Source organism: Nicotiana tabacum, chromosome 5, assembly GCF_000715075.1.
Source record: "Nicotiana tabacum cultivar K326 chromosome 5, ASM71507v2, whole genome shotgun sequence".
NCBI lineage: Eukaryota > Viridiplantae > Streptophyta > Magnoliopsida > Solanales > Solanaceae > Nicotiana > Nicotiana tabacum.
In genome coordinates, this window is record NC_134084.1 from 129,608,752 (window position 1) to 129,680,840 (window position 72,089).

The 72,089-nt window shown below is 38.8% G+C and overlaps 2 protein-coding genes and 1 non-coding gene across 5 annotated transcripts; 2 read left to right on the forward strand and 1 right to left on the reverse strand.

Annotated features, from left to right (window-relative positions):
- Positions 1-33,352: 33,352 nt before the first annotated feature.
- On the forward strand, positions 33,353-39,893 carry LOC107807322 (protein FAR1-RELATED SEQUENCE 7). Of its 3 annotated transcripts, XR_001652868.2 has the most exons (3): positions 33,353-35,856; positions 38,895-39,212; positions 39,353-39,893. XR_001652868.2 is itself a non-coding variant. In XM_016631676.2 (2 exons), exon 1 carries the CDS (start codon positions 33,478-33,480, stop codon positions 35,821-35,823), a length of 2,346 nt encoding a protein of 781 aa, XP_016487162.1. In that variant the 5' UTR covers positions 33,354-33,477; the 3' UTR covers positions 35,824-35,856; positions 36,965-37,631. The 3 variants fall into 3 exon arrangements, 2 of the variants coding, with proteins under 2 accessions (XP_016487162.1, XP_016487163.1); XM_016631676.2 differs by lacking the exons at positions 38,895-39,212; positions 39,353-39,893 and adding an exon at positions 36,965-37,631 and having other exon boundaries at positions 33,354-35,856; XM_016631677.2 differs by lacking the exons at positions 38,895-39,212; positions 39,353-39,893 and adding an exon at positions 36,970-37,631 and having other exon boundaries at positions 33,354-35,856.
- Positions 39,894-40,707: 814 nt separating this feature from the next.
- TRNAP-AGG (transfer RNA proline (anticodon AGG)) lies at positions 40,708-40,779 on the reverse strand. The gene has a single exon. It is a non-coding gene; the product is annotated as a tRNA-Pro (tRNA).
- Positions 40,780-48,826: 8,047 nt separating this feature from the next.
- On the forward strand, positions 48,827-50,424 carry LOC107831488 (uncharacterized). The gene is made up of 2 exons (XM_016659257.2): positions 48,827-49,124; positions 49,575-50,424. Exons 1-2 carry the CDS (start codon positions 48,951-48,953, stop codon positions 50,169-50,171), a joined length of 771 nt encoding a protein of 256 aa, XP_016514743.1. The 5' UTR covers positions 48,827-48,950; the 3' UTR covers positions 50,172-50,424.
- The last annotated feature ends 21,665 nt before the right edge of the window (positions 50,425-72,089 follow it).

Here is a 72,089-nt window from a genome sequence, read left to right on the forward strand (position 1 = left end):
GAATAAGATAGGAAGGAGAAGCACTTGGCTGCGAACGCCAAGCAGCTACCTAGTCAACTCCGGAGACCTGCTGGATGACCGATCAACACTCACTATCGCGCCTCAAGACTCCTGGATCTGCACACAAGGTGCAGGGAGTAATGTAAGTACGCCAACTCAGTAAGTAATAAAAGTAAAGGCAGCTGAACAGTAAGAAAACACGTAAACCACATCATAACACTACAACAAAACAGTATAAGTCTAGAACAATGCAGTAAGGCAATAAAAACTAGTAAAAAAATTCTCAGTTCAGAAAAACCTTTTTAAAACATCTTTCAATAGTTTCAAACGAGTGACGAAAATAGTGAGTAAAAGGGTAGAAATGTAAACAGCCCCTCGGGCAAAACATGTACAACAACCGCCCCTCAGGCAAAATATTAATAGAACCAGCCCCTCGGGCTACCTCACAATCACTCGTAATCAGCCCCTCAGGCAATAACATGAAACAACAACAGCCCCTCAGGCAATATCACATCTCACACTGGGTACCCGCGCTCATTAGGGGTGTTCAGACTCCGGAGGGGCTCCTACAGCCCAAGCACTATCACGAGCCATCTCGTGGTATAATCAAACTGGCCCTCGACCTCATAACAAGCCACCTCGTGGCGTAACAAATCAGGCATCTGGCCTCGTAATCATGAATTGTAACAACTTGCTGCGGCGCGCAGCCCAATCCCAAAATATCCTCATAACATAGGCCCTCGGCCTCACTCAGTTAGAAATCTCTCAAGCCACTCGGGCAATAGTAAAACAAGATACTCAGCCCAAAGTATCATATTAAAATATCAAAATGGAATAAATACGGTTGAGTTATGAAACAGTGGAATAGAGCATGACTTAGTACAAATCTGAAGTCAAAACAGTGAGGAATAGTAGTAAAAAGCCCCCCTAAGGGTCCAAAATAGTTGGCACGAGGCACAAAACATGGTAACACTTTCCAAAAAACATGATGATAGCAAATAGTTTTTAATCAAATACGCAGTAAAACAGTCATACAGGGCGGACTAAGTCACAATTTCCAACGGTGCACGACCCCACGCTCGTCATCTAGCGTGTGCGTCACCTCAAAGTAGCACAACGATGTGAAGTCCGGGGTTTCATACCCTCAGGACAATATTTACAATCATTACTTACCTCAATTCGGTCTAAACTCTAGCCCGTGATGCCTTTGCCTCTCTACTCGGCCTCCGAATACTCCAAACCTAGCCAAAAATAGTACCACACCATCAAAATATGCTAAGGGAACAAAGCCCACTCGAAAATAACCAATTTACATAAAAAAAATCCCCAAAATTGGCCAAACCCGACCCCCGATCCCACATCTCGGATTCCGATAAAAATCACAAAACTAGAATCCTTACACTCTCACGAGTTCATACATATCAAATACATCAAAATTCGACCACAAACGACCCCTCAAATCCTCAAATCAAAGTCTCCAATTTCAAGCCCCAGGTCTCCAATTTTAACCCTTAATTTCCATAAATTTAAAGTCTAATCAGTGAAATAACACCATTTAAATGAGTTTTAGTTCCAAGAATCTTACTTCCACGAAGTTCCCTTGAATTCCTCTTCAAAAATCTCCCAAAAAGCTCCAATCCCGGATACAAATGGTGGAAAACAACTCAAATTTCGCGAAGAAGGACTTATATACTTTCTGACCCAGGGGTTTCGCACTTGTGGCCCCTTTCCCACTTCTGCGGTCAAACAACCACTTCTGTGATTTTCACTTAAGTCCCTCAGGGTCGTATCTGCGTCTAGGAACCACAGATGCACCCAATGCACTGCATTTGCAGCCAAGCTCCAACTAGCCAAACTTCGCTTCTGCGGCCTCTTCTATGCATCAGCGGCGTCGCACCTATGGTCCCCAATTTGCAAGTGCAGAAATAGCAGAAGCAGAAAATCTGCAGCACAACTCCAAAAATCCAACTATCCGTCAACCATCCAAATCCATCCCAAGGCCCTCGAGACCTCAACCAAACACGCCAACAAGTCACATGACACTATTCAAACATGTTCCAACCCTCGGAACACTCAAAACAACGCCGAAACACCAAATCACCCTCGGATTAAAGCCTATGAATTTTCAAAACTTCCAAATACCTCTTTCGATCAAAAAGTCTATCAAACCTCGTCCGAATGACCTGAAATTTTGCACACATATCAAATATGACACAACGGACCTACTCCAATTTTCGGAATTCCATTCCAACCCCTGTATCAAAATTACTATTATCAATCGAAAAACGCCAAAATTCCAATTTCGCCAATTCAAGCCTAAATCTACCTCGGACCTCCAAAACACATTCCGATCACGCTCCCAAGTCCCAAATAACCTAGCAAAGCTATCCGAACCATCGAAATTTACATCTGAGACCTTGTTCACATAAGTCAACATCTGGTTGATTTTTTCAACTTAAACTTACTCAAAAGAGACTAAGTAACTCATTCCTTTCCAAAACCACTCCGAACCCGAACTAACCAACAAGATGTGATGATATACAGCTGAACAACATACAAAGAAGTATAAATGAATGAAACAGAGCGGTAACTCATGAAACGACCAGTCGGGTCGTTACACTAAGTCAATTAGGCATGAATTAATATTTTCAACCATTAATTATTAAATTCAAGCAAGAACTAGGCTAAATATCACTAACCCAATCACAAATAAACCCTAAATTAATCACCCACTAAGTAACCATACTAGGGTTGGTTCACAACCCTAGCTAAGAAATTAGCTAATCATAGAGAAAATTGAAGAAACTAAAGAAGAAAAATAAGATTAAACTCATAATAGATGATAAAGGGAAGAAAATTCAATGTTAAAATGATAAACGATTATAAAGTTACCCAAAGCAGTAAAGGAAAAATGACTATCTATTTTCTTGTGTTCGATTTTGACCTAATTTTGACAAAAATGACTATTTATACACAGTTGAAATTATCAGACAAAATTGCCCCTGCGGAGGTTCTGTGACCGCACAATTCTGTATGCGATCTGCACTTTGAAGTTGGCTTGACAAGATGGACTTCTGCGGCCGCACAATTCTCGGTTGCGGCCATACTTCTTCAAATTCCGCGGACCGCACATTTCTGAGTGCGGCCGCACTTTTGAACTTAAGCTTGACATGAGAGACTTCTGCGGATCGCACGTTTTTTAGTGCGACCGCACTTTTGAATTCTATGGCCGCACAATAATAGTGCGGTCCGCACTTCTTCATGGAGCCAGACTCCCATCTCATAGAACCTCATCGTCTGCGGCCACACAATAATTGTGCGGTCCGCACTTTGCAAAGGAAATATGTCAGAGTTTCTTCATGGACTGCGGCCGCACTCAATATTGTGCAGTCCGCACTTTGCTCTTTTTTCTTTATTTTAGTCCTTGTCCAAAATTACTCCTTATTGAGTTGATTTTCATCTCTTTGGCTTATATTCCAACACTCCTGCAAGAAAGTACATTTTATCAGTTTTCGCCTTTAAGCAATTTTGAGCTAAAACGAAAGTAAAAGAGTGCAAATAAGTAGTCAAAATCCCTACTTATCAACTCCCCAAACTTAAGCTTTTGCTTATCCTCAAACAAATAAGGTAATTCCCACCTCCACAAGAAAAGAGCTATTTCAGCTAGCCTAAGGTGAATCAAACACACATCAACTAGGACCAACAATTACCCACAATACTTATGAATTATCAACAAAGCAATGATTTGACTTTTTAAGTATAATAGTTCTAATGTGACACTAGATCATCAAGAGTTGACTTTATTCATCAAGGAAGCTGGCTCTTTCATGTAGGTCATTGTGGATCCCAAACTCCTTCTCATCTACTCTCCGCTAGCATATCTCATTTAAGAATGTGGCACTCAATTCAAGGATTTATGAGAAGTTTGCGCATCTATCTCAAAAGAATATCACAAGTACGGCTCTAAGTACCTTATGCTTGTCCCTCATGTAAATCACCACTAATGTAAGCTCACTCGACTTGAAATCATGTAGGGCTTTTTCGGGATATAATGAAGGCTTTTGGACTAAGGTAGGATTTGTTGGAATAGAATGGGTTCATCTTTCCTTAAGCACTCCATTTTTCTCTTTTTGGCTCATACTTTGTCGACTCTTTGAGTCATTTTCTTTTTCCTCGGGGGAACTAGAGAAACTTAACGTCACTCTTTCTTGGTCATGATATTCATTTTCTCCTTATTTGTTTTCTCCATGACTTTCATCCTTGTTTTTCCTTGAATCTCTTCAACTCTTTACTTTATTAACTTTCTTTTGGCATTTTTCTTTTGTTCTTTCTTTCTTTTCTTTGCCTTCCCTTTTCTTCATTTCTTTCCTCTCCTTTTTACCTTTATATCACTTTCAAACTCCTCATCTCTCCCTCAAACATATGTTTTAGTCTCAAGAATGTTAAGAAAAGCTCGGGTGCCAAGAGAGGGTTACTACAAAATAGATAAAGGCGTGTAACGTGGTTATCAAATGAAAAAGGTCTTAAGCTCAAATGGGTTGACTAGGATATCACATATTGGTGGACTATGGAAAATTTCAAATTGGATCAAGGAGAGCCTACAATCATTTCTCAAGCCAAGCCAAACTTAGAATTTCGCCTAGAAAAACATTCGGGGCAAGTTCTAGACTATTAGCACGGGTACTTGGACTTGCAACTAAATATCTCACCTCACACGTTGCTGGATTGCTAAAGAGAACAGAGTCGAGGTCCCACAACAACCCTAGTTAAGATTGAAAATCACAAATGGTTTAACTAAATCACTCGATGAATGCTTAAGTCAACACAAGAGTCAAAAGGTCACTACTAGAGCTATTTCCTGCCACGAACTTATTTTTAACCATAAGGCCGTAGGTAAATGTGTTGGTACCAAGTGAAGCATGCTTGAGACCATTTTTCATTATTACTACTATTCTTACCTAAACACCAAAAACGGACTCAATCCCTTAAGAAGGTTGTCACGCCATCCATCGTTGGGAAGAGCCACCCGGTTCACACAAAACCTACCTTTAAAAAGAACCGTGACATTAAGAAAACCAAAGGCTTATTGCTCACTTAAACATAAATAGAAGCTACCAAATAAAATAGAAACTATTAAAGTAAACAAGAAGTTATACTACTAAGAAAAACAAACTAAAGGAGCTATGAAATAAATTATTGAAAGTAAGACAAATGAATATACAAACCGAGGAAAAATGAATATATACATCAAAAGAGAGGGAGGAATATATACATAATTAAAGATAGAATAAAGATAAAAGAAAAGGAGTATTAAAGCTATTACAGGCTAATGTCATATGAAACTAACCAATATAGACCACCACCCCCCCTAAATAAGGGTAAGCGTTGTCCTTAATGCTTAACAAAAATTAGAATAAGGAAGGGTAGAGAGTGAAGAAAACTCCCTATGTGGTATCAGTGAGCATGGCATCATCAGCACCCTCAGGATCCTCCAACTGGATCTCATCATCCTCCGGTCGGGGAATAACGGGGTTGGTGAACATCTGAAGCATCTCCTCAGTAGTGTGGGTAGCAAGGTCTGGCTCTTTAGACTGGCCAGCTGCTACCTCTGATGCCTCAGGTACTGATGGTACTGCTGGTGCTGACTTCATCAACAGATCAAGTGGTATATCCCCAGTGGATGCAATCTTGGCCACTTTTTTTCTCAATCTATCCACTGATTTCTTTAAAGCTTGAGATTTCCGCATCTTCTTCACCTATTTTCCTAACTCCTCAATAGCTCTCCCATGCGCCACCAATGTATCTATGATGGTCTTATGGTTTTTCAAGATCTTCTTCAATGTTTCCTCCACTGACGGAGGTACCTGTGGTGCTGCTAGAGTAGAAAACTGTGTTGCAACAACACTGGATATGTCAGACAGCTTTGAAGTAGTTGTCTGCATCTAGTTGTTGAGACTCATCAATGTTTGGGAGACTCGCAGCGCAGTGAGTGGATATGTGAAATAGGTAGGCAATGGTACTGATGTAGATGGTCTAGAAGATGGAGGTGGTCGCATGTCATCTGTCTCGGTGGAAGGACTGCCTGCTGTGGAAGGACTGCCTGTTGTGGAAGGCACTGCAACTGTAGAAAGCATAAGAGCTGTAGAAGGTTTAGCAGATGAATCTGTAACCACCACCGTTGGCTCATCAAACTGGCCATCGGTGGCAGTTGCCTTACCCTTGAACTTTGGGTTTCCTAGACCTTGCAAAGAGTACCATGAGAAGGGCTTTTTATCCCTCACCTTTGTATCAAAGCTCATCGACTCCACCTTTGCATTCGTTAGGTATTTTGTGAGTGTGTTGGGATATGGATAGGAGATTTCACCTTTTAGGACAACCACTGACATGTTGTCTGACATGATGGAACCCACATTAATTGGGTACCCAGCCATGATAGAAGCTACCAAAACTGCTCGGGGTAGTGGAAGATTGTTTTTATTTTGGCTCGGGTCTAACCGGTTGCACACAAAAGTTTGCCACCATTTTGCTTCAAAATTGAGGGCGGTCGTGCAATGGAAACCCCTATTGTGATCCACAGTGGTGGTGGTCCTGGAGCTGCCAAGATCTCTACTAGCCAAGGGCGAGCTGCATCACCCATAGAAAGCTTTTCCAGGTATTGGGCTGGCTCTACCTCCTCAAATCCCATGTACTGGTTCAGAGTTCATTGATCGAATCTGACCATCAAAATCCTCACTTTGGTACTTTGGTACCTTTCTTGATGTGTGCCACATTGGCATAGAATTCACGTACCAAGTGCTCCTTGGCATTCACAACACTCTGGGTGAACCATGTCCACCCTTTACGCTCCTTGAACTGCTTAAGGACATTTGGATTGTATCTATCCAAATCCTTCAATAAGAATTGCCGCTCAAGTGTGAGCGATCTCTAGGACCATAATTCTCTAAACTTTGTGAAGGCTGTCAAACTCACAAATCTATCTTCCTATATCTCCTTCTTCTTTGACCTCTCTAGGCTACCCACTCTAGTGTCACCTCCTCTACCATCATTAGGAACATCATCATCATCATCTAGTGCAACTAATCCACGGGGAGTGTGTGTAGAGGAGGACTCTGAACCCTGGCTGCCGGCATCTGAACCCTCAAAAGAACTTGTTGTGGTAGAGGGTTTGTCACAGAGTTGGTATCTCCTAGGGAAGTGTAATGGTTGGGATAGTGGCCTTCGGAGGCTTCCCTAGATGGGACGTATGAGCTTGATTCTGAAGGCTCTTTGGACCTACCTCTCTCTGTGGTTTACTTTTTGGTCAACGTTTTTTTCTGCACTCCCAAAGGTTAAGTACCTTTGCCTCGGCCTCGGGAGGGTTCACCTCTCCCTTTAGATGTATCGCCTCTGCCTCGTGATCGAACTATTGTTTGCAATACAAGGCAGATAAGTCAGTTACATTTCAAAACAGTGTTAACAGATGCAGCAAAATAGTGTTTAAAAGAGACAGTGCGGACTGCACAAAAGTGAGTGCGGTCGTAGACTGCCATGTATGGACCGCACAATCCCAGGTTCAGACTACTGGTTCTCTGATCTTTCAAAAGTGCGGTCGCAAACATTTTTCCGCAGTCGCATAATTTTTCTGCGGACCGCCCAAGTTTGAGTATGATCCACACTTTTCATGCATTACATTTTGCCCTAACTTAAGATCTGCGCACCGTAGAATTTTGTGTGCGGCCGCACAATTTGAAATCACACAACACTGACTTTATGTTTTGCAATTTTTGCATAATTTAGACATGGTATTTGCAAATAAACATGATTAATAATCTAACCAGTCCCCATGAACATATATGTTGTTACCCACATGATTTTATGCACACGTGAATAACATTTGACATTTTAGGCCTAAAATAACTATACTACTGAAGAACAAAAACTAAGAAAAACTGAAAAATCTAAAAATTCATTGAATATACCAGTGATGAAGGATGCATGTAAGAATCTACACTGATGAAATGAATGAGGAGTGTGAACTAATTTGTCGTGCATTGTGCTTGCTTAGTTCTCAAGAACTCAGAGTGTGTAAAGTTGTGAATATTGCACTGAGGTTCTATTTGTAGGTTGACTAAGTCGGTCAAACGTTAAGCTGAGTGCGGCCGCATAATTTTGAGTGTGGTCCGCACTCTTTATCTGGACCTTGATGAAGCTCTGCAGTCCGCACAAAAGCGAGTGCGGCCGCATAAATTTGTGCGGACCGTACAATTTCAAGTGCGGCCGCAAAATGGCTATGTTTTCTATCAGACACAACTTCAGAGAAGTTGCATTTTTGAGCCTCCAGTTGTGCGGCCGCACAATAAATTGTGCGGCTGCAAATTTTTTGTTGCTATGGTGATCAAGATTGTGCGGTCCGCACTTTTTTCAACACTTAGCCATTTTCCTGGGCACCGTCCCTACAAAGCACACTCATTCCTATATACACTTCAAAACTAGTTAGCAGAAAATAAAACCTATCTAAAGAAGAAGAAAAAAAAGTAAAAAAAAACATGGGTTGCCTCCCAAAAAGAACCTGATTTAACGTTGCGGCACGACGCAAAATACCAATCATTTGAAATGAAGAACTGCCACGACGTGGCCATCATCAACCTTTCCGAGATAGTGCTTCACCCGGTGCCCATTGACTCTAAACACTTCATCATTCTTATTTTTTAGGTCCAATGCACCAAAGGGGGTTACATTCACAACCTCAAATGGGCCACTCCATTTAGACTTCAACTTGCCCAGAGCCATCCGCAACCAAGAGTTGAATAATAACACAAGATCGCCTCATTTGAACTCCTTGTTTCGAATGTACTTGTCATGGAGGTACTTCATATTCTCCTTGTATAGAGACGAGCTTGTGTAGGCATGATACCAAATGTTACAACCCATGTTCTCGTATGTAGAAGTACGCCATAAGTAAGTTGATAAAAGCTCGAAAATGAGATGATACAACCCGCATTTTCGTACGTTAAAGTTTCGTCGTAAGTTAATCGACATAAGTTCGGGAATGAGATTATTTTGGGATTATAAGTATTATGTTATTTCAAATAAGTAATAAGTATATTCTCGAAGGTGAGAGTGTAAGCAAATCGACGAAAATGAATTTCGTCGAAGTTTGACATTACGGGATAAAATACGGTTCGAGCTATAATACTTGGTATTTATGAACTAGTGTCACACAAGGTACCCCATGACCATGATAGTAAAGTGTATAAGGTATGCTAAAAGTGAAAAGTATTTTAAGTAATTTGAGATAATTCCTAATTATGTGGATAATTAGGTAATTATTGGATAATGGGGGATTAGCAAATTAATTAAGGAATTAAGTGGATAATTATTGGATAAGGACTAACCCCTTAACGTGGCAGCGTATGGAACAAGGATCAAAGATAAAAAATATGACTCTTAGTCATTAAAAATAGGTGGCAAATAGGGGCCTTTAGTCCAAAACTTAGTCACCATAATGGGGCCTACAAAAAAAACCAACAATTTTGAGACAATCTCATTGCATCATTTAGGTTGTATCTTAAGGCTATGCTAACTGATGAAGATCATTTAGGTTGTTTCTTAAGGCTATGCTAAGATGAAGATCATTTAGGTTGTATCTTAAGGCTATGCTAACAGATGGAGCTCAATTAGCCTGTTTGAAATTTCATAATACGATAAATCGTAATATTTGAGATTCTAAGAGAGTATGGTGCAATCTCTCTCAAGAATATCACACGAATTTTACCCTACTTCGATCCGACATTACGTGATTTGTCGCAATTGACGTGTGTTAGAGGGATTGTCAACAGAATCGGCTCAGGTATATTAAGGCTATCCCTTCTTTCCTTTTGGCATGATCCATATGATACAAACGAAATGAGCAAATGCACAACTTCCATAAATGATTCTATTCATAGAAATGCTAGAGATGCTTATATTCTTGGTTCCCCGTATGTCTTATTATTCTATCGCCTGTTCATGGGTCTCAGAAAATAAATAAGTTGATAAAGTTTATTACATGATATTAATCAGAGGCATAATGGTCTTATGATGTTCCGAAAGATTTTATTGACGTACTTCTCATGCATTGCAGTCATTTATACATGTACATTGAGCCATGACCAGATGGCATTATATACACGTATATATGTATATATATATGTATATGGGATATGGGAAAAGGTTACGGCATTATATACGCACCACCACCTGATCAGCTGATATACGTTGATGATTTGCCCACAGTGGCCGAGATGATATGATGGGATGCCCTCAGAGGCTTGATGATGTTATGAAACATGTATCTATGCACGACATGTCATTCATACGCATATGCATGACACTATAAGTATTTCATGATTTACAGAGTTATCCAGACTTACTTGTTGAGTCTTTTATTCCATGTTACTCTTATGTCTATTGTTTACTGATTTTCATTCCTTACTTACTCAGTACATTATTTGTACTAACGTCCCTTTTTCATGGAGACGCTGTGTTTCATGCCCACTGGTTCTGATAGACAGGTTGAGAGTCCTCCAAGTAGGCTATCAGCTCAGCGAAAAGTGTTGGTGCACTCCATTTGCTCTGGAGTTGCTTATTTGGTCAGTATAATTAGGACATGTATTGATTTATATGGCGGGGCCTAGTCCCGCCCTTTGTGATACTTATGTACTCTTTAGAGGCTTGTAGACCGATGTCATGTATACGAATACTTGTATGGCCTTGTCGGCCTATATTTTGAGTTTACAAATATCATGTTGGCCTTATAGGCCCGTATGTCATGTATGTAAGTTTTTATATCAGGTTGGGTCATTCTATGTCAAGTATCCTCTCATGTTTATTCTACTTATCTCACAACAGCCTCTCCGACTCATTTACCTATAATAGTATGATACAAGAGATATGTTACGTTGGTACTCGGTTGAGTAAGATACTAGGTGCCCATCGCGGCCCATCGATTTGGGTCGTGAAAAGAATGGTATCAGAGCGATAGTACAGTAGCCATATTCTATAACAGCTCTACGATAAAGTCAGTTGGAAGATTACCAGCCTCATAAGAAGTCAATATGAAGCTCTCACCGGATTGTGTATGCACCAGGGGTGCAAGTATTATAAAAGAGCTTCAAGTCATGGATGTGAATTATACCTATGTGAAAAGGAGCTCATGAAAGAGATAGAAGATGTGATGCGGGATTTTAAGGTAAGTAAGGTAAAGGTGAACTACGTACGAGATACTCAAATGCAGAAGATTGTGAATAGTCTATACTTTAGATAGAAGGCTAGAAGCTCGGGGATTCAGTATCCAAGAAAGATAGTGGCATCGCTAGTGTCATGTTTTCCAGCCAATGGTTTATAGGTAAGAAGCCTGATTAAGAGAGTAAAGAAGAGTTATAGATTATGTGATGTCTCGCTTGATATTCCAGAATGACATAAGGAAATCTATGATGCAAGCAAGTTGAAAGGTTGCGAGTAGTATTAATAGATATGTGTAGGTAGTAAGCTAAAGTATAGTGGAGCGACAAGGTTTTAGGAAGACATGAGTAAGGATAAGAAAAGGCGAGTGAGAAGGTGACCAGAATGGATAAATCCTCAGGATTAAGCTCATGAAAATAAAAGAGCTGACGGTTTCTCTAAGTTATAGAAAGCTTAGTATAGCCTGAATGAACTCAAAGGAGTCTAAGACTAGTAGCATTTAGAAGAGATGAAGTGCTGCCCTGGTAGTACAATGAGGGTGTAATTGTGATAGATAAACGATGACGTTTGGGCCTTCTATTGAGTAATGATTTGAAGAGGATTTCATGAATTGTACAAAATTAAAATACCCACATAAGGTGAATCACAATGGGATGCTATAAAATACAGTTATTGAAGTACGGTATCGCCCCTAAGTGGATCAGGAAAATCACTTCAAATATTCCTCGATGCAATGAATCCCTAGTGGCAAGGTATTACATAAGAAGTTTCAAGTTATTAGTGGTAGATTATAGATCAATATTGAGGTGAATCAACAATGGATGGATAAAAGTTACAAAGTATGCAATAAGATTAGGCCATCATTCTTAAGATGAACAGTAATGAGGAAGCATTAAAGGACTTAGATTTATACATATGGGATAAGCAACGAAAGTAACCTGGAGTTCGGTAGCAGACCTCAGTAACGATAAATCGAAGTAAGAGTTATGGTATAGTATGACCTACCTAGATGCAGTAAAGTCATACGAATGGATAACCGGGTCTATGAAATAAGATATAGCAATATTTGTGAGTTCAATAAAGTATCGAGCAAAGAACTTCAGTATACAACTTGCCATAGTTGTGCATATGATTCACAAAGTGAGGCCTAGAGATTGGCTAAAAGCTAGAAAGAAGAGTTGCATAAGTGCACATGTAATGAAAAAGTCCATGATAGAAGGTATCAACAGTTATGAGATTGGAAGAACCCCGACCACAAGTTGTGGCGTGAAAAAGAGGCCTAAAAGGAGGAATGCCCTGACCTTTGGGATTATTCATAGAACAGTTGCCTAGATGACAAGGAGAGTACTAAAGTATTCGGAAGACATAAGTTATGAAAATGATAAGTGCATCAGTCAACATTCGAGGACGAATATTCCAAAGGGGGAATGATGTTACACCCTGTGTCCTCATACGTGGAAGTACAACATAAGTAAATTGATATTAGGCTCGAAAATGAGATAATACATCTCGCATTTTCTTACAATTAAGTTTCGTCATAAGTTAATCGACGTAAGTTCGGGAATGAGATTATTTTGGGATTATAAGTATTATGCTATTTCAAACAAGTAATAAGTAAATTAGTGAAGGTGAGAGGGTAAGCAAATCAAAGAAAATGAATTTTATCAAAGTTTGACATTTTGGGATAAAATACGGTCCGAGCTATAATACCCGGTATTTATGGACTAGTACCATACAAGGTACCACTTGACCATGATAGTGAAGTGTATAAGGTATTCTAAAAGTGAGTAGTATTTTAAGTAATTTAAGATAATTCCTAATTATGTGGATAATTGGGTAATTATTGGTTAATGGGGGATTAGCAAATTAATTAAGGAATTAAGTGGATGATTATTGGATAAGGACTAACCCCTTAATGTGGCAGCAAATGGAACAAGGATCAAAGACCATAAATATGACTCTTACTCATTAAAAATAGGTGGAAAATAGGGGCCTTTAGGCCAAACCGTAAGATTTGAGATTCTAAGGGAGTACGGTTCAATCTTTCTTAAGAATATCACACAGATTGTTCTCTACTTCGATCCGTCGTTATGTGATTTGTTGCAATTGACGTGTGTTAGAAGGATTGTCAAGAGAATCGGCTCAGGTATGTTAAGGCTATCCCTTCATTCCTTTTGGCATGATCCATATGATACAAACGAAACGAGCAAATGCACAGCTTCTGTAAATGACTCTATTCATAGAAATGCTAGAGATGCTTATATTCTTGGTTTCCAATATGTCTTATTATTCTATCGTTTGTTCATAGGTCTCAGAAAATACATAAGTTGATAAAGTTTATTTCATGATATTAATAAGAGGCATAATGGTCTTATGACGTTCCGAAAGATTTTATTGATGTACTTCTCATACATTGCACTCATTTATACATGTACATTGATCCATGACCAGATGGTGTTATATACATGTATATATATGTATATGGAATATGGAAAAAGGTTACGACGTTATATACGCACCACCACCTGATCAGCTGATATACGTTGATGATTTGCCAGTGGCCGAGATGATATGATGGGATGCCGCTTAATGATGTTATGAACACATGTACCTATGCACGACATGATATTCATATGCATATGCATGACGCTATAAGTATTTCATGATTTATAGAGTTATCCAGACTTACATGTTGAGTCTTTTACTCCATGTTTCTCTCATGTCTATTGTTTACTGATTTTCATTTCTTACATACTCAGTATATTATTTGTACTGACGTCCCTTTTGCATGGGGACACTGCATTTTATGCCCGCAGGTTCTCGATAGACAGGTTGAGAGTCCTCCAAGTAGGCTATCAGCTCAGTGGAAGGTGTTGATGCGCTCCATTTGCTCCGAAGTTGCTTATTTGGTCAGTATAATTAGGACATGTATTGATTGGTATGGTGGAGTCCAGTCCCGACCTTTGTGATACTTATGTACTCTTAGAGGCTTGTAGACAGATGTCATGTATACGAATACTTGTATGGCCTTATCAGCCTATGTTTTGAGTTTACAAATGATCATGTTGGCCTTATAGGCCCGTATGTCACGTATGTAATTTTTTATATCAGGTTGGGTCGTTCTATGTTAAGTATCCTCTCATATTTATTCTACTTATCTCACGACAGCCTTTCTGGATCATTTACCTATAATAGTATTATACAAGAGATACGTTACATTGGTACTCGATTGAGTAAGGTACCGGGTCCTATCGCGACCCATCCGTTTGGGTCGTGACACCGAAATTCATCTAGCTCATTCAATTGTGCCACCCTTAAGTTCAAGGGAGACATCCCACTCAAGGTTCAACTTCTTCAATGCCCACATGGCCTTATGCTCAAGTTCCACTAGAAGGTGACAAGCTCATTCAATCAAGCTTTCTTGACCAATCCGTTTGGTTGGCATTCACTGTCTTTGACAAAATACTTTTGATCTCCCAGTTGGAGACTTCCACTTGTCCTCTTACTTGAGGATGATAGGGGGTCGAGACTTTGTGAGTGACACCATACTTTGTGAGTAAGTTATCAAAAGCCTTGTTGCAAAAATGCAAACCCTCATCACTTCTGATAGCCCTTGGAGTACCAAATCTTGTAAAGATGTTCTTCTTCAAAAATGTCACCACACTCCTCGCTTCATTGTTGGGAAAAGCAATGGCCTCAACCCATTTAGACACATAATCAACTGCGACTAGAATGTAGGTGTTCCCACAAGACCTAACAAACAGACTCATGAAATCAATACCCCACACATTGAAAATATCTATCTCCAAAATGATGGTGAGAGGCATTTCATTTTTCTTTGAGATTCCACTGGCCCTTTGGCATTCATCAAAATGCTTGACAAGCCTCACTAGCATCCTTGTAAAGAGTAGGCTAATAGAATCCATAACTCAACACTTTTGCCGCCGTTCTCGCTCCACCATGGTGACCACCATACGGTGAAGAGTGGCAAGCCTCAAGAATTCCCACTTGTTTCTCCTCCGGTATGCATCTTCAAATCACACCATTGGTACAAATTCGGAAGAGGTACAGTTCATCCCAATAATAGTCAAGGCAATCCCGTTTGATATTCTTCCTTTGGTTTGAATAGAACTCATTAGGTACAATGCCACTTACAAGATAATTTGCTAAGCTGGCAAACCAAAGCATCTTGGTCATTGAAATGGCTAAAAGTTGCACGTCGGGGAAGGAATCATTGATCTTAAGGCCGTCATGTGGCCTCCCCTCCTCCTCCAATCAAGACAAGTGGTCCGCCACTAGATTTTCACTACCTTTGTGGTCTTGGATCTCTAGATCGAACTCTTGCAATAGAAGCACCCACTGTATTAACCTTGCCTTTGAATCCTTCTTTCTCATTAAGTACCAAAGCGACGCATGATCGGTATGGACAATCACCTGTGTACCCATCAAGTACGGGCGGAACTTCTCCATAGAAAAGATAATGGCAAGGAGCTCTTTTTTGGTCATAGTGTAATTGACTTGGGCATCATTCATGGTTTTACTAGCATAGTAGACCGGATGGAAGATTTTGTTGATTCGTTGCCCCAAAACTGCTCCAACTGCCATATCACTTGCATCACACATGAGCTCGCAAGGCACGCTTCAATCCAGTGCGGTAATAATAGGAGTAGTAGTCAACTTAAAATTAAGAAATTTGAAATCCCTCATACAATCTTCATTGAAATGGAATTTGGCATCCTTCTCCAAAAGTTTACACAAGGGGTTTACCACTTAGGAAAAATCCTTGATAAATCGGCGATAGAACCCAGCATGACCCAAGAAGCTCCTCACTCCCTTCACGGATGTAGGGGTGGGAGTTTAGAAATCACATCTATTTTGGCCTTGCCGACCTCAATACCATTCTTTGAAATTTTATGGCCAAGGACAATGCCTTCCTCGACCATGAAGTGACATTTCTCCCAATTCAATACCAAATTCGTTCCTTCACATCTTGCCAAGAACTTATCCAAATTTTCAAGCAACCATCAAAAGAATTCCCAACCACGGAAAAGTCATCCATGAAGACCTCAAGAAAATCCTCCACCATGTCGGTGAAGATAGCCATCATACACCGTTGAAAAGTTGTCGGTGTATTGTATAACCCAAATGGCTCCGCGAGAATGCGAAAGTACCATAGGGACATGTGAAAGTAATATTTTCTTGATCCTCCGGAGCAATAAGAATTTGATTGTAGCCGGAATACCCATCGAGGAAACAATAGAAATCACGCCCGGCCAACCTATCAAGCATTTGATCAAGGAATGAAAATGAGAAATGATCTTTCCTTGTGACTTTGTTGAGCTTGCGGTAGTCCATACACACTTTCTACTCGGTCACCGTTCTTGTAAGAATCAACTCATTCTTGTTATTGGTAACCACAGTCATGCCCCCTTTCTTTGGGACACATTGCACCGGAGAAGTCCATGAACTATCGGAAATAGGGTAAACAACCCCGGCATCCAACCACTTTATGATCTCTTTTTTACCACCTCTTGCATTGCTTCATTTATCCTCCTTTGATGTTCAACGGAGGGTTTGGCACCCTGCTCCAAAGTAGTCTTGTGCATGCAAAAGGCGGGGATTATGCCCCGAATATCCGCCAATGTCCATCCTATAGCTTTCTTCCTTTTTTATAGCACCGCCAATGTAGAGTCTACCTGCACGTTAAGCAAACAAGACGAAAGAATAACCGCCAAAGTAGAACAAAGGCCAAGGAATTCATACTTGAGATGTGGAGGCAATGGCTTTAACTCTAAGGTGGGAGGCTTCTCGATTGAGGGCTTTGTTGGAGGATTTTTCTGGTTTTCAAGATCCAAGGATAACTTGCGGGGTTTATAAGTGTACGACCCCATTCCTTGCAAAGCATTCACACATTCCAAATAGCCATCCTTCTCCTCATCATCATCAAGGTTGAGCAAAACGACCTCCAAAGTATCCTCAATATTAATTGTGGCACTAGTATCATCAATAATCGCATCGGTTACCAAGTCCACGAACGAACAAACTTCATTGCTATTCGGTTGCCTTATACATTTGCATACATGGAAGACCACATTTTTATCACCCACCCGGAAGGTGAGCTCACCGGCTTCCACATCAACAAGAGCCTTCCCCGTAGCAAAGAAAGGTCTACCCACAATAATAGGAACCTCATAGTCCGCTTCACAATCAAGAATCACAAAATCTGCCAAGAGGATGAACTTATCAACACGAACTAACACATCATCAATAATACCCAATGGTCTCTTCATAATATGATCCGCCATTTGTAACCTCATAGATGTGGGTCTTGGTTGTCCAATTCCCAAAGTATTGAATACCGAATATGGCATCAATTCTTCCCAAGATCACAAAGAGCTTTGGCAAAGTCGACACTTCCAATTGTACAAGGTATTGTGAAAGCGCCCAGATCTTCCAATTTAGGAGCCATTGAGTGCACAATTGCCCTCACTTGATATGTCATCTTTATAGTCTCACAATTCATCGACCTCTTCTTTGTCACCAAGTCCTTCATGAACTTTGCATAACCCGACATTTGCTCCAAGGCCTCAACCAGTGGTACATTAATAGACAAACTCTTTATCATGTCAATAAACTTTTTGAATTGGTTCTCGCTATTTTGCTTGGCAAGCCTTTGAGGGTATGGAGGAGGAGGCCTTGGCATTGGTGCCTTAGCATTTGACACTACCAGTTCCGATATGTCAACAATGTGCTCCCTAGACGGGTTCACTTCTTCTTGTGTCTCCTCCACATTGTCTTCAATATCAATCCACACCTCATCATTTGCTTGCACTTCATTACTTGGCATCTCTTCTTCTTTTACCAATTGCTCATCATCCATAATTTTCTTTTGATTTGAGGTGGTTGCATCTCCACCTTTTCCACTCCTTGTAGTCACGGCCATAGCATGTCCCGTGTTATTCCCACTCTTCGGGTTAACCACCGTATCACTTGGTAGTGCCCCCTTAGGATGAGTTTCAAAGCTTGCGAGATTTGACCCAATTAAACTTCCAAATTACGAATTAAAGTGTTATGAGAGGATAATTGAGCATCGGAGTTGGCATTATTCTCCATCCATTTGTTTAAACATGTTCTCAATTCGACCCATCTCATTGTTGGACGAGCTTGGACCTTGAAAAGGAAAATGAGGCAGGTTGCTTGGTTGTTGAAACATCGGGGGCCTTTGAAAACCCGAGCCCCGGTTGTTGTTGTTGTTATTCTACCCTCCCTGGTTGTTGCCTCCCTAATAGCCTTGATTATTGCCACTCCAATTGCCTTGGTTATTTTGATTGTTCCAATTCCCTTGAGTGTTTTGATTGTTCCAATTCCCTTGATCATTTCCACCATTCCAATTATCTTGGTTGTTTGAATTCGAATTTTCTTGATTTCCTTGTGATCGCCATTGTTGTTGATTCGGGCCTTGATTGTTGTTTCTTTGCCCTTGGAAGTTATTCACATATTATACTTGCTCCTCTTGTTCATTGTATTGTCCCTCTTGATCAAATCCACTATCATCTTGCACATAATTTTCAACATGGTTATGCACTTGAGGAACCTTTTGCCTCCTCTTGTTTACCATCATATTAACTCCCTCCATTGCATTTACTTGATTAGGCCCTTGTACTTGTTGAAGTTGAGCTTTGGCTAATTGATTCATTGTGGTGGTCAACTCGGCAATTGCTTACACATGCTCATGCAATTTTTTGTGGAGGTGAATCACATTTGGATCACCTTGAGGAACACTTGCTCTACTTTACCATGCTGATGAAGTATCCGCCATTTCGTCTAAGATATCACAAGCTTCCGCATATGGCATTTTCATGATCGGCAAGTTGGTTGACCACACATTGATTGGTAGTGTTGATCCCACTACAAAAGGTTTGTTGAATCATAGCCTCCGTCATGTCATTATTGGGGTGCTTTTTGACCATTGTTCAGTACCTCTCCCATATCTCATGCAAAGGCTCGTTGGGTTCTTGTTTGAAAGCTAGAATCTCATCCCTAAGAGTTGCCATATACCCGGGAGAAAAGAACTTGGCAATAAATTTCTCGGCCAATTCATCCCATGTATAGATAGAATGATTTGGAAACCTCTCTAACCAATCCAAGGCCTTCCCTTATAGAGAGAAAGGGAATAGCCTCAACCGTACTTTGGTCTGTTTATTCCCCCAACAAGTGTCAACAAACCCTTTCAAGTGCTTGTATGCATTTTGATTTGGAGCCTCGGTGAAGAATCCCCGTTGTTCCAATAGTGTAAGCATGACATTTGTGATTTGAAAGTTTTCCACCTTAATACGGGGCGGGTCAATGGAACTTGTATCCTTAATTCGGCAACACTCGGTGTGCCGCCGTTCTTGGAGGAGGTGGGGGTGGAACGGAAATATTCAGATGCTACTAGATGCTCTCACTCGAATACTCTGGCACCTGAATCTGCACAAAAAGTGCAGGGAGTAATGTGAGTACGCCAACTCAGTAAGTAACCAAACTAAATAAAGGCTGAGTGCAGTGACGAGCACTTAAATAATATACACAGTCTAATATAAAATCACAATATGAATAACAAAGTCAAATCCGTAGTGCAATTTCGGAACATCTCGTAAAAACTCCAGTTTCAATGAAAGTTATTTTAAACATTTGTTCAACATTTTTCAAAAGAGGCTCAGTATAAAAGAAGAGTGAAAACAGTAATTTCATAAACAAGACCCTCGGGCAAAGCATAACTAATATATATAGCCCATCGGGCAAGCCTCTTAGTCACTCGTGATTCAACTCTCATCAATCAGCACTCTGTCAGCATTCCCGCTCAATAGATATCTCATAATAATAACTGTTGTGGTGTGTAGCCCGATCTATAAATATATATAGTCGACTGCACTCACTGGGGGTGTGCAGACTCCGTCGGGGCTCCTACAGCCCAAGCGCTATATCGGTGCGGCGTGCAGCCCGATCCAATATATATCGTTGCGACATGCAGCCCGATCCTTATATATATCGTTGTGGCGTGCAGCCTGATCCATAAATATATAAAATCCTCACCATCAGGTCCTCGACCTCTCTCAGTCATCAACCTCATAGCCACTCGGGCATTTCAGTGAAAAGAATTAGGGAACTCAGCCCAAACAACTTCCATATATTTAAAACAGAGTAGTGAAACTAAATAAAAAATAAACAGGTAAAATCATGACTGAGGATATGTTTTCGAATCAAAACAGTGTGAGGAAAGTAGTAGAATTACCCCTGAGGGTCCAAACAGTTCGGCACAAGGCCCCAAACATGATATTTAGCCCAAGTTAACAGAATTATTTCTAACACATAAATTTCATATAGAGTTTATCAAAATATGCAACTCTTTAGTTGCCACGGGACGGACCAAGTCACAATCGGACCTCAAATGGCCCCTCAAATTTCCAATTTAAACTCTCCAAATTCAAGCCCTAATTTCCCAAATTTTCACCCCTAATTTCTTCAATTTTCATGTTTAATCAACTGAAATTCACCATAGATACGAGTATTACGTTCAAAAACCTTACCTCAACAAGAATCCCCTTGATTTCCGCTTCAAGACCCTCCAAAAGCTTCAATCCCAACTTCAAAAATGGTGGAATGGGCTAAATTTCGCGAAGGGGAATTTATATACGTTCTGCCCAGCGATTTCCGCATCTACGGACAAAATTTCGCACCTGTGGGCCACTTCTGCGCCCAAAATCCGCACCTACGGAATTCACTTAACTCATCAGACACCACACCCGCGACCCAGGTCTCGCACCTGCGATCTCGCAGATGCGGTCCAGCTTTCCGCTCCTACGACCAATGTCGCTTCTGCGATCTCCTTTCCACTTCTACGGCTCGCACCTGCGGTCCCCAATCAGCATGTGTGGTTATGATAGAAGCAGCAGCTGAAGCTGCTAAATTTCAAAACCAAACTTTCCGACAACCTTCCGAGTTCATCCCGAGGCCCCATTCAAACTTAACCAACCTTCGGAACACTTAAAACAACATCGAAACACCAAATCACCCTCAGATTCAAGCCTAAGGATTTCAAAACATCCGAATTCTGCAACCGATCCAAAAACCTATCAAACCTCATCCAAATGACCTGAAATTTTGCACACATGTCACAAATGACACAACGGACCTACTTAAATTTCCGGAATTCCATTCCGACCCCAATATCAAGATTTCCACTACCGACCGAAAAATGCCAAATTTTCAATTTCGCCAATTCAGGCCTAAATCTACCACGGACCTCCAAATCACATTCCGAATGCGCTCCTAAGTCCAAAATTACCTATTAGAATTCACATCCGAGAACTTCTACATATAAGTTAACATCCGGTTGACTTTTCCAACTTAAACTTCCAAATAAGAGACTAAGTGTTTCATTTCACTCCATGACCATTCTGAACATTGAACAACGAATACAATATGATGAAATACAGTTGAACAACATATAAAGAAGCAGAAATGGGAGAAACGGAGCGGTAACTCATGAAATGACCGGCTGAGTCATTACATCCTCCCCCTCTTAAACAAATATTCTTCCTCGAACGAGTCAAGAAACATACCTGAAGCCTTAAATAGGTTAGGATATTTGCTCTGCATCTCCCACTCGGTCTCCCAGGTAGCCTCCTCCACGGGCCGACCTCTCCACTGCACTTTCACTGAAGCGATATCCTTTGATCTCAACTTTCGAACCTAACGCTCCAAAATAGCCACTGGCTCCACATCATTAGTCAAATCACCATCTAACTGAACCGTGCTGAAATCCAAAACATGAGATGGATCACCAATATACTTCCGGAGCATAGAAACATGAAATACCGGATGCACACTCAACAGGCTAGGTGGCAAAGCCAGCTCATAAGCTACCTCCCCAATTCTCCGGAGCACCTTAAAAGGCCCAATGAACCGAGGACTCAATTTACCCTTATTCCCAAATCTCATAGCACCCTTCATGGGTGAAACCTTTAGTAGAACCTTCTCCCCAACCATGTAATACATATCACGAACCTTCCTGTTAGCATAACTCTTTTGTCTTGATTGCGTTGTACGAAGCTGCTCCTGAATCACTTTCACTTTGTCCAAAGCATCCTACACCAAGTCTGTATCCAAAAGCCTGGCCTCACCCGGCTCAAACCATCCTACTAGAGATCTACATTGTTTCCTATATAAAGCCTCATATAGAGCCTTCTGAATACTCGATTAATAACTGTTGTTATATGCAAACTCTGCGAGCAGTAAAAATTGATTCCATGACCCTCTAAAATCAATGACACAAGCGTGTAACATGTCCTCCAATATCTTAATAGTGCACTCGGACTGCCCGTCCATTTGAGGGTGAAAAGTTATGCTCAACTTAACCTGAGTACCCAACTCTCTCTGCACTGCCCTCCAAAACTGTGATGTAAACTGAGTGCCTCTATCCGAAATGATGGAAATTGGTACACCGTGCAGGCGAACAATCTCTCGGATATAAATCCTTGCTAACCGCTTTGAAAAATAGGTAGTACACACAGGAATGAAATGCGCGGACTTGGTCAGCGATCCACAATCACCCAAATAGCATCGAACTTCCTCAAAGTCCGTGGGAGACCAACTACGAAATCCATGGTGATTCGCTCCCACTTCCACTCTGGAATATCTAACCACTGAAGCAAGCCACCCGATCTCGGATGCTCATATTTCACCTGCTGACAATTAAGACACCGAGCTACAAATCCCATAATATCCTTCTTCATTCTCCTCCACCAATAGTGTTATCTTAAATCCTAATACATCTTCGCGGCACCCGGATGGATGGAATATCGCGAGCTATAAGCCTCCTCCAGAATCAACTCCTGAAGACCATCCACATTGGGCACACATATCCGGCCATGCATCCTCAATACCCTATCATCACCAATAGTCACATCTCTGGCATCGTAGTATTGAACTATGTCCTTGAGGACAAGTAAATGAGGATCATCATACTGGCACTCTCTGATGCGATCAAACAAGGAAGACCGAGAAACCACACAAGCTAAGACCCGACTGGGCTCCAAAATATCCAACCTCACAAACTGATTGGCCAAGTCCTGAACATCAACTATAAGAGGTCTCTCCCCAATAGGAAAATATGCCAAACTGCCCATACTCATCGCCTTCCTACTCAAGGCATCGGCCACTACATTGGCCTTTCCCGGATGGTACAAGATAGTAATATCATAATCCTTTAGCAGCTCCAACCATCTTCGCAACCTCAAATTGAGATCCTTCTGCTTGAATAGGTACTGGAGCTCATGATGATCAGTAAACACCTCACAAGACACACCATAGAGATAATACCTCCAAATTTTCAATGCGTGAACAATGGCAGCCAATTCTAAATCATGAACAGGGTAGTTCTTCTCATGGGGCTTCAACTGACGAGAAGCATAAGCAATCACTCTACCCTCCTGCATCAACACACACCCAATACCAATTTTAGAAGCATCACAATATACTGTATATGAACCTAAAGCTGATGGCAAAACTAACACTGGAGTTGTGGTCAAGGCAATCTTAAGCTTTTGAAAGCTCGCCTCACACTCATCTGACCACCTGAATGGAGCACCCTTTTGGGTCAATTTGGTCAAGGGTGATGCAATAGATGAAAATCCCTAAATGAGCCAATAGTAATAACCCACCAAACCAAGAAAGCTACAAATCTTTGTGGCTGAGGACGGTCTGGGCCAAATCTGAACCACTTTTATCTTCTTCGGATCAACTTGAATACCCTCACTTGACACCATGTGCCCCAAGAAAGCCACTAAATTGAGCCAAAACTCACACTTGGAGAATTTTGCATAAAGCTTCTCCTCCCTCAACCGCTGCAACACAACTCTTAAATGCTTAGCGTGCTCCTCCTGACTATGCGAGTACACCAGAATATTATGAATGAATACAATAATGAACGAGTCGAGATAAGGCCAAAACATGTTGTTCATCAAATGCATGAACGTTGTTGGGGCATTGGTCAGCCCAAAAGACATCACAAGGAACTCATAATGACCATATCAGGTCCTGAAAGTCGTCTTAAGAATATCCGAGTCCCTGATCTTCAACTGGTGATACCCTGATCGGAGATCAATCTTGGAGAACACTCTCGCTCCTTGAAGCTGGTCAAATAAATCATCAATACGAAGCAAATGATACTTGTTCTTGATTGTAACTTTGTTCAACTGCCTATAATCAATGCACATCCTCATCGTGCCATCCTTCTTCTTTATAAATAGAACAGGCGTACCCCAAGGCGACACACTAGGCCGAATAAACCCCTTATCAAGGAGTTCCTGAAGCTGCTCCTTCAACTCTTTCAACTCCGCCGGTGCCATACGATACAGTGGAATAGAAATGGGTTGAGTGCCCGACACCAAATCAATACCAAAGTCAATGTCCCTATTCGGTGGCATGCCCAGCAGGTCTGAAGGAAACACATCAGGAAAGTCCCTCACTACTAGAACATAATCTATACTAAGAGTCTTTATACTGACGTCCCTCAAAAAAGCTAAGTATGAAAGACAACCTTTTCCAACCATCCGTTGGGACTTTAAAAATGAAATCACCCTACGGGGAACAAAATCAGTCGAACCTTGCCACTGAATCCGCGGCACACCTGGCATAGCCAACATCACTGTCTTAGAATGACAGTCCACTATAGCGCGACATGGAGATAGCCAATCCATGCCTAATATCACATCAAAGTCCACTATACAAAGCAACAAAAGGTCCACTCGGGTCTCCAGACCCCCAATAGTCACCACACATGACCGATATATGTGGTCCACAACAATAGTATCGCCCACCAGAGTAGATACACGAACGGATGAAACAAGAGACTCACGAGGCGTATCTAAATAACGAGCAAAATATGATGACACATATGAAAAAGTGGAACTAGGATCAAATAACACAGATGCATCAATGTGGCAAATTGAGATAATACCTGTAATTACGGCATCTGAAGCAATAGCATCTGGTCTAGCTGAAAGTGCATAGAAATGAACTTGACCACCACTGGACCGACCTCCCCCTCTAGGGCGACCCCTAGCTGACGAACCCCCACCCCTAGCTGCCTGAGCGGGCGATGAAGTAGTTGGAGCTGAAGTCGAGGGATGACTCCTCTGCTAAGATGGATCCAAAGAAGACGAGGACACTATCTCCTTATATGCCCAAACTCTCCACACTCATAACAACTCTCTGGTGTAAGGGACGGGGACTGAAGGGAACCCCTAGCACCGAGATGACTAGTAGAAGGACCTGGCATGGAAAAGCCCTGAACGGATGGAGCACAGGACGAACTCTGAGCTGAAAGGGCACTAAGTGATAAATGGCCCTGATGAGAACTATGAGAACCATGGCTCGATGATGCCCCACGATGAACTAGGCGAGCTGACTGAGCATGTCTGAATGGACGGCCTCTGCTGTTCTGAAACTGGCCTCTCAAAGGAGCGCCACCAAAACTACCAGATCCCCGAGACCTCTTGGCCTCCCTCTCATCTCGCTCTTAGCGACGAACTGACTCAATCTCTTAAGCAATATCAACAACCTGCTCAAAAGTAGAACCAGACACCCTCTCTATGGTCATGAGAATCCGAAGCTGATATGTGAGGCCATCCACAAACCTCCTGATCCTCTCTCTATCCATAGGAACCAACCAAACGGCATGATGAGCTAGCTCTAAAAATCTCATCTCATACTACATCACAGTCATATCATCCTGACTCAACTGTTCGAATTGCCTGCACAGCTCCTCTTTGTGAGACTGTGGCACATACTTCTCCAAAAAGAGAGCGGAGAACTACTGTCAGGTAAGGGGCATTGCATCAACGGGCCTACGCCTCTCATAATCCTCCCACCAAGTAAAAGCAGCTCCTGAAAACTGGAAAGTAGTGAACGAGACCCCACTGGTCTCCAAAATACTTGCGGTCCAAAGCATCCTCTGACACTTGTCCAAGAAACCCTGGGCATCTTCGCCCTCTGCACCACTAAAAGTCGGAGGCTGAACTCTACCAAACCTCTCCAATCGACGTTGCTCGTCGTCAGGCATAACTGGTACCACATAATCCTGAGCAGGTGCAATCGGCTGGGCTGGAGGTGCCCCCGATGTCTAAAGTCCCTGCACAACCTGCTCAGGTGTGCGAGCGGTGGGAGTCTAGGTGCCTCCCTTGGCCTGAGAAGTAGTTGCGGCCATAGTAACTAAGACCGCCTGAACCAGGCCAGTGCACACTGATAGAATTTGGGCTACGGCATCCTGAAGGCCCGGAATAATAATCGGCAAAGTCGGTGCCTAAGTTGGTCCTGCTGGAGCGTCCACAACTAGGACCTGATCGTGAACTGGGGTGGCTGGTGGATCTACAGGTGCTGCCTTAGCTGCTGTGTGGGCTACATCCCTATACCACGGCCTCGACCGCTACCTCGGCCTTTGGTGGCCTCAATTGGTGGTATTGGTGGTCATTCGTCCTGACCGGTAGCACGTGTCCTCACCATCTGTGAGAGAATAGAATAACAAAAGTTTAGTACCAGAATCAACAGATTCGCACGATAGGAATTTCAAGAATGGGAAGCTTTTCCTAAAGGTTCTGCAGTCTCCCGAGGATTAGTACAGACGTCTTTGTACCAATCCGTGAGACTCTACTAAACCGGCTCATGACCCGTGAGACCTATTTAACCTAGGCTCTGATACCAACTTGTCACAACCCCAAACCACCCCGGTCGCGATGGCGCCTATCATAGTACTAGGCCAGCCGTTTCAACACTAATAACATAAAGGTCTTTTGTAAATTCATTTCCAAATCAATTATGATCACAAGTGTTTCATTTTAATATAATAAAATACGCGGAAAATCAAATACGCAAATACATCCACATTGCCCGATCCTGGTATCACTAGTCATGAGCCACTAAGATATTGTCCAATACTGTCTAATCAATACAAGATAAGATTGAAATAGATAATATTAAGGATATGAAGGAGAAAAGCAGGGCTATGGACGCCATGCAGTTATCTTGCTATCTCCGAAAAATACTCAAAAGCTGCTGGATGCTCTCACTCGGATGCTCTGGCACCTGAATCTACACACAAGGTGCAGGGAGTAACGTGAGTACGCCAACTCAGTAAGTAACCAAAGTAAATAAAGGCTGAGTGCAGTGATGAGCATTTAAATCATATTCATAGTCTAATATAAAATCTCAGTAGGAATAACAAAGTCAAATCTGTAGTTCAATTTTCGAACATCTCGTAAAAACTTCAGTTTCAATTAAAGTTATTTAAAACATTTGTTCAATATTTTTCAATAGAGGCTCAGTATAAAAGAAGAGTGAAAACAATAATTTCATAAACAAGTCCCCCGGGCAAAGCATCACTCATATATATAGCCCCTCGGGCAAGCCTCTCAGTCACTCGTGACTCAACTTTCGTCAATCAGATATCTCAAAATAATAGATATCTCATAATAATAACCGCTGCGGCATGCAGCCTGATCCGTAAATATATATAGCCGATTGCGCTCAGTGGAGGTGTGCAGACTCCGGAGGGGCTCGTACAACCCAAGCGCTATATCGCTGCAGCGTGCAGTCTGATCTAATACATATCGCTGCGGTGTGCAACCCGAGCCCGATCCTTATATATATCGTTGTGGCGTGCAGCCTGATCCATAAATATATAAAATCCTCACCATCAGGTCCTCGACCTCTTTCAGTCATCAACCTCACAGCCACTCGGGCATTTCAGTGAAAAAAATCAGGGAACTCAACCCAAATAACATCCATATATTTAAAATAGAGTAGTGAAACTGAATAAAAAATAAACAGGTAAAATCATGACTGAGGATATGCTTTTGAATCAAAACAGTATGAGGAAAGTAGTAGAATTACCCCCTGAGGGTCCAAACAGTTGTGCACAAGGCCCAAACATGGCATTTAGCCCAAGTTAACAAAATTATTTCTAACACATAAATTTCATATAGAGTTTATCAAAATATGCAACTCTTCAGTTGCCACGGGACGGACCAAATCACAATCCCTACCGGTGCACCTCCACACGCCCGTCACCTAGCATGTGTGTCACCTCATTTATCAAAACAGTACGAAATTTCGGGCTTTCATACCATCAGGTCTAGATTTACAATCGTTACTTCCCTCAAACCGGACGCAAAAACTACTCCGCAATGCCCTTGCCTCTTGACTCGGCCTCAAATCGCCCTGAATCTATCCAAAATTAGAATCATAACATTAATACATGTCAAAGGAACAAAGCCCATGCGAAAATTTTTAAATTAAACTCAAATCCTGAAATTGGCTAAACCTGACCCCCGACCCACGTGTCAGAATCCGATAAAAATCACAACACTAGAATCCTTATCCTCTCACGACTCTATACATACCAAAATTATCAAAATTGGACCAAAAAATGGCCCCTCAAATCCCCAATTTAAACTCTCCAACTTCAAGCCCTAATTTCCTAATTTTTCACCCTTAATCTCTTCAATTTCCATGTTTAATGAAATTTACCATAGATACGAGTATTAAGTTCAAAAACCTTACCTCAACAAGAATCCCCTTGATTTTCGCTTCAAAACCCTCCAAAAGCTTCAATCCCGACTTCAAAAATGATGGAATGGGCTAAATTTCGTGAAAGGGGAACTTATATACTTTCTGCCCAGCGATTTCCGCATCTGTGGACAAAATTTTGCACCTGCGGGCCGCTTCTGCTCCCAAAATACGCACCTGCGGAATTCACTTAACTCATCAGACACCGCACCTACGACCCAGGTAGGTGCGATCTCGCAGATTCGGTCTAGCCTTCCGCTCCTGCGACCAATATTACTTCTGTGATCTCCTTTCCGCTTCTACGGCTCGCACCTGCGGTCCCCAATCCGCAGGTGCGATTATGACAGAAGCAGCAGCTGAAGCTGCTAAATTTCAAGACCAAACTTTTTGACAACCTTCCGAATACATCCCGAGGCCCCCGGGACCTCAATCAAAAATACGAACAACTCATATATCGCTATTCAAACTTATTCCAATCTTCGAAACACTCAAAATAACATCGAAACACCAAATCACCCTCGGATTTAAACCTAAGGATTTCAAAACTTCCGAATTCTGCAACCGATCCAAAAACTTATCAAACCTCATCCGAATGACCTGAAATTTTGCACACACGTCATAAATGACACAACAGACCTACTCAAATTTTTGAAATTCCATTCTAACCCCTATATCAAGATTTCCACTGCTGATCAAAAAATGCTAAATTTTTAATTTTGCCAATTCAAGCCTAAATCTACCACGGACCTCCAAATTATATTCCGAACATGCTCCTTAGTCCAAAATTACCTAACAAAGCTATCCGAACTATCAGAATTCACATCCGAGAACTTCTACACATAAGTCAACATCCGGTTGATTTTTCCAACTTAAACTTCCAAATAAGAGACTAAGTGTCTCATTTCACTCCATGACCATTTCAAACACTGAACAACCAGTACGATATGATGAAATACAACTGAACAACATATAAAGAAGTAGAAATGGGAAAAGCGGAGCGGTAACTCATGAAACGACCGGCCGGGTCGTTACACCCCAATTCCTTGTTAGCCATTTTTTCCTAGACGTAGACTCACTTTCTCAAGTAGAGACTAAGTCAATTAGGCATGAATCAATATTTGCAACCATTAATTCTTAAATTCAAGCAAGAACTAGCATAAATATCACTCCCTCAATCACAAACAAGCCCCAAAATTAAACACCCATTAGGTATCCACACTAGGGTTGGGTCATAACCCTAGCTAAGAAATTAGCTACTCATAGAGAAAATTGAAGAAAATAAGATTAAACTCATAATAGATGATAAAGGGAAGAAAATCCAATGTTAAAATGATAAATTATTACAAAGTTACCCAAAGCAGTAAAGGAAAATGGCTATTTATTTTCTGGTATTCGAACTTGACCTAATTTTGACAAAAAAGACTATTTATACACAACTGAAATTATCGGACAAAATTGCCCATACGGAGGTTCTGCGGCCGCACAATTCTGTATGCGGTCCGCACTTTGAAACTGGCTTGACATGATGGACTTCTGTGGCCGTACAATTCTGGGTTATAGCCGCACTTCTTCAGATTCCACGAACAACACATTTCTGAGTGCGGCCGCACTCTTGAACTTGAGCTTGACATGAGAGACTTCTGCGAACCGCACATTTCTGAGTGTGGCTGCAGTTTTGAATTCTACGGCTGCACAATAATAGTGATGCCTGCACTTCTTCATGGATCCAGACTCCCATCTCTCAGAACCTCATCTTCTGCGGCCGTACAATAATTGTGCGGTCCGCACTTTGCAAAGGAAATATGTTAGAGTTTCCTCATGGACTATGGCCACACTCAATATTGTGCAGTCCGCACTTTGCTCTTTTTGCTTTGTTTTAGTACTTGTTCAAAATTACTCCTTCTTGAGTTGATTTTCATCTCTCTGACTTGTATTCCAACACTCCTACAAGAAAGCACATTTCATCAATTTTCGAGAATACCTTTAAGCAATTTTGAGCTAGAACAAAAATAAAAGAGTGCAAATAAGTAGTCAAAATCCCAACTTATTATGGACCCTCTTGGTTCTTATTGTATCCGAACTTTACGGCACTTCAAAACTACTAATCTTATGTCTAAACATCATATAACATATACCACCCAATTTATTGCATTAGGTTGTACACTTCATATGCAAATCAACTTAATGCTATTTCTTGTAATGTTATGTTCTATTTTGAGTCACATTTAGCCGAACTTGAGAAAGTGAAGGCTCTTTGAGAAAGTTATATGCCAACCCTCAAAATCTACTATGCATTAGTACAACTATATGTGTGCATCATTGAAAAATATATATTTTATGTAATCTTACCTTTTTGATATCATACAACTGAAATGGAGCTCACTAAATCTGTTGGTAATGGGAGGATAATATCTTAGCTCGTAGCCTGCTTACCTGCAAAATCTGTGCCTACATTGACATAGGTCAATGTAGGTTCTCATGAAGAGAACGTTAGTACACCACAACGATACTCACTAAGTAAAACAATCCTCCCACTAAAGCTGGAACGAGACTTTGAAAGAAGTATGTATACATGATATAAGAAAATTCTAAAAGCTTCTGATGAAGAGTTGAAACAAATAACTCATATATCTAGTATAAATTTCTTCTTGATGTCATTCATAAAAATTCTCTTTCTTTTCTTTTCTGAAAAAAATATAAAATTCAAATAGATAAATATATAAACTTTCTCGAAACAATCCTTGTAAATTTTTTAAAATTTTTCTTTTCTTTTCTTTTCTGGGAAATTACATTGATTCTGACATTCTTTCTGATTTTGATTCTGAAAATGTCACCATATGATCGGTATGGTGGACGATCCCAACCCGATCGCCAGTTCAAGGTTCTAGCATGCTCGCGTTCTTGTGCCTTACCAGGGCACTTTTATCATAGTTTCCGAACCAATGGTACACTAATCTCATACTCTGATATGAGTAGTTTCGGGGTAACATAAACCACTCGAGGCTATGAGCCCTTCTCATAAATCTAAGGAAACTCCCAAAATATTCTCCTGAGTGATTCTTGTATCACAAAATTTAAAATAATGACATATATCCACAATTCTCACCAAAACAGTTCCATAAAATCATGGGGAAAAATTTCAATAGTTTATACATTAAAGAAATATATGCAAGTCATGGATGCATGAGACACATGATTTACGGAACAACATAATATTCTTGAGTTATTAACCATGATAATTATCTAAGGTCTTTTCTATAATTTTAATGGTAATGCGAGTCCACTCGTTCCATTAAGAGCCCACGTTAATGTCCTATACAGTCCAGCAATTGCTTATATCACGATATTTGTGGGAAGACAACTTTAGTAAAAGTATTATCTTTACTCATATTGATTCCTTGCTTTTGAGTACCTTCGTTTGCTCCAATCCAATGGGTTCAACTCACCAAACAAATCTATACATAGTTAATTTAAAATCAATACCAGAAGTTCTAAGATTTCCAAAATATAGAAACCCTAGGTTTGATTCTTCTCTTCTAGGGTTCATCGTTAATCTAAGTTCTTGTACTAGTTTATAGGAACAAATATCAATCATAAACCTCTCTAACAATCGTGGTTGAAAACGGTTACGAAACTTACCTTGAATCGTGAAACCCTAGGTTAACGGAAAGACCTTGTTCTTGAGTTCTTGTTGAGAATCTAGTGATTTTGAGATGGAATACTATTAGACTTGATGTTTGGAAGTAGTATTCTAATGTTAATCGCATTAAAATCTTAGGTAGTATGAGAACCCTTGGATGACTTGAGGATGAGAGGGAAGATTAATCTTTAAAGAATGAGTCTATTTTCTCTCTCCTTGTCCCTTTTATTTCAATTTCATGCCTTCAGCATCACGGTTTGCGCCCAGCGCCAGCCAAAACGCCCCAAATAAAATTACTGCTGATTTTGGCGTTCTGATTCGCACCTGGCGCACCCTTGGGCGCCCAAAATGCGACCCCATTTTTTGACAAGATAGTCTTTAGTAAAACACCTATAACTTTTTATAGGAACATCGAAATGATGAACGGTTTGAAGTGTTAGAAACTAGACTTCAGGGGCTTTCTTTTAATATATAGCTCAAATCTCAATTCATTAGCTTTTGATAGATATTTTCATTGAAACTTAGGTCTTGTGTAATTAAGGTCATTTTTATCCCTTAAACAACTCCAATTCTCCTCTTATAACCATCCATTCAACCTTCTAAACATAACATTTATGTATTTTATACCTTCATAACTTTTCACACATCTTTGTATCCCACTTAGAGCTTGAGGGGAATATAATACTTAGCAAAGTTTTTCTGGGCTTTACAATTTATAGTTTGAACTTATATTTTTCTTCTTCGAATTTCGCGTGACTCATTGCACGTATATTCTAAAATATCTATATCGTTTTAAAATATTTGAATTAATTAGCATAAGATCCACTTGTCAAGAAACGAGTTTTAATAATATATAAGTGCTAAAAAGTAGATATAGATAGCAAAAACAGTACCCAAAAAAAAAAAAAAAAAAAAAACCGATACAACAAGTGAACCGATTGCGACACCGTACTTAGGACAAAACCCCCTTGTCTTCTCCAAATCCTTCTGCCGTCGATCGTCGAATCGATAATGCAAAGATAATTGACATGAGCAGAGAAGAGCTAGACAATCCCATGACAGTAAGAGCAAAACCAGCTTCACTAGCTATTGTAAATAACAATAACGGATACCACCGAGATAATGAAGAAGAAGAAGGAGAGTCAAAGCTCGAACCAAATGTCGGGTTAGAGTTCGATTCAGCTGAAGAAGCACAAGAATTTTACAATCTATACGCAACAAAACTCGGATTCAGAATTAGAATCGGTCAGCTTTATCGGTCCCGTGTTGATGGGTCAGTTATTTCTAGAAGATTCGTGTGTTCAAAGGAAGGGTTTCAAACTACTTCCAGAACGGGCTGCCCAGCTTTCATAAGAGTTCAAAAAGCCGATTCTGGAAAATGGGTTTTAGCTAATGTTAAAAAGGAACACAATCATGAATTCGAAACCTCAGGTGAGATTTGTCCTTCCCGTATACAAAGAAAAAATATTCCAAATCCTAAATCTTCTGTTGTTGTTGTGTCGACTAGGACTGGACTTAGATCAATTGATGAGGATGGCCCAGGCCCATCTGGGATAATTGATCTTAAGCGTTTTAAAAGGGAAAGAATTGATGTAGAAAGAATTGATGTAGAATTACAGCCTAGAGGTAGTGAACCATACAAAGGACTTGAATTTACTTCTGCGGATGAAGCATACGAATTTTATAATGCATATGCTGCTAATTCGGGTTTTAAAGTCCGGATTGGCCAGCTGTTTCGTTCTAAGAATGATGGGTCGATTACTTCAAGAAGATTTGTTTGCTCTAAAGAAGGCCATCAGCACCCGTCAAGAGTTGGGTGTGGCACGTTCATGAGGATACAGAGACAAGATACGGGACGATGGTTGGTTGATCGTTTTCAAAATGAGCATAATCATGAACTTGGCATGCCCGCTGATGCTAGTGGGAGAGTAAAAGGATTTAAAGAAGAAGCGAGCAGTGTGTTGGAGAATATGGAGTTAGTTGAATTAAATGGTGGCCTTAGCCTTGTTACACGAGGGAGAGAGAGTAGAATTGGGAGTGATTGGTATAATGAGCTTTTTGAGTATTTTCAGGCTAGGCAAGCAGGCGATATGGGATTTTTTTATGCAGTGGAAATGCATAATGGTAGAGCTTTGAGTGTATTCTGGGCTGATGCCAGGTCTAGATTTTCTTGCACTCAATTTGGTGATGCAGTTGTTTTTGAAACAACATATAGAAAGGAGGGTAGTTACTCAGTGCCACTTGCTTCATTCATTGGGATTAATCACCACAGGCAGCCGGTGCTTCTTGGCTGTGCCTTAATTGCGGAAGAGTCTGAAGAGTCATTTACTTGGGTGTTTCAAGCATGGCTTCGTGCAATGTCCGGGCGCCATCCTGTCTCTATGGTCGCTGATCAGGACAGAGCCATTCAACATTCAATTGCTCAAGTTTTTCCGGGAATACATCATCGTTTTTCTGCATGGCAAATTAAGGCTACAGAGCAGGAAAATATTGGTGCATTGCTCTCTATGAATCCTGAATTTAAGTATGAATATGAAACTTGCATTTTCCAGAGCCAGACTGCGAATGAGTTTGAAGCAGCATGGAATGTGCTAGTTAACAAATATAATTTAAGAAAGAACACATGGTTAATGGAGATGTATAGGATGCGCAAGAGTTGGGTGCCATTACACATTAGGGGCACATTCTTTGCTGGCATTCCAATGGACGGAAGCTTGAAATCATATTTTGGCACCATATTGACATCTCAAACACCACTCAGTGAATTTCTTATACGGTACGAAAAAGCCCTTGAGCAACGCCGCGAAGAGGAAAGGAAAGAGGATTTTAACTCGTTCAATTTACAAGCAGTTCTGCACACGAAGGACCCTATAGAAGACCAGTGTAGAAGGTTTTACACTATTACTATGTTCCAAGTGTTTCAGAAAGAGCTTTTGGAGTGCTATAGCTTTGTTGGAATTAAGATAAATGTTGAAGGTGCCATTAGTAGGTATCTGGTGCAGAAGAGTGGGAGTGGAGATGAGAGGAACACAGTTGCCTTTAATGCCTCAAATCTTAAAGTCAGTTGCAGTTGTAAAATGTTTGAGTTTGAAGGTGTGCTGTGTAGACATGCCTTGAAAGTTTTTCAGATTATGAACATAAGAGAGCTTCCGTCTCGCTATATCCTACATCGGTGGACAAAAGATGCAAAATATGGTATACTGCGGGATGTTGATTCAGGGGGTGCTTCTCAAGATCATAAGGCATTGATGTTGTGGAGCTTAAGAGAAGAAGCAAAGAACTACATTGAGGCAGGAACAGCATCTTTAGAGAGATACAAACTTGCGTTTGAGATCATGCAGGAGGGTAGAAGAAATCTTTGTTGGCAAAACTAGGGAAGTACGTGGTATAACAAACATAGATCAGAGGTATTTTCCTCCTCTTCTGCCTTTTGTTTCATCACTATGAGTTGATCTGAATCTCCAGTGATGACTTTCATAATTTGTACTGCATGTGCTAATTTTTGCATTTTTTCCACACAAAAGAACCGCTTATATATTTCTTTTGCCTTCTCCACGCAGAATTACTTAAGTATCATATTGCATTGTGATTTCTTATTCATCTGAATCAACCATTCATAAGCACAGATACCATTTTATTCCCTGGCGAAATTTTCCCGCGCTTGATCAATAATCATATTATATTGCGTTGTGATCTGCAGTTATTTTTTTGATATGATTCATTTCTGAGTACGAGTTAGCGCTCAATATTATGTGATATTTTCTCAAATAATGCATGTGCAGACGTCGTTGAATTACATGTTTTTCTACCAAGTGTATCAAATAACTATGTTTTTTCTGTTTGATTTATTCAACTGCCCTGTCCTTTTTTTTGGATACGTTCAACATAGATAGACGGCCCCTTAAAGTTGCCACAACTTTTCACTTAGACACCTCAACCGATGTTGTTTCCTATTGAACACCCCTATTAAACCTTCCAATGACAACCAATCAAGAAAATAAAATGCATTTCATTCATACACGGATGATGTGGCGAAGTGACGAATGAAACGAAGACATGTGGCATTTGGGCCTGTTTCGTTTCAATAATCAATAAGCATTTTCTAAAAATAGAGGTTCTCTAATATTGATACTTTTTTCTATATTGATATACAATTCTTTAACCAAACTAAAATTTCTCCCAGACACGACCTAAAATAAATGTCACAAATAACAAAACAACAACTAAGCCTTAATCAATTTGGTATCATTTATATGGATTTTTGTTACTTCCATTGTTTTCTATTCTTGCTCAGTCCACATGGATTCCAAGACTCTCCATGTTATTTTAGGTCAACCTCGTCCCTTTTTAACATGTTCAATCATCATAGTATCACTTCTAAGAATTGGTGCATTGGGAGGTCTCTTTAATACTGAACTCAGATATCTCTTTCTCGTGGGTCTGTGGGCTGCTTGCCCACTATTTGGGTCTGATCATTTCTAATAGTCGCCAGCTTCTGTTGAACTTGATTCCTAGGTCAGAGACTCTTGGTCATCTTGAAAAGGGATAGTCTTGCAGAACATTGAAGCCAATGTCAAATTTTTGATGATCAACTCTGTGCAACAATTTTGGTAAATTCCAGAGCTTTCAAGACTTGTTGCATATTTTGGATTAGACCAGAGTTGCCAATGATAATTCAAACATTGTTGGTGCCACCGAAAAGTAAGCCTTCCTCAAGCAAACAAATCATCATATGTCTTAATTTTCTTTCTCAACCACAAACTACAACTGTGAATTAAAGATGTTCCTACAAATTGATACTCTCTAGTTTCTTAGTAAAACTGGACAATTGTGGTACTGAAAGAAGCCTGGGGAAAATGGAAAGTTGGAAAATCCATCATCGGCCTGTGGAAAATGGTTCCTCCAGTGATCATATGGTTCATTTGGAAAGAAGGATCTCAATGCTGTTCTCATGGAATTTCAACTCAGATTCATTTTCAAGGCTAGAATTTTGATGAATCTTTGTGCTTGGAGCAGACTATGTATTGTAAATAGTATTGACACTCTTTTGGATTTTGTAAGCTCCTTAAGTTTTTCCTAGGAGTCATCTGACATCGTACAGAAGCTGTCTTTTTTGTAATCTTTTTGCATCTTCTGGATGCTGAATGAATGAAATTTATTCTCTTGATAAAAAAAAGAAAAACTGGAAAATTGTGGTACTGTCCTTCGAGCAACTGCTTCTTGATATTAATTACTGTATTAAACACGTCAGGATCAGATTCTGATTGGCATGAAAATGATGAAGCGACCACTCAGTTTTCTATTGTCATAGCTCATGGGCATATATTTGATAACTTAGTCACACATGTAATCACTATGAGAAAATCACCCAATTGAAGAATCATCTGGTCAGTCATTTTCGAACCAAGGGTTTAAGTAAGCTAGAGTACTTTCTTGACACTGAGGTCACTCAAATGGTGTTTCTTTTTCACAAGGGACACATGGGACATTCTTTATCTGATAGTGTTGAGTCATATTAAGATCTAATTCTTAATTAATCTTCAAATCGTTAATTTTTTTTTACATGTAGGCGGTCCTGCACTATTTGGTGTTTGATTTCAACCTAAGTTCACTAGTCTGGTAATTGGTTCAAGCTTAGCAAAAAGTGTCTAGTGCGATTGTTAAGAGGGCTTGAATGATATCCACCTAACTGTTTCTTAACCATTAGCATCATTGCTGGGGAAGGAGTTCTCTTTATGTTTCAGTCCTTGCTCCCCGCTGATTAGACTGTGAATATGATGCTGATTACTGAGTATGCATCCGTCAATGTCTTTTATTCAAGTTTTGTTACAAGCTCATTTTTCTCTTTTCGGAAATGCTGCTTTGGTTGGTTACTAAATAATAGAACATTTGACCAGTGCCTTGTTCTACTCAAGCCGGCATCTTACTATTGAGTTATTTATTTCGGTTTATATTATGTGCTGATTTTGTATAGCATCAGCTTTTCAATTCAGGCCTTGCTCTCTGATTAGACTGTCGATAGGATGCTGAGTATGCATTCGTGAATGTTACTGACCCCAATTTTGTCTATAGCACATTTTCTATTTCTAGAAATGCTGCCTTGGTCACGATGTGCATAATCGCCAAATAATAGAACAGTTTACTGGTGCCTTGTTCTACTAAGAGCTAAATATTTGTACTGAACCAAAGTGAAACTTTGGGGGGAATTTAAGAACGCTATACTCCTAAACGTGGAAAATATGAAGAAAATTAGAGTGTGGACTGAAAGATGGTGTGAAGGATTTTTTTTTCTTTTTTCTGGCCGGTCAGGAATAAGGGATGTTTGTTGGCAGATTGCATCTCTGATACAGGGTGGAACTTCCAGTCAAGAAAAAGATTTAATGATTGGCAAATAGTTGAAGATGTCCTCTCTTCTTTTTTTTTTGGTTTGTGTGTGTGTTTGCAGAAAATGCAGATTGTTGGCTTGGAAGCAAGCAAGGAAGATATCCAGTGGTGGTTAGCAAAAGCAGCAAAGGAGTATAATATTCACCGTAAAGCTCTTGCTACAACTGGCTGCAACAACAGAGTGTTGAGTATGAACAGCTGCGGCCATGGAAATCAGTCTGGAAGACTATTGGTCCACTGAAAGCTTCCTGTTTTAGGTGGCTTGCTGCTCATGGGGCCTGTTTAACACATGGCATGATGCAAAAGAGACGACAATTTGAGTGAAATTTCAGTTGAAACAGTGAGCCACATACTGCTGCATTTCAACTTGTTATGCCAGGTTTGGCCTCTATTTCTGAATGTATTTAGTATTAATTAGGTAATGCCTCAGAGCTTCAGAGAATTACTTATTATTTAGCATTCACAGAGCGTAGATAAGAGATTTAAGTGGATCTTGAGGGTTAGTTCCTTTATGTGTAGCATGGACTATTTGGCTGGAACGAAGTAGAAGAAGCTTTGGAGATAAGATGGAGGTCATCGCAGTTGTGAGATATTGGCGGAAACGGAATTTTTTCTACTGATCAGTCGGGGAAAAGGTGAAGCTATGCAAGGAAGATGGAGGATCAGGTGTTAGAAATTGAGGGCTCCATAATAAGAGCCTATAATTGAAATGGTTGTTGAGGTGGAATGACAGTAAAAGGGAGCTGTGGAAAGCTGTAATCAAGTTAAAATATGGGTTTCAGAATTATGGGGACACAACTAAATATTAAGTGCAGCACATGGATGTGATTTCTGGAAACATATAAACTGTTTGTGGGATAAATTCCAAGAGCTTATTTGATTGAAGATTAGGAACCGGAGAAGACTTAACTTTTCCAGTGCAGCAAGAAGAGTAACATAATATTCTAATGAACAGCCAACGTTCCTTTTTTTGATGTGTTATTGTCTTTGAGAGGAAGAATATGTGAATATGGACAATGTAGGAACTTTGAAATCTTGCAGCCATGATCTTAAATATTGTACCTTAAATCACAACATAGCATCAATAAGAGTTTTACCTTTTATGAAAGCCTTGTATTTAAGTGGAGAAGGGTAGATGGGTGGGCCCATTATCCACTGAGTTTCGAAGGTTGTGGTTGGTCCAAAGGATCGGCCCCAGAAGAGTTTTACCTTTTATGAACTGACGGTATAACTAATATTTTAATTGTGGGTCACTTGAAAGCATATAACAAGTAAAATTTGTGGCAAACATGACTTGGTAGCATGTAAATCATGATAAGCAGAGGCCTATGGTACTCGTAAAGTTCGGCAAGAATTTCATGTATACATGTATATGTCTTTAGAAAATAGTGATATACTTACTAGTAGTGATACACTACATGGAAAGCAGGTTTTGGTTGAATCCAGAACTGCACCCGCAATCTTCAAATCCTGGGTCCGCCTCTGATGATAAGTGACCCGTCGAGATTATCATGTAAAAGCTTAAATCTTTCCTCCACAGAGTGTAGGAGTTTTTGGGTCACATAGCTATGGTATTGAAGCTCTTATTTTGGGGATTTAATCAAAGACATCTTTGATAAGAGGACAAATGGAAGAAAAATCTCGTGAACTTGGAAAGAAAAAGAACTAAAAGGAACTGTAATTCAGCCGCTATTGCTAGGAAACTATAGTTTGTAAACCAGAGAAATGAAGAGGTTCTGTAGTTTTCAATTCAGTTATTCGTTTTATTGTAGAAATCAGACGAAGCAAAGAAAATTAGTTTTAAAACAAAGGATTAGCTCCTCGTTTGCGAAAAGTTGGAAAGAAATGAAGGGGAAAAAAAAAAAAAAAAGTAAGGGGCATTCCGAGAATTGAACTCGGGACCTCTCGCACCCTAAGCGAGAATCATACCACTAGACCAAATGCCCATACAAGGTTTATATTAAAATAAAAATGCTTTCCTTCTCAATTCTCCTTACCCGATCTGGTATTTCGTTTTCAATTTTCCTTCAACTAAAACAATTTTTTTGTTAAGGATATATTAATGTTTTTAAATAATATATACCAACAGTGTAAATGATCTTTTACATTATCGCTGTATTTTAACATGATATAGCAAGCTAATTATCATAGTTGATAATCATGAATTCCAGTGATAGGCACCAATTAAATGTACCCTCTGCCTTGTTTAACTGTCAAGATTTTGCCTTTTAATTTTTTTTTTCTTTTTTCCTTCTATTTTATCATTTCCCTGTTAGCATGCAGTCTCTTGTATGGTTTATAATTAAATGTCTCCATGGTTGTGGTTTTTTATGGTAATTTCTTTTTCCAGTTGTGTGTATTTGCTCTAAAATAGTTTTTTCTGCTTTTAGGACCAAAACACATTACACTATGTTTATCCAATAAATATATGGCATGCATGTATCTTTACATGCATGTATCCAATTTAGTATTATTAACCATCTATATCTATATTATATTAAAAGGAGAGTAGTATGCATTGTGGTTAAGCCAAGTGACAAGCTAAAATGAAGCCACTTGGCAATTTTAAGAAAATATCTATAATTACAAAGTATAAATGGAAACATAATTAATGGAAGTAGTTGAATGAATCTTATACATAATTTAGATAGATCTTAGACAAATTTAATCTATTATCTATATTTATATTTATATGTATATTTATATCCATATCTACTATATTTAGATCATATAATGATCTACTCATAGATTTTCTTCTATATTAACTAGAAATATGGAGGTAAAAATTTAATTTAAAAACTATAGTAGAAAAAAATAAAAAATATAGAAAGACGTAAACTGAGATAACATAGGACTATCTATACTTTGGAGTAAGTTAAAAAATAAAATAAAACAAAAATTTACTTAAGATATTAAAGATTTATTGACTTTAAAAATTAAAAAAATTCAAGAAATAAAATAAGATCTTACATAAAATATACAAATTATATACAATGTAAAAAAATTAAATAATCGGTGAAATATATTTTAATAACAAGAATAATAAAGTCATATTAATATTGATAAATCGGACAAATGGATATTTTATACATAAATAAATATTTCTTATATGATTAAATAAATTTAACTTAAGAAGAACAAATCTTAACCACTCGGACAAAATTTAAAAATATTTACAAAATCTAATAAGAATTAAGGCAAAACAAATTTGATCAAATTTAACCTAAATGTATAAATCAACTAATATTGACTTCTAATTTTATTGTAAATAGATTCCAAAACTTTCTAGAAATAAGAATTTTTATTTTAGAATTACTAACCACATGATCCCTTTTCTTCCATTTCATATATATATTCTTTTTAGATATATATTAGAAATATTATGTAGAAATAAATGACAGTGGAACCATTGTTGTAAACATTTGAGATATGATTTTGTTTATAAAGAAATATGATAAGAAATTGAGCCACATGACAATATAATAATATTAAGTATTGAATAATATAATAAAACACTAATAAGAATTAAGGCAAAACAAATTTGATCAAATTTAACTTAAAGGTATGAATCAACTAATATTGACTTCGATTTTCATTGTAAATAGTTTCCAGAACTTTCTAGAAATAAGAATTTCTATTTTAGAATTACTAACCACATGATCCCTTTTCTTCCATTTCATATATATTTTCTTTTTAGAAATATTATGTAGAAATAAATGATAGTGGAACCATTGTTGTAAACATTTGAGATAAGTTTTTGTTTATAAAGAAATATGATAAGAAATTGAGCCACATGACAATATAATAGAAACATTGAGGAACAAATAGAGAAAAAAAAATCAAACATTTCATCATACAAAAGAAAAAGGACAAAACTTATTTAAATTTTAGATGATACAATTTTGCTTAAGTATAATAAGAAATAATATGCATGTGCATAAAGCCACATAACTAAAGTCTGTAGATTACAAAAAAAAATTAAATAATAAATAATATAAATAAATTAGAGATCATGTGAGGATATTTATACGAAGAATTACTTTAAAAAATAATACAATGCAAGTATACGAACTCAAAAATATTATTAATAAATCTAAATAAGTTAAAATTTTCAAACAATAGTTTAAAAATAAAATAAATGTGAGCACGTGATTTTTGCCTCACACAAATTACTCCAAAAGAATTCCCAAAATTAGATCTTTTCTTTAATTATTTGTTATTTTTAAGAATTATTGCGTGATTTTTCTGATTGTTTGCATATATTTGTGGGCATGTTTAATTTTATTAATGCATTAAAAATACAAAAATATAGCATTGGCATTTACGATTTGATTTTACATTTTTGGAATTAATTAATAATTAGGTGTTTTACAAAAATGAAAATTCAAAAAAATAATAATAACATATTTTTGTAATTTTAGTCAAATTGTGTGATTTTCTTTTAATTTGGCATTTAATATTTGTGATAATTATTAGTTAGAATTAATTAGTATTTTTAAGTTAATTGGTGTTTTATAATTAATTAGGATTTTAGTTTTAACAGAATAGTTTCTATTAGTTTAGTTAATTTCCGGTTTTCCTAGATCTGTATAAATGATATTTTCAAGCTGTGATTAATTAGGTTGTAGACTGTTAAAGTAGTGTGATACTTCTTCTGATCATGGGAGCTTTATATTTAGTAATGATGATGTGAGTTAATCTATAATTCTGAGTTTGAGTGGTTGTGTGTGGGTTCGAAATCAGAAAGTTAAAAGTAGATATGAGATATGTAATTCGTAAAGTTAATTTAGGCAATCCATTTTCGTCCAGCATCCTTAATTCTCGAGTTTTAATTCTCATATGTGGTCACGTTAGTGTTTAATCAAAGTTCATGAGTCAACATTTTAATAAAAATGAGTCATAGTAGGGAATTTGAAATTTGAACTAGTATGCACCATGTTTGAAATTGTGATCATAGGCAGTTTACGTGGGTCATGAAATCTGAAATCAGTTGTTTTCCAACTCATGTTTAATGTTGCATTGAATTTATTTTACTGGCTAGTTAATTTTAGTAGTAGATTCATCATATTTGTGTTCTTAATTAAATTGAAATTCCATTCAATGTAAAAGACAGGGCTTAACAGGCTAGTCCCTAAACGTTTGGGCCTCAAGATAATTGATGCACGACCCAGGCCAGTTTTGGCCTCTTTCTCATTTAGGCCTGGGCCAAGGTCTGTTTTGGTCGATTTTATGGTGTATATCTGGTTTTAAATTCCCCCTGTTGGGCTCACATCGGAGCCCAATGGTCGGATGTTGGTGCAAAAAATATTACTTAGTTTGCATCAGTCCAGTAACAAATTAATTAGGGTCTTTCTTTTATTTTAGAGATAAATTAAGTAGAAAACTATAGATTGCTCTAGGTTTGCACTTTAAAATAATAAAACGGGATGAGCCTCGCTAAACAAAACACATAAATTGTGGGGCCCTCGATAATTGTATATATTAAAATACTTAGATTTCGGGACGGGCCGTTTAGCGAATTTCACGGCCTTCCCCAAAATAATAACACGTTGGTCTCTTTAGGTGCGTATTTTAATAACATTACCTCCCTAAACTCGTTGCGCATTTATGTGACCCAAATCCAAATCCCAACGATGTTAAAGTATGTCCAAAAACCACGGGTGCATTTATGTGACGTGGTTCAAGACCTGTTTTAATGACGTTGCAATTTTCTTTTAAAAATGAATAAAAGCGGTTAAGGTTAAAATTTGCACATAGGTTCATAATTGTTAAAATCAGATAATTTAAGCTAAATATAACAGTTGAGCGACCGTGCTAGAACCACGGAACTCGGGAATGCCTAACACCTTCTCCCGGGTTAACAGAATTCCTTACTCAGATTTCTGGTTCGCGGACTGTAATATAGAGTCAATCTTTTCCTCGATTCGGGATTCAACCGGTGATTTGAGACACCATAAATCTCCCAAGTGGCGACTCTAAATCTTTAATAATAAATCCCGTTTCACTTGTCCTTTAATTGGAAAAACTCCCTTATGCTCTTGCGGGTGTAGGTAAAAAGGAGGTGTGACAATAAATATTTAATGTAATATAAAAATTATATATCTATCTATATTATATTAAAAAATAGCAGTGGATAAGAATATTAAATAAAGTGTAAAGTTAATAAAAAAAATAACATGAAAATTTGATAATATTACATATTAGATGACATTATAGCAGAAATAAGAAAAATAATTAAAATTTTAAAAAATTATATTAAAAAGAAAAAACTATTTAAACTTGAGATTAGAAAGTTCTTAAAGTTATGATAAGAACACTTAAAATATGGATATGACCACAAAATTGAAGTCTTGCTAGATAAAGAAAAACAAAAATTTGATACCCAATTAAATATTTAAACATATTAAATAATTATCTCATGTAGGTAATTTTATTAATAAAAATTAAAAGCTAAATTTGTATCTTGAAACTAAAAGAGAAAGAAAATTTAATTGCACATAATACAAAAATAATTATAAGAAAATTCAAATAGGTTTGAAACATTATAATGGAACTTATGTATTAATTTTTAGATTAATTCAAAGTAATATTTTAAAATAAGACGTGATATTATTTTGAGTTTGGGTCAAATATTTGTGTAAAAGCTAATTAAAATTTTTTAGTAGGGAAAAGAATGTATAAAGAGGAAAATAGAGATAGTGCAATGATACTTATATTGTAAATTTATTTAAAAAAAATATATAAATTAAATTATTAAATAATAGTAAAAAAATATTATTGATAGATTTGAATGATGAAAGAGTTCTTAGTAAGAGGATGATAGTATAAATACATTAAATTTTAAGAATAAAAGTTTACATTTATTGATGATTATTAATGGAGTAATAAGTAAGACATTAAGTTAATTTATAAGCAAATAAATATTTACATTACAGTATAACAATATTAAGTAATAAATATTGCAATAACTATAAGCAAAGAACAAAAAAAGAGAAAAATTATGTCTAAAAATGTAGAAGGATAAGATTTATTTGAATTTGAGATGAAAAATAATGTGGTAGTAAGAATTTTCCAAAATAATATTATTTAATATGCTCAAACAAGACATATCACAATGTTATATGTTAAGTATTCTTTAATATTGACCGTAAAATAAATACGAGTGCCAACATCAAGGGGTGTTATTACAGTATAAAAAAAAAAAAACAAGTTATCCACTATGAGATTTGAGAAATGGTTTCATATCCTGCTTCTTAATTAATATCTAATAATTATTTATAATTTTCATATTGAAGGTTTAATTTTAAGATTATTTGCACATACTTCAAATAATCCAAATCATAATTTGATATGGTTTATAACGCGCATCGCGCGGGTACTAAAACTAGTGGTAATTAAAGGGCAAAATACATAGTTTACCCATCAACCTTGCAGGCGAAATCCCTATTACACATCTTTCTTTCATGGGAAACCTTTTACATACTCAACCTTTCAAAATTGTGTCTACTTTTGACCAAATAGCACTTACATGTTTACACACAAAAAAATGCGTGAAGCCCGTAAAAAATCCCATTTTTTGTCTCCCCTCCCCACAACAACCCCTCCCCCTCCCTCTGGTCTTCTTCCTCACCACCCTCCCCCTCATTTTCTTCCACAAATAGTCAATTTTAGATCTAAAATTGAGCGAATTTTGTTGGTTTATCGTCCAAATATTGTGAAAACTATTTATTTGTGATAGATTTAAAAGTTTTAATAGTAGTATTGAAGGTTTGGTAAAAAAATATGGAATTCACCATTGTTGGGTACCGAAAAAAAACTTGAAAATTCAATTGGGTCTTGTTGATTATTGGGTTATTGAACTCAATTTGTTGCTCGATTACTTTCGGCTAGTAATTTTGATAGTGTGGTTGAAAATTTTCTCACAAATAACCGGGGGCGGACCCACCTTAGAGCAGGGTGGTCATTTGAAGTTGCTTCATTGAAAAACTTAGTTATTTTTATATGTGAATTTCATCAGAAAATTCGGAGTTATTAATGAAACTGAACCTAACAAAGGCTGCGGTAATGAGGGTTCAATCAGGAACCATGGTCTCAGGTTCCATCTTTCGCTTAAGCAGCCAATTCATGTTTTTTTCTTTCTAACAATGCCCTGTTGCTAAACGTCCATTCTTCAGTTATACTTGTATTAGTTTGCTTATGTTTTCTATTTGTCTTGTTTTTTCATACTTCTATTTATATTTTTTGTTTAGGTCGAATAAAATTTATTCTTAATTAACTCTACTTTACTTCAATAAATTAAATCTTTCTACTAGATGGATTTTTGTTTTCTCTTACATAGTTTTTGCAAAAACATGAGAATGCTTTGCCGAAATTATTATAATTTGTTTACTTAATGTAGTAGATTTTATGTTTTTAGTTTAGTGTATCATCTCTTTCTCTCTAATCGTTTGTATCAAAATTTTAGTTTATAACTCTTTTTTTCAACTTTGTTTTGTTAAATTTCTTACAGTTGTTAGATTTTGTAATTAATTTTATATATATAGATAAATTGTACTGAGAAGAAAAAGTAAATAGTAATTTGTAAAAAAATTTAAAAAACATTGCCCAACTTTGTTTTAAAAAACAGCATGAATTTAAAATGACTTCATTTTGGCTCTTGAGAGTACGTCACAGGAAAAAAAAAGAGCAATGAGTAAATTTTGTTTACAGGAGCCGATTATACAATTGGTTACTGTTGTTTTTGACTGAATTCGTTTGTGCAAAATTTTAGATCCGTCACTGCAAATAACCATGATGGTAGCATGAGTGGTGCTTAAGATAGAAAATGAAAAGACAAAGAAGATAGGTTTTAATTTTAATTTCTAATATTATTTTTTTGTTTTTAAAGTCAATGACACGTGTCACGACCATATTAGGATGTGACTTTCACGTTATCTGAAAAATTGGTCAAGCACAAAAATGATGTGTCTTAGACTCACTTTTGAAAGATTGAGTGTATAAAAGATTTCCCGGTAAAAAAGAAGTGTGTAATGGGGATTTCGCTTCAAATTTGAGATAAACTATATATTTTCCCTAATTAAAGTGGTTTGACCTAAACACCGAATTTGAGTAAAAAAAATTCCAGGCTACAATCCTAAGAATGCCTCTGGTGCTACCCCAAGACAGTCTCTTTTGGTTTGTATGGCCAAGATTTCTAGATACTTTTTGTGGTCAGTTCTATTTTTAAAGCAAAATCTAATACTCGCTCTGTTTCAAAAAAAAAATGATAATATTTTTTTATTAATTCATTTTTCAAGAAGATTGCCGTATTCCTAATGAAAAAATTTTATGGCCAAATAAATGCTATGACTTCTTTAATTAAAACACAAACTTTAAAAGTTTTTTCACCACACAAATATTATGATATTATAAAATCTCAAGTTTTAAAAGCGTCACTCTCTTTATGAAATTTCGTGTCAAGTCAAACTAAGACAAATAAATTAAAACAGATGGAGTACTTATTATCCAATTAAGGATCACATGTTAGCAGTTAGCCATTTCACAATGTACGTACTTAACCAAGCATTCTTAATTTGACTCACTTAAGTCTATACACAATGCTATCTTCATGTGACCGATAAGTCACAAGTTCAAGTTGTGGAATCAGTTATTGATGTTTGTATTAGAGTAGGTTGACTATATCACGTCCCTTGCGGAATGGTATTTCTCCGAATCCTGCGTAAATGCAAGATGCTTTGTATGTCGGGCTGCTCTTTTTTCGTACAATATAATTTTTCATTGAATCAGATTCAATGGAACCCTGTTCGGATCAGGTTGCTCCGTCCTTAGCTGTGTGCATCAGCAGGTGTTTTAGACTGCTCGTGCTAATCCAGAATTAGATAGAAACAAAAACTGAAACTTATCATTTTAGTATTGTGAAAAGATATGGAAAAAGTATCACCATTACTCAAGACCACATCTGCCACTGTCAAATAAACCCCACATAATTTGTCTTTCTTTCAATACCACAACCATATCATGTTCCAATTGTATAATAAATCTTTTATTCCAATAAAATATACCCTTTGCCCCCTTCACTCTTATGCATTAATTTCTTACTTCATTTCATTCCATAACAATGGCAGAAAAATATAGTATTGGTTTGGTAGATGTCATGGATCGTCTGTGGTTTCACCAAATTATTCTCTTTTCAGAACCCCCTTCAGTTTCATTTCCTAAAAACCAATGTCAAACAACTTTAATTCCACAGGAAGAATTCTCATCAATTGAATCAGAAAGTACTCTTCTACAGGTAACAATTTCTCTCCTAGTTAGGTTACTATGTCCTAACGCCCTACCCCCCCCCCCCCCCAAAAAAAAAAAAAAAAAAAAGGAGAGGAGAAAAAGGGAAAATGGTTTGAGACATACGAGAAAGAAGATGTACATAGGTTTTTCCACTATACTTTGTTGAGTGGATTTTATTTTATAAGATATACACCATCAGTGTATTTTTACCTTAGTTGCACAGTGTTATTTTTCCATGAAGGGGTTCGGTTGAACCCCCTTCACTGCACTTAGTTCCGTCACTGGTTATAGCAGGTTCTCATTCTATTTTCAAGATTATAATATTAGGCTTGATATGAAGCGTTATCTATTTTTGTATCTCAATTTTAGGACATAATAGGAAAAAATTGTAGTATATAATATCAGTGTAGAGAAGTTAAATTGTTGTTTAATTAAGGTTGTGTGTATGTCATTGAAGGATGTTTGTGAAAAAGAAGAAGCCAATGGGAAGGAAAGACCAACAAGACATAATTCTACAGCTACAAGAAACGGGTCACATTCAACCTCACCTTATAAAAAACATTCAAGAAATCTGAGTTCAGAAAGGAGAATACTAGAAAACACCACGAGTTGTAAGAGCCTAGGGGAACTTGAGCTTGAAGAAGTAAAAGGTTTCATGGATTTAGGCTTCATATTCCGCAAAGAACATATTAGCAAGAGAATGATAAATGTAATTCCTGGTTTACAAAGACTTGAAGAAGTCATGCCCGAAGACGAAGAAACCAACAATGAAGATTCAGAAGAAGGGCAGCCCGGTACATTAAGCTTCTACTATGCGCGAGGTTCGGAAAAGGGCCAGACCACAAGAGTTAATTATACACCGCCTTATGCAGCAGAAGAAGAAGATAAAAGGGAAATTGTAAGGCCATATTTATCTGAGGCATGGCTTATCAAGAAGCCTGATTCGCCATTGTTAAATATGAGAGTACCAAGAATTTCTGCAGCTACTGATATGAAGAAACATTTAAGATATTGGGCTAAAACAGTTGCCACAGTGGTTTTGCAAGAGTCTTGATTTTGTGTACAGAAGTTCCATGAAAAGGCACAATGTTTAATTAATTACTATATGATGTAGTCAATTTAGCTAAATATAATAGCATTGTGCATCACATATATAATAGTGTTAGCAGATTTAATTTATTACATTGTTTTGTGGATATTGGAAGGGGGTGGGGCTTGTTTTGTAGTATAGATTCTGCCGACAACTTGTAACTGTATAAATTTGAGTTGGTCTGGTCCTAAGGAAAATAAACAATATTCCTATGTAATTTCTGTTATTCTGCACTTGGTGCTGGTTTTAAAGCCTACCCTTCTCATTGTTTGGACTAGCTGATTTGAACTTTTTAGTTGCACTAGATCAACCACATAATCCATCGCAGATGGGTGCGGTTGGATAGTTAGGATCGTTCATTCTCGGAATCAAGTCTAGTAAATGCAGATTCTTAGAGCTGGTGAATTTTCTATATTTGATAATAATCTTTGTTGCATCCAAATAAAGTGACATCACTTACCCACTTTTAAGTATGTTATTTAAAATATATTCACAATTTACAATGTATTTAAAGATTAACCAATTTCACTCAAATTTCAGGACACGATATTCTAGAGTTTAAACCTCAAAATTCAAACTTCAGGACATCGTGTCCTAAAGTTCGAAAATTGTGTTCTAAAGTTCGAATTTTATGTCTTGAATTTTAAATTAGCAGCTCAAAAATTCAGCACACTAATTCCTGAATTTTCAAATTTAGGATACTTAGTCCAGAGGTTTGGGTGAATTGGCTAATCTTTAAATGCATTGTAACTTGTGAATATATTTTAAATAAAGGGCTTAAAAGTGGCTATTGTTGCACTTTGCCCTGAAGAATATGGGATGATTTATGTAAATGTCCCTATTTAGCACTATTTAGATTTTGTACCTATTTTTAAAGTTGTGAAAATATATAGATTTACCCTTGCGGGCAACATTTGGCTCAGGTCTAATGTTTGCTCATATATTGCTCAACCTTACGAATAAAACATTAGATTGTGGTCTAACATTTGCAATAACTTATAGAATTTTAGATCTCCATCTTACGTTTTCTTATAGCATTTTCATTTTTGCCCAAAAAAAATCTTTAGATAGTGATCTAAAAGACTAAAAGGTCAATACTTTGCAAAGAAATAAAAAGATAGGTGAGCTAGGCTTGGTTTGGACCTGAGAAAGTCATTAGTAGTGTAATAAACAGTCAGATGGATCTAAATGTGTTGGGTTGGGCCTATATAGTGAAGAATGAGTAAACAAATTAGAGCTAGTGTGCTTTCAGCTTATTTAGGGGAGAAGTTTAAAAAAAGCCAAATTTATAAGTGGTAACTGAAAAACAGTCACAATTTTAATAGTAATTGAATTTTAGCCACTTTTTATGTAAAGATAAATTTGAATGAAGATACTGTTCAAAATCCGAAAAATATTCCAGCATAATATACTGGAGTTCCTGTAGGTAGTGTGTACGCAGATCTTACCCCTACCCTGGGATAGAGAGTCTGTTTCCAAAATAGACCCCCAGCATCTTTCCCTCCAAGAACTTCCCACCTTGCTCTTGGGGAGACTCGAACTCACAACCTCTTGGTTGGAAGTGGAGGTTGCTTATCATCAAAGCAACCCCTCTTGTCTATAATTATACTCGACTTCGAGCATAATATACTGGAGTTCCAGTATAATATACTGGTCCAGCATAATATGCTGAAAGTTCATACACAGGTGCACCAATCTCCAGTATATTATGCTAGAACTTACTGTGTTGCAGCAAAATAGTGACTATTTTTGAATGACTTTGAAAACGCTGCAATGTGCCAGAACGAAGGGTGAATTTTGCCGAGGGTTACTCGATATCGTTTGCAGAAGTTGAGGAACATGAGGTCTATCGGAGGCAAGGATGGCTCCACTGGGCCAAGGGTAAATGGATAAGTATACACACTGAGATGTCGGCCTTGTATGTCGTTATATCCTCCTCCCAAGAAGGAATCTCCACAAGCATCACGTCCCCCCAGCGGCAGTCAATATTCACCCTTTCGACGTCTGCTATCGAGCTAATATATTGGGACGCAGGCTCGCATCGTACCGACTTTGAAGAAGGTTTTTCAGTCTTGAAATCATAAGTCGTTTCAAAGGCCCCTAGGCTATTTTTCAATTGCTAGTCCGAAAACTGATCAACCCGTGCTATTTTCACCTTATTTAATTTAGTACTTCTCAATTTCCTGTCCTCTTAATTGGTATATTCCAAGTTAGATCAGGAACTACAGGCCCATATACCAACAACTTCCAAATACCTAAATTAAGGTATAAGGACCACTATGGATGGAAAACAAATTGAGGCACCCACAAGGAAACTCATCTTGAAACTAATATGTTGTCTAAAACAAATGTTATCGTATTTATCATATTTGTTCCTATCTAACAGAATACAATGAGTCAATAAGGCTATATAAAGGTAATTTGAATGGTCCGAGTCAATATTAGGAATTTGGATCAATCAATAATGGGTCTATTCCTGTTTGTCAGCATGTATTGAACGAAGCTTCCTTCTTCCTATGTTCCACTTGAATGTACACATCCACTATATTTTCATGGAATGACTGCACTCACAATCTAAGTGATTTTGGGGAAGGGACCCCACAAGCATATGACACAACTATGGCTCATAAAAAGACTCAACTCTTTAATCTGATACAATAAAGTAATACTAGAAGAGATTTGTTCAATTCATCTTCCTTCCCTACGCTTAACCACATGTGTTTTCCACGACTATGGTATTTTAATCGGCATAGACATAAATCTCATCAAGAATATTCAAACATTAAACAAATCAATAATTTTTTTTTATATTGATAAATGGTATAAACTATTAGAAAAAAGAGTTAAATAGACCATAGATGATGATCTCCGTTTAATTTTGGCAAACAAAATAGGCAGATAACTTTGAACCCGTGAACAACACATCACTTTGAACGCTCTAGACGTTACTGTCTCACTCAACTATATTAAGGATGTTTAAAATATTATATATAACCATATAAAATACTAGTATTGTATACGGTCAAAATCGTATGCCTCCGATTTACAGGCTCGAGGGTCCATCCTATGCTCGAGTACGGGCGAGGTCGAGTTCGAGACCGGCTGATCAGAGTTGATCTCGAAGATAGAGTGCAATACCCGGGGTGGGAGTTCGAGGAATACCGGGGCCAAGTATGCTCGACCCCGAAATAGTACTGTTACAGATTTGTACCTGAATGAGCTAGATTCCTGCCACGTCCCCAAAGTCATGACGCAAATTCCGGAATAGGGTTGTACGATTCCGTACTAGGCGGTTAGACAGTTGTACCAAGAATATTCCTTACTGTAAATAGAAATATTCATTATTTAGGATTCCCCTATTATATAAAGGGGACCCCAATTATTTGTAAGATCATCTAATCGTTGAGCAAAGAATATACTCTCTACCTTTTTGCCTATTGTTCATCAGAATTGTCCTTAGCTCTAGTTTTCTTATTTTACTTTTCTTACTTAATTGTTCTTATTGTTCTAACACCACCTCGAGATCACTAAGCTCGAGATTACTGTTGTTGAGTAACATTGGTTTGATTCACTTGTCTCTTTCATCTCTACTTCATATTTCTTGATTATTAATTGGTATTGAACTAAATCACATATCTTTAAAATCACAAATCAAATTTAATTGTTACTCGTATTTTCGAGGTAAACAGTTTGGCGCCCACCGTGGGGCCAAAGATAATAGTAATTATTTCTTTACTGATTCTCGTTACACACATTGCTTTTACACTTTTTTTGTCAAGATTTTTTGATTCTCAGGCTGAAACATGTCTAGCTCACAAAACGCACTCATTTATGACAACAAAGGTCTTTGAGAAAACAACAACGCAGGAGTCGGTGTACCATCGATAAACCCAGGGGAAGTGCCGAATGTGGAACCTGTTGATGCTAGTTCGCACATTGCTTTGAATGCTGATCTAGGCGCTGACCCCGAAGGAAATATATGCAGAGAAGCTCGGTCTAGTGGCCAAAGAACGCAAGGAATGGGAGATGAGGGAATCAGCCTCCAAGTGATATTTGAGATGCTGCAAGCTCGCTCAACTTCAGAGTCAGAATAAGATTTTGAATATAGTCGAACCAGTAAACACTCGGCGTACTGAACCAACGCTAGAAAGGCCCAACGAAAGTGGCTCGGGGAGTGAACCCACGATTATGAGAATGCTCGAGGAACTAACTAAGAGGATCGAGTCCGGAGACAAGAAAATTGAAGACAATGATAAGAAGGTGGAAACTTATAACTCCCGGGTAGACCAGATACCGGGGGCACCTCCAGTTTTGAAAGGTCTAGACGCCAAAATGTTTATATAAAAATCATTCCCCCCCGAGTGCGGCTCTGATGCCCATTACCAAGAAGTTTCGCATGCCCGATATACCCAAATATAACGGGACAACCGACCCTAACGAGCATATTACTTCATACACTTGTGGGATCAAAGGCAATGACTTGAATGACAATGAAATCGAGTCAGTTTTGTTGAAAACAATTTGGGGAAAAACTATCAAAGGGAGCCATGATTTGGTATCACAACTTAGCTCCTAACTCTATTGATTCATTTGCTATGTTAGCATATGCTTTCGTGAAAGCACACGCCGGGGCCATAAAGGTGGCCACGAGAAAATCGAACGTCTTCAAAATAAAGCACAGGAACGATGAGATGTTAATGGAGTTGACTGGGCAGTACAGGCCTTTATGAAGGGTCTTAATGAAAGGAGCTTGATCGCGTCTCGACGGTTGAAATAGAACTTGATCGAATATCTAGCTGTGAAATGGTCGGATGTGTACAATCGTTACCAATCAAAAATCAGGGTCGAGGACGACCAGTTAGGAGCCCCCTAGGGTTCAGTTTATCCTAACAGATTCGCAGCCAAGCCCCCGAGGGACACATACCGGGAATTGAGATTCAACAAAGAACGGTATCAGCCATATGCCGATCGAAGGAACAACGGCCTGAGCCACAACGCTCCTCGGAGCAATCGGAGAAACGATCGAGGTCAAAGTTCTCGGGGACTCATGAGTAAAAGCGGTTCGATAATCACACCGACCCCGCCGAGGCCCCTCGATTATTAGAGATTGTCTCAGCTATTGGGAGAATCAAAGACACCAAGTGGCCCAGGCTAATACAGACCGATCCTTCTCAAAAGAACCCGAACTTGATATGCAAGTATCATGGCACACATGGTCATAGAACAGAAGATTGCAGGCAGCTAAGGGAAGAAGTAGCTTGGTTGTTCAACGAGGGCCACCTTCGAGAATTTCTAAATGATCGAGCTAAGAATCACTTCAGAGAAAGGGATGCAAGAAAAACTGAGCAAGAAGAACCACAACATGTAATCCACATGATCATTGGTGGAGTCAATGTCCCTCAACGAACTATGTTGAAGCGCACCAAAGTACTAATCACCAAAGAAAAATAGACTCGGAGCTATGTGCCCGAGGACATCTTATCATTATGTGACGAGAAAGTAGAAGGCATATCCTAGCCTCACAACGATGCCCTGGTAATCTATATCCTTTTGAATAAAATTCAAGTTAAATGTGTTTTAATGGATCCAAGTAGCTCAGCAAACATGATCAGATCGAGGGTCGTGGAACAACTCAGCCTACAAGATCAGATTGTACCTGCATCCCGGGTCTTGAATGGCTTCAACATGGCAAACAAAACAACAAAGGAAGAAATTATCTTACCAGTAAACGTAGCCGGAACAATACAAGATACGAAGCTCTATGTCATCGAAGGTGACATGAGGTATAACGCGCTCCTCGGGAGACCGTGGATACACAACATGAGGGTAGTGCCTTCAACTCTTCACCAGATGATGAAGTTCCCAACAGAGGAAGGAGTGAAAACAATCTACGGAGAGCAACATGCTGCAAAGGAGATGTTTGTGATCGAGGAAGTGGTGCTGATACCAGAGCCTTCTACCTTGGAGAAATCGAGCATCGGAGGTAAACAGGTGGCCAAATAGCTATCACCGCCTCCAGCCTCGATGGAATCGAAGCAACGGGTAATTGAAGATGAAGATGAGGATTTCCTTACTCATCGAAACTTCATCTTTCCCGAAGAATCTGATGCAACCAAATCAACTATCGAGGAGCTGGAACAGGTAATTTTGATCGAATACATGCCCGAGAGAAAGGTATACCCGGGAACGGGATTGACCCCCGAACTCAGGAAAAAACTAGTTCAATTTCTTATTGATAGTATGGATTGCTTTGCTTGGTCCCATTTAGATATGACAGGGATTCCACCGGAAATTACCACACATCGGCTAAGCACCGATTCCAGGTTCAAACCGGTGAAGCAAAAAAGGAGGCCTCAGTCCGAGGTAAAGCATGATTTTATAAAGGACGAGGTAACCAAACTTCTTAAAATAGGATCTATTCAAGAGGTAAAGTATCCCGAGTGTCTAGCCAACGTAGTTGCAGTTCCTAAAAAAGGAAACAAACTTAGAATGTGCATAGATTATAAGGACTTGAACAAGACATGTCCAAGAGATTCTTTCCCCTTGCCAAACATCGATCATATGATCGATGCCACGGCTGGCCATGAGATCCTAACTTTTCTCGATGCCTACTCCAGGTACAATCAGATTCAGATGAAACCGGAGGACCAGGAAAAGACTTCATTTATTACTAAGTTTGGAACTTATTGTTACAACGTAATGCCTTTCGGGCTAAAAAATACAGGAGCTACGTACCAACGCCTAGTTAAAAAAAATGTTCGAAGAACAAATAAGTAAAATAATGGAAGTCTATTGTCACACCTCCTTTTTCCGTACCCGAGAGGGTACAAGGGAGTTTTTCCAATTAAAGGACAGTCGAAACGGGATTGGTTTAATTATTTCAGAGTCGCCACTTGGGAGATTTAGGGTGTCCCAAGTCACCAATTTTAATCCCGAATCGAGGAAAAGAATGACTCTATATTACAGTCTGCGTACCAGAAATCCGGATAAGGAATTCTGTTAACCCGGGAGAAGGTGTTAGGCATTCCCGAGTTCCGTGGTTCTAGCACGGTCGCTCAACTGTTATATTCGGCTTATTTATCTGATTTTTAATACAATTATGAACCATGTGCAAATTTTATCTTTTACCGCTTTATTATTATAATTATTATTTTTTAGGAATGTGAACATCGCTTAAAACATATCTTTGGATTGTGTCACATGAAATGCACCCACAATACGAAACATATTTTATTTGATGTTTTAGGATTTAGATTTGGGTCGCATGAAATGCGCATCCGAGTTTAAGAAGGTAAAATTAATTAAATCGCGCCTAAAGAGTCTAACGCGTCATTATCTTTTGGGAAGGAAGTGAAATTCACTAAACAATCCATCCCAAATTCTAAGTAATTTTTTTAAAATAATTAAATAAATAAATGAGATTGGAGAATCCTATACATTTGTATTATTTACATCTATTTATTTTTAGCGAAATCCTTTAATAATATCCTTTAATGACTACCTTTTTATTATTACTAAGTTTTTTATAAATATAAAATCAATATCTACATTCTTGAAAATGACATATTAAATAGAAGAGAAAAACAAATATTAACAGAAAGTAATAAAATTATAATCATAAATACAACATGGAATTATCGAAAAGTAAAAAAATAATAATAAAAAACTAATTATCCCATAGTTGGATTAAAATTCAAATTATTAGTAAGACTTAAGCTTATTGAAACTAATTATTTACAAATACTGAAAATTGAAAGAAATAAAAATAAAAACTTGAGTACTAAATCATATTTCTAAAAATTTAAACAATTTAACATTAACTAACTTTGTTTTAATTCATCATGTCCTAATACTTGTTTGCAAACTAATTCATGTTATAACTGAAATTGACTACATGATTCGGATTAACTTATCGTTGACGAAAAACCTTATGAATAAGGAACTTAGTTAATTTTTGCCAAACTGATTCAATAACGCCATTTTTACGTTATTTCTTCTATTTTTTTATTTTAAACAATTTTAATTAATAATCAGGTTTAAATATATTTCCTAATAATCTGGTAAAGACGTTATTTAATATGTCGCTATAATATGCCTAGTTATGCCGATGACAGTGATTTACGGAATAATAATACATGAATAACCTAAATACAATACAAAAAATTAAATTAAACTAAATTAAAAATTTAACACTCCATTCTTCATTTCAGCTTACAAAATGCCAAAATTACAGTGGTGTACCTGATATTGTCAATATAAGAAGAAGAAAGTCAGCAACGTAATACGTAACACAGCAACAACAACAATAACCAGCAATAACCAGTCAACGAAAATCCCAGTGACAACTTTGAAAAATTCAAAATAAAATCCAGGAATGCCGAAAATAACGGACAGAAACCAAGGGAAATTTTCAGATTTTTGAAAGGCTAGTTAATCTTCAACCCTTAATTTCTACACCTGTATACCAGAATATTTATCAGGTGTGTACTACTTTCTCTTCTAATTTTCAATTTTTTTTCTTTGTATGTTTTTCTTTTCTTGAGAGTTTCAATTTTTTTTTTCGGAATAAATGTTCAGCTTTTTTTCAATCTCTTTTTTTTTCTGTCTGTATTTCTTCTTCTTCTCTCCTCTTGTGTCCAGACTTCACATATATATATCCCATCCCTTTAATCAATTAAAATCAATCCCTTTCTCTACCAAACCCATTATCTTCCCACTCATCCCCATTACATTAAATAAATATATCACACCACCCCATTATATTTTGTCCCCCATGCTTTATTTAAAATAATGCAAGATTCCCCTTTAATTTAAATCTTGTCCCCCCTTTATATTAAATAATCATATCACAACCCACCCCATTTCATTTTGTCCCCCATGCTTCAAATAAACAATTACAAAATGTACAATTCCTAAACTACCCCTTCCGACCTTACTGAAATTACCAAACTACCCCTGAACGTATTACAAATTTACCAAACTACCCATCAGCTATAACACATCAATTAATCAAACTTAACCAAAATATAGACAATATGATCAATTTCTAACAATGTTCAAACAACAATATGAACACGGATGAACATCATAACAACAATATCATATGAACATGATTTTAACAACATTTCAACAACAAATCACATGAACACAAATTGAACAACCAAGAACAACTAAAATTTGATTGAACAATATTTTAGCAACAAACAATCCTATTTTCGGATTCAACACCAACAACAAACAAAGTATGAAGATTTCTAAATTCAATCATATTGAACTTAAAATCAACTCTAACAACATTACAACAAACAATTCTTATATTAAACTTAAACAAGATTATGAGACAAAAAAAAAATAATCATAAGTGATAAACAAAAAATCAAACTATACAAATTTCGGATTCAAGAACAATCAAACAAAGTATGAACATGAAATGAGTCTATTTTAAAACAACAAACATGACAAATTAAATGATTAAACCAACATTAATAATTTCTGGAAAATATATAACAACATGAAACAAATTGAAGAAATAATCAATTAAATTTCAATTTGAATATAACAAACAATCAAACTAACAAATTCTTACCTAAACCATAAAACAAACATGAAATGAACATGAAAAACCACTAATTAAATTTCCATTTGAAATCTGAAAATTAATTCAACAAAACATATGAACATAAACAAAACCAAAAATCAAATATCTACCGATTTTAGATTCGAGAAATATCAAAACGAAACACGAAAAAAATAAAACTCAAAATCTACTAACCGGATCGACACGAAATATGTACGGACTGTTTCGACAAACTTCGACCAAACAACTCATCATGTAAAGCTCGACGAAGGATTTCGATTCGACGATAAACCTTCGAACTTTGCCATACTTTAACCGGACTACCTTGCGTCATCAACAAGAATACGATGGTGAGCAACAAACATGACTCATGGAGTCGTCAATGACAATACGCAGCAGTGAAGCGCCGCCGCGTCCATGACTGGAGCTCGGGAGCTCGACCACCTAATTCGGAGTCGACAAAACAAAGAAGATAAAACAGTAACAGTAGCGCGAACAGCATCCATGGCTGGAGCTCGGATCTTCAACCACCCAACTCGAAGTCGACGAAACAAAAAGGATGAAACAGTAGCAGTAACGCGAGCCGTGAAGCGTTTGAAGCAAACGCAGCTTGACGCCGAAACAGGAGCAGTAGCGCGAACAACATCCATGGCTGGAGCTCGGACCTTCGACCACCTAATTCGAAGTCGACGAAACAAAGAAGATGAAACAGTAGCAGTAGCGCGAGCAGCATCCATGGCTGGAGCTCGGATTTTCGACCACCCAGTTCGAAGTTGACGAAACAAAGAAGATGAAACAGTAGCAGTAGCGCGAGCAGTAGGTGGACTGTTGGGACGTGAAGTTGAGGACTGGTTCTGCAGTGGAAACGATGATGGTGAAAGGGAGTCGACGGACTGGTCGTTGATGATGAAGACGCAGCAATGGCGACTATGGTTGTCGAGTTCGAGCTTGAAGGTGGTTGTGTGGTTTTAATGGATGACGGGGGGGTCGTTTGGACGCGAGGGTGTTTGTCTGGACGAAGAAGAAAGTAAAGGGAAGCCATGGGAGGTGTTTTTTTGAGTTTGGGGAAGAAGAAGGAGAAATGGGGGGGGGATGCTTAGGTATTTTTAGGGTTTTTCTTTCTTTTTTTTTTGTTTTATTTTGTTTGTAAAATAATAGGGGTGTTGGGTTATGGACTGGGTCGACCCAGTTCGAAATGGACTGGGTCGTAGGGAAGATTGGGCCATTTTTGGGCCTGTGGCTTGAAGTTGAAGAAGAGGCCTAATTCCGATTTTCTTTATATTTTCGCTCTCTTTTCTTCTTTTATTTTTCTAAAACTAAATTATAAAAATACTTAAACTATTATTAAGAACTAAATTAAGTTATAAAAGTGCAAATTAACTCCCAATAACAATTAACGCATAATTAAGTATTAATTAAGCATAAAATTGTATATTTGGACATTAAATGCTAAAAATGCAAACAATGCCTATTTTTGTAATTTTTAATTTTTGTAAAACAAATTTAATTATTATCAATTATAGAATTAAATCCTACATGCAAAATGCGACATATTTTTGTATTTTTTATTAATTTAGCAAATAAACACGCACAGACAACTACAAATAATTATTCAAAATATCACAAAATTGCACACCAAAGAAAATCATTTTATTTTTGAATTTTTGGGAGTAATTCTCATATAGGGCAAAAAGTCACGTGCTTACAGCTGCCCCTCTTTGCCCGGAGACACGAAGGGTTTTCGTGCAAAGATAAAGCGAGCGATTTTTGCCCATCCGAGTACTCCGTGTGAAGCATTTTTTGAAAAAGATTTGACTGAACCTTTGCTTCAAAGGTTTCCTACATATCCTGGGCTAAACAGGAATCAGGTCAATGTAGTTCGGGAAGTCTTGGTAGCTGGGACTACCATGGACTGCAATGTTACTGTTGTTGCATGCTACTTTTACTGTTTGCTGACCTCCTTATTACACCATGCTTAAAAAAATAAGAAGCTAGACTAAGCTAGAAATTACAGAATCTTATCTGTTTTCCCCCTTGCTCCGGTTGCCTTGCCTTTTGTCGGTTTGTGTTTCCTCTGGTGCCTTTTTACCAAGACTTCTGGCCCTTGGTTTTAATTTTTTTTTTTTTTTTTTTTTTAATACCAGTTTTCGTCATTTTGTTCGGTCCGCTGGGGACATGGCTTTCTTCATTAAGCTTTTTGGCTATTCCTCTTGGGACACGATTATCTTCATCAGATTCATCAAGACCCGTCTTTTCTTTCTTTTGACTCATGCACTTGAATTTGCTCTGAGACTTCTTGTTGCCACCTTCTGCCTTCCGGTGTTGGGATTTTTATTTTTACCTGCTGGGGATTCTTGTTGTAACCTTCTGCCTTCCGGTGGGGTTACTGACTTCAAAATCTGCAGTATAAGACTGAAAAGTATTCCTCTCGTTATACAGGTGGGTGCCTGGAAATGGAAAAATGAAATGTATGCCCGCATTATACTGGTGTGCGACCTGGAAATGGAAAAGTGAAATGTATGCCTGCATTATACTGGTGGGCGACCTGGAAATGGAAAACTGAAATGTATTCCCGCATTTTACTGGTGGGCGACCTAGAACTTAAAAGTATTCCCGCATTATACTGGTGGGCGACCTAGAACTTAAATATATTCCCGCATTTTACTGGTGGGCGACCTAGAACTTAAAAGTATTCCCGCATTATACTGGTGGGCGACCTAGAACTTAAATATATTCCCGCATTTTACTGGTGGGCGACCTAGAACTTAAATGTATTCCCGCATTTTACTGGTGGGCGACCTAGAACTTAAATGTATTCCCGCATTTTACTGGTGGGCGACCTAGAACTTAAATGTATTCCCGCATTTTACTGGTGGGCGACCTAGAACTGAAATGTATTCCCGCATTTTACTGGTGGGCGACCTAGAACATAAAGTATTCCCGCATTTTACTGGTGGGCGACCTAGAACTAAAATGTATTCCCGCATTTTACTGGTGGGCGACCTAGAACTTAAAAGTATTCCCGCATTTTACTGGTGGGCGACCTAGAGCATGAAATGAAAACATAAATGCATACCCGCATTATACTGGTGGGCGACCTAGAGCATGAAATGAAAACATAAATGCATACCCGCATTATACTGGTGGGCGACCTAGAGCATGAAATGAAAACATAAATGCATACCCGCATTATACTGGTGGGTGACCTAGAGCATGAAATGAAAACATAAATGCATACCCGCATTATACTTAGGGTGACCTAGAACTGAAATGAAAAGACAGAAATGTATTCCCGCATTATACTGGTGGGCGCCTAATTGGTAAAGAATAATTTGAATTTGTTTCCTCGATTCTCCGAGAAAATTTCCACTTGTGGCAGAAAATTTTATGCCCCAATTCTGGCGATCTTTCTTATGGCGTATCTTTAGGCCATTATCAACACTTTATTTTCCTGTTCAAATCAAAGAAAATTTAGTTAGTTTTTTTTTTTTTTGAAATATGGCGAGTGGTCATGTCACTCTTGATGGGGATGATTGTTCCTTTTCCCTTATTCTTGTTCGGCATTCTCAAAACTTGTTGGGGATGATGTTATTTGCTGGGGATAACATTCTGCTGGGGATGGTTTTTCCATTTATCCCTTCACCATTTTGTATCTCAAAAATTTCTGGAGGTCATTTTGCCGAAGATGAATTTTCCTTTCTTCCCTTCCCCTTCTGTGTTGTCCGACCACCTCGTAGCTTGGTCGATATTCGGTCGGAGTACTCTGGGGATCGTCTTGGAACTTGGCTTACAATTTCCTCAACATTTTTTTTCCGGCTCTTCCCCGTACTTTCCTTGCCATTTTAGGACAGTATTATTCGGCCTAGCAACCAACGTCTTTTGCCTTATTGCCTTGTCTCTTGCCTGCCCTTTTCACTTTTTATGTTGTACCATTTTGGCAACTGGTAGTAAGCTCTGAAAGACCTTCCTTAAAACATAAATTTCTAGAAAAATTCTTTTAAACAAAGAAATGAAAAGATAGAAAAATGAGAAAATCTTTCTGAACAAAAAAAAAATGAACTTATCTGGGTGATACAACCGATTCCAATGATCATGTTGTGCATTCCGGATTAATCAACCCAGTCTATTTGTGTCGATCAAACTTTCTGATGTCTTCACTTGCTGGGGATAAATAGGTGCCCAATTCTTCGCAAAATACGGATCTTTTCCGTCAATCTATCTTGTCGCCTTATAGTGCCCTTCGCGGGGTTTTCACTAACAAGGCTCTCTCATTTCTCACAACTCTCATCGCCTTATGGTGCCTGTGAAGGTTTTCACCGATAAGACTCTCTCATTTTGTATTTCTTAGCTTACTTCGCCTTATGGCGCCTGTGAAGGTTTTCGCCGATAAGACTCTCTCATCTTATTTTCTCAGCTTGGGATTGGAGTGTTGCCGATAAGATTTATCTCTGCCGGGAATTCTTTTGGCTATAAATTCTTTCAATTCATGATCCTCATTCAGTCAGAGACCGACGTTTTATTCTTGGTTTACATTTGCCCATCTTAACACCTCTCGGATACTGATCGGGAGGTCTTTTTTGGATATCAATATAGGTTTTAGAAGAAAAGGATATAAAATTCAAAATAACTTTGATGGGTAAAGTATTACAACTTTTGGAATCAAACTCTTTTTTTTTTCAAAATTTAGAAACATAATTTCTGCCCCAGTTTTCTTACTTGGGGATTTTTCTTTTGATTTTTTTTTTGTTACCCTATGACCGAACCGTGAGGCGCCTACGTATCCTCTTTGAGGAATCAGGTCGAACGTAGTTCACTAACTCCTTTTTTTTCTTGCGACCTTCAAATTTTTTTTTTTTCATACATTTTTCATTAATGATTCCAAGAGAGGGGTATAAAAAGATAAGTATGGCTCAAAGGGGTAAATCAAAGGTTAAAAGTGTTTGGATAGAAGAAAGAATTGCCTCCGTCATTTCATTATCCGATAAGCACTAAGTACAAACAAACAAATAAACAACAAAAGAAATTACACATAATATCTTTTGACTGCATCAGAATTGATAGCCATGTCGACGCATCTTCCTTCAACATCCGTCAGACGTAAAGCGCCATTGGATAATACTCTGGTCACAATATACGGCCCTTGCCAATTCGGGGCGAACTTGCCTTTTGCCTCAATCTGATGTGGGAGGATCCGTTTCAATACTTGTTGCCCTACTTCAAATTTTCTGGGGCGCACCTTCTTATTGTATGCTCTTGCCATTCTCTTTTGATAAAACTGGCCATGACATACTGCTGCCAATCTTTTTTCATCCATTAAACTCAGCTGCTCTAGTCGGGTTTTGACCCATTCATCATCGTCAATCCCGGCCTCAGCGATAATTCGAAGGGAAGGAATTTCAACTTCCGCTGGTATTACTGCTTCGGTTCCGTATACCAACAAATAAGGAGTCGCACCTATTGAAGTACGAACAGTAGTGCGGTATCCTAACAACGCAAATGGTAGCTTTTCATGCCATTGTCTGGATCCTTCAATCATTTTCCTCAATATCTTCTTTATATTTTTGTTGGCTGCCTCAACTGCTCCATTCGCCTTGGGCCGATACGGGGTGGAATTACGGTGTGTAATCTTAAACTGTTCACATACTTCTCTCATCAAGTTGCTGTTAAGATTAGCACCATTGTCCGTGATTATTATGTTTGGGATCCCAAATCTACAAATGATATGGGAATGGACGAAATCCACCACTGCCTTCTTGGTTACAGACTTAAAAGTTTTGGCTTCAACCCACTTAGTGAAATAATCGATGGCTACCAGAATGAACCTGTGACCGTTCGAAGCTGCCGGCTTGATAGGCCCAATGACATCCATGCCCCATGCTACAAATGGCCATGGTGCGGACATTGTGTGCAATTCCGTTGGTGGAGAATGAATCAGATCTCCATGTATCTGACACTGATGGCATTTCCGTACGAAACTGATACAATCATGCTCCATAGTGAGCCAATAATATCCCGCTCGCAGAATCTTCTTTGCCAACACATATCCGCTCATATGGGGCCCACAGACTCCAGCATGTACCTCTGTCATCACTATCGTGGCTTGACCTGCATCAATACATCTCAGCAATCCCAGATCTGGGGTTCTTTTGTACAACATTCCTCCACTGAGGAAAAATCCATTTGCCAGTCGTCGAATGGCTCTCTTTTGATCTCCGGTTGCCTGCTCCGGGTATATTCCCATCCTGAGATATTCCTTGATATCATAAAACCATGGCTCGCCATCCATTTCTTATTCTATTATGTTACAGTAGGCATGCTGATTACGAACCTGAATATACAATGGGTCAACATGGATTTTGTCTGGATGGTGCAACATCGATGCTAAAGTGGCCAAAGCATCGACAACCTCATTGTGAACTCTCGGGATGTGTCTGAACTCCACTGATCGAAATCGCTTGCTCAGATCGTGCAAACATTGTCGATATGGTATAAGCTTCAAATCCCGTGTTTCCCATTCACCCTGGATCTGATGTACTAGGAGGTCCGAGTCTCCCAAGACCAAGACGTCCTGAACATCCATGTCTGCAGCCAATCGTAGGCCCAGAATACATGCCTCATATTCAGCCATGTTGTTGGTACAATAGAAACGTAGCTGAGCTGTAACAGGATAGTGATGTCCTGTTTCTGAAATAAGTACTGCTCCTACTCCAACTCCTTTTGCATTAGCAGCCCCGTCAAAGAAAAGCTTCCACCCTGGCTCCTTATTCAGTTCTAACTCCTCTATATGTATCACTTCTTCATCAGGAAAATACATCCTCAAAGGCTCGTATTCTTCATCAATAGGATTCTCAGCCAAGTGATCGGCCAATGCTTGAGCTTTCATGGCCGTCCTCGTCACATAGACAATGTCGAACTCTGTGAGTAATATCTGCCATTTTGCCAATCTTCCTGTAGGCATAGGCTTCTGGAAAATATACTTTAATGGATCCAGACGTGAAATAAGGTATGTAGTATGTGACGACAGATAATGCTTAAACTTCTGTGCTACCCAAGTTAGAGCACAACATGTCTTCTCAAGTTGGGTGTACTTATTCTCATAGACTGTAAACTTCTTGCTGAGATAATAGATGGCTTGCTCTTTTCTTCCTGTGATGTCGTGTTGACCCAACACGCAACCAAACGAATGATCCAGGACCGTTAGATAAAGGATTAATGGTCTCCCCGACTCAGGTGGAACCAATACAGGTGGATTGGATAAATAACCTTTGATCTGGTCAAATGCCTCCTGACATTCTGCCGTCCATTCTATCGCGGCATCTTTCCTCAGCAATCGAAAGATGGGTTCACAAGTTGTTGTGAGCTGAGCGATGAATCTGCTGATATAGTTCAACCTTCCCAACAGACTCATTACTTCTGTTTTGTTCCTCGGTGGCGGCAATTCCTGGATGGATTTGATCTTTGACGGATCCAACTCAATGCCTCGCCGACTGACGATAAATCCTAACAGCTTTCCAGATGGAACACCAAATGCACATTTGCCTGGGTTGAGCTTAATGTCGTACCTTCGAAGTCTTTGGAAAAACTTCCTAAGGTCTGGTACGTGGTCTTCCTGACGCTTGGATTTGATGATCACATCATCTACGTACACTTCGATCTCTTTGTGTATCATATCATGGAACACAGTAGTCATTGCTCTCATGTACGTTGCCCCAGCGTTCTTCAAACCGAATGGCATTACCCGATAACAATAAGTCCCCCATGGCGTAATGAAAGCTGTTTTCTCTGCATCTTCTTCATCCATCAAAATCTGATGATACCCAGCGTAGCAATCCCCAAAGGAGCCGATTTCTCGCCCGGCGCAATTGTCGATCAAGATATGGATATTGGGCAATGGAAAGTTATCCTTTGGGCTTGCCCTGTTCAGATTACGGTAGTCGACGCATACCCTGATCTTCCCATCTTTCTTTGGTACTGGCACTACATTAGCCAACCAATCAGGATATCGAGAGACCCGAATAACCTTTGCTTGTAGCTGCTTGGTTACTTCTTCTTTAATCTTCACACTCATATCTGTCTTGAACTTCCTCAGTTTCTGCTTGACGGGAAGACAGGCCGGGTCAATGGGCAATTTGTGAACCACTAGCTTGGTGCTTAAACCCGGCATGTCGTCATATGACCATGCAAAAATATCTTTAAACTCAATGAGTGCTTTGATTAATTCTTCCCTGATGCCAGGCTCAATGTGGATGCTGATTTTGGTTTCTCGGACATTATCCGCATCCCCTAGATTTACAGCCTCGGTGTCATTCAGATTAGGCTTGGGTTTCTCTTCAAATTGGCATAGTTCTCGGTTTATTTCTTCGAAGGCTTTATCCTCATCATATTCAGACTCATAATCGATCTCTTGTATCATTAAATCAGAGTCAGATTGATTTATTAGACTAGGTCGAAGATCCGTCGTGCATGCCATGTCATTAGAACCGGTAAAAAGAGAACTGTTCAGAAAGAGAAAAGAATAAAACAAAATTAAAATGAGACAAGAAAAGAATTTTATTAAAATGCGGGATAACATGGTTCACACTTTTACAAGATAAAATGAGATTTGGATTACACCCTGAATAATCCGAAAAATAAGAAAGCAAAAATCAAAGCCTACTACCAGGACTCTCCCCGAGTAGGAAGAGGAGTAACCGTCCAATTGTTGGTTTTGGCCTCAGGCCCCATAAACTGTATGTCTGTTCCGCTGGAACCCTCTCCGACTTCTACCATATTGACATTAGTGAACAATCTTTCGAAACTCTGATTCAGATCCCCATCAATCCCAATCAATGGCCCGAGAACTTTCGGGACTGGTGACCCCTTGGCGCTTGCTCTAACAAAAGATCTTGAGAGACGTGGCACAGGTTTGGGAAGAAACCAAACTTTCTTCTTCATTTTCCGAGCTCGTTTTACATCTGCCGCAGTCGGTTTGAACCCCAACCCAAAGATCTCCAAATTCTTGGGCAAGGAAACAGGTTGAACAATTCCCTGAAGTTCAGCTCCCAAGCCTTTTCATGGCATAAACCCATTACCCAGCATTTCTGAAACCATCATAACCGTTGCGGAAGCTATCCTAGGATGTTGAATGATTTCACCCTCGGGGATCTTGTTTGCCGACACTGCATCAAAAATCTAGTAGACCCAGGGACCTTTGTCATCATTTGTCTCTATGAAGGGTACAATGGCGCCTCCTACGGTGCACGCAGTGTCTTCGCCGTGCAACACGACCTCTTGTCTATCCCACTCGAACTTGACCATCTGATGCAAGGTGGATGGAACTGCTTTGGCTGCATGGATCCACGGTCGTCCCAACAGAAAGTTATAAGATACCGTAGCATCTAATACCTGGAATTCCATGGTAAACTGGACTGGACCGATGGTCAACTCAAGTACAATATCCCCCACGGTGGCTGTTCCATTTCCGTCAAATCCTCGGACGCAAATGCTATTCTTTTGGATTCTTCCGTGGTCGATCTTCAATTGGTTCAGGGTGGATAATGGACAAATATTGGCACTTGAGCCGTTATCCACCAATGCCTGAGTAACTGCCGAATCTTCACATTTGACAGTTAGGTAGAGAGCTTTATTATGCTCCGTGCCCTCCACTGGCAGATCATCATCTGAAAATGTTACCCTGTTCACCTCGAAAATTTTATTGGCAATCGTTTCCAGGTGATTTACAGAAATCTCATTGGGCACATGAGCTTCATTCAGTATCTTCATCAGGGCCCGACGATGTTCATCTGAATGGATTAATAATGATAGCAGTGAGATCTGGGCCGGTGTTTTCTTCAACTGTTCGACCACGGAGTAATCCTGCACTTTCATCTTCTTTAAGAAATCCTCAGCTTCTTCTTCTGACACTGGTTTCTTTATTGCAGCTGGATTGGGTCTTCTCAACTCCGCCAGAGCAAAACACCGTCCTGATCGAGTCAGTCCCTGCGCCTCACAACTATTCTCCTCCACTTGTTGTCCCTTGTACATCACCACTGCCTTCTCATACTTCCAAGGCACAGCCTTGCTATCAATCATTGGTGTTTGGACTACTGGTTTTATGATGACCGGTTCCCTGCAGACCCCTTTCACAACAACCACGGGTGCAGATGATGCTCCCGTTATTACCAACTTGGCTGGTTCTGGTTTCCTTGTAGCGGTAGATGGATTCTTCCCCAATATCACCACTGGCTTGACATCTTCCCCCTTCAACTGTACCCCTGCTTCCTCATTGATCGATTTTTCTTTTGGAGTGGCACGGATCATCATCACTGTCTGTGGGGGTTTCTTCGGCTCCCCTCCTTCGTGCACAAGCTCGATCATGTGGGCTTCAGGGTGCTTTGGCAATGGGTTCTGGTTAATGTTGGGTGCCTCCGGTGCCTGTACCTCGATCTTGTTGGTATCAATAAGATCTTGTATTGCATGTTTCAGCCTCCAACATTTCTCGGTATCATGTCCGGGAGCTCCCGAACAATATTCACATCTTACCGAGTGATCCATATTTTAGGGTAAGGGATTTGGTAATCTAGGCTCAACAGGATTTAATAAACCCAACTGCCTCAATTTGTGGAACAAGGCAATATAAGTTTCCCCCAACTCAGTAAAAGTTCTTTGCCTCTGCAATCTTTCATTTCTGGCGGCCGGATTTCCCCTGAAACCCATCCCTGGAGGGTTCCTGTAGGCTCTTGGTGGTGGATAAGTGTTTTGTGGTGGTGGGTATGTGTTATGTGGAGGTGGGTATGTATTGTGGGGAACCGGCGCGCGCCATTGTGGGCGAACCGGAGGTTGGGTGTCTGTCTGGGCTTGATGGACGGTGAAATGTTGTTCTTGTGGTTGGTAGTAGGGTTGTGGAGGGTAATTTGGAATGTGTGGGTAGTTTAGACGATGGGGTCTGGGTTGGTAATGAGGGGAAGGACCTCTAGATCTGGACCAATTGTCGGCCTCTAATGTCGTGACCTCCTCTCTCCTTTTCTTCCCTAGCGCACCTCCCGTGCCACTCTGAATGGCCTGAGTTGTTGCCTTAATTGCCGAATAACTCAGGATCTTATTGGACTTAAGTCCCTCTTCTATCATACCTCCCATTTTCACAACTTCATTAAATGATTTGCCAACTGACGTCACCAAGTGACCAAAGTAAGTTGGCTCGAGAGTTTGTAAGAAGTAATCCACCATTTATCCTTCTCTCATTGGGGGATCAACTCTGGCTGCCTGTTCTCTCCATCGGAACCCAAATTCCCGGAAGCTCTCTCCGGGTTTCTTCTCGAGCTTTAGCAATGTGAGATGGTCTGGGACTATCTCAAGGTTGTATTGGAAATGTCCTGCGAAAGCCTGTGCCAAGTCATCCCAGGTGTACCACCTGCTCGGATCTTGTCTTGTATACCACTCTAACGCCGACCCGCTCAAACTCTGGCCAAAGTAAGCTATTAATAGCTCATCTTTGCCCCCTGCTCCCCTCATTTTGCTACAAAAACCTCGTAGATGTGCCATAGGATCACCATGCCCTTCGTATAAATCGAACTTGGGCATTTTGAACCCTGCTGGTAATTGAACGTCAGGGAAAGGGCATAGATCCTTGTAAGCCACGCTGACCTGGTTACCTAACCCGTGTATGTTCCTGAAGGATTGCTCCAGGCTTTTAAATTTCCGCATCACCTCGTCCTGCTCTGGGCTCTTAGCCGGCTTTTCAATCTCCGCCGGGACCTCAAAGTGGGGATTATAGGTATGTGGCTCGGGTGCTTTGAATGTGAGTTCAGGGGGTAATATTGTGTATCGTGAGCCTGAAACAGTGGCTCACTAGATGATCTGTGCAATGGGGCTGGGGGAGGTGCCACAAAGACAGGAACATTTGGTGGAGGAGGGTTTTGAGTGGGTGGTGGAGCTTGGGAATCATAAGCCTCTCTTCCCTGATAATAGTGATGGCTTGGGAAACTTGTTGAAGGACCGGGAGAGGGGTATTCCGGCGTGTGTGTTGGTTGGAGGGTAGGAGTAACGAGTAGTTCTTGCCCCTTCTGGGCTCTAGCTAAGGCTATCTGCATTTCATTCATTTCTAGCCTCATTTTTTCCATTTTCTCCAGGGCTTCCTTCAGCATCTGATTGGCCGTTTTTTCTGACTCAACGCTGTTGTCTGACCCAGTCATGCTTTCTGGTATAGGACCTTTTGATCTTGTCTGATAATGGTACGGTGCCAGTACGCTCTAACAACTAACTGATATTGATTGGAAAAACAACAAACTTGTCAGTGTTAGAGTCTTAACAGATATTGTAATTGCACG

Coding starts and splice junctions, on each gene's coding strand:
- LOC107807322 (XM_016631676.2), top strand. CDS start 33,478: ATGAGCAGAGAAGAGCTAGACAATCCCATGACAGTAAGAGCAAAACCA.
- LOC107831488 (XM_016659257.2), top strand. CDS start 48,951: ATGGCAGAAAAATATAGTATTGGTTTGGTAGATGTCATGGATCGTCTG. Junction 49,125..49,574: donor CAGAAAGTACTCTTCTACAG/GTAACAATTTCT, acceptor ATGTCATTGAAG/GATGTTTGTGAAAAAGAAGA.